This window comes from Molossus molossus, unplaced genomic scaffold (assembly GCF_014108415.1).
Source record: "Molossus molossus isolate mMolMol1 unplaced genomic scaffold, mMolMol1.p scaffold_m16_p_1, whole genome shotgun sequence".
Classification (NCBI taxonomy): Eukaryota; Metazoa; Chordata; class Mammalia; order Chiroptera; family Molossidae; genus Molossus; species Molossus molossus.
In genome coordinates this window covers 9,672,730-9,744,818 of record NW_023425344.1, presented here as the reverse complement: position 1 = coordinate 9,744,818, position 72,089 = coordinate 9,672,730, and the positions used below count along the sequence as shown (strand labels likewise).

General features: G+C 44.9%; 1 protein-coding gene across 1 annotated transcript; it reads right to left on the bottom strand.

Moving 5' to 3' along the window:
• Positions 1-15,452: 15,452 nt before the first annotated feature.
• Positions 15,453-62,920, bottom strand: CD38 (CD38 molecule). Its single transcript, XM_036279068.1, has 8 exons — positions 62,622-62,920; positions 26,927-27,056; positions 25,022-25,157; positions 22,846-22,931; positions 18,143-18,216; positions 16,587-16,679; positions 16,163-16,249; positions 15,453-15,679 (listed from the first exon to the last, which is right to left on the bottom strand). The coding sequence occupies exons 1-8, from the start codon at positions 62,867-62,869 to the stop codon at positions 15,616-15,618; spliced, it is 918 nt and encodes a 305-aa protein (XP_036134961.1). The 5' UTR covers positions 62,870-62,920; the 3' UTR covers positions 15,453-15,615.
• Positions 62,921-72,089: the final 9,169 nt, after the last annotated feature.

Below are 72,089 nucleotides of genomic sequence, written 5' to 3'. Positions count from 1 at the left end.
TGTTCAGATAGAGTGGAAGGGAGAAAGAGAGAGAGAAACATCGACGTGAAAGGGACACATCGAAGTGGCTGCCACCCACACGACCCAACCAGGGCCGGGGACAAACCGCAACCGAGGTACGTGCCCTTAGCGGGAACCGAACCCGGGTCTCTCCGGACCACAGGCCGACGCTCTAACCACTGAGCCAAACTGGCCAGGGCCGCTTCACTGTTCTTAATTGGTTCCATTCACCCTGTCCACACCTTTGGAAAATGACTCCTCTTAAAACTCTCTTTTAATTACCTTCTGAGTGTCGGTCTTCTGCTGATCAGCTGGTTTCTAAGGGGTGTACAAGGATTGGGGTTGGAGAGGAAAGTGAAGATGTGTGAAGAGGATTTCCTTTGAGAGACCCCGACTGGGAATTCGGGAGGAGGGTCACGGGTGTCCAGGGAAGACAATGAATTAGGTTTGAAACGCCAGCTGGAATTTATGAGCTCAAGGAACAGAAGCAGGGTGCCTACTGAAAGTGGGCTTCACTATGGGAGGGTCCGGCTGGGCTGCTTCATTGAGGAAAACCCCTGATGTCTTGAGCTGTCAAATTCACTAGATTCTCCAACTCCCTTCTGAGTGGTACAGTCACACTCCAATTTCACGCAGGCTGAGCGGGAAAAGAAGGGTCAGAGCAATGTCTCAGCCTTCGGAACATAAGTTTACTTAATCCCTCCTTTTGTTTGTATGGAACCACTGCTCTTGCGTGTGACCATCGCTACCTGTCTGGAGATCCTCTCTACTTTATCTTCTTGAGAAAAGAAATCTCCCATCATGTCCCAGGGTGGAGGAGGGTCAATTCAAAGGGGCAGTATACAGGGATTTCAGCTACTTTTTACACAGACCTTTAAGGACTCCACCCTCTGGCCTGACACGCCCCACCCCCTTCACTTCCAGGAGCATCTGTTTCCACCAGCTCCTTTCAAGAGATTGGCAGTGTGTTAGTTTGCTAGGGCTGCCTTAACAACGCACCACAGCCTGGGGGCTTAAACAACACACCTGTATCTCCTTACAGTTCTGGAGGCTAGAGGCCCAAGCTCAAGGTGTCAGCAGGGTTAGTTTTTTCTGAGGCCTCTCCCCTTGGCATGTGGATCCCTGGTTTCCCCCTGTGTCCTCGCATGGTCTTCCTTCTGTGCACACCTGTGTCACCTCCTGTTTAAAAGGATACTAGTCACGTTGAATTAAGACCCATCCTAATGATCTCATTTTATTTTAATTACTTCTTGAAAGATCTTATTTCCAAATACGGTCACATTCTGAGGTGCTGAGGGTTAGGACTTCAACATATGAACTGGGGAGGGGGCTGTAATTCAGCCTATACCATGTAGCATAAAATTGGATTATTCTGGCCTCCCCCTGTGCTAGCTTAGATTCAGCTTTTTGGATTGGTCAGCTCCACTCAACCAAATGTTTTCTATTTTCCAAAATGTAGCCGCCATGAACTTGTCTCCCAAAGTTTTTGTCCTGAAAGATTTATGCCTTTCTTTATATGTCTCACTCACTTTATATGTGGTTTGGAAATCAGCAAAAGTAACTATTTGTGTTCCATCCATCATCTCTCATTAGATGTTTCTAGCTCACTTTCTATCTCTTATCATGACAACATAAGAATTTTCCAAATTATTGGGAAACCTTCTTACAGCTAATTTTTATGACTGCATAGCCAAATCTTCCAACAAGAGGGTATCACACTGTAGTTATTTATTTGATCTATGGATGGGTTTACCAGTTTTTTATAGAAATGACACTGCAATAAACATCTGGGTCAAGAGTATTAGCCCTTTAAGGCTTTCTTAGTATATACCTCAATTCATCAAATCTAAGACCCCACACATCGTAAGATACAGCAAAGGAATTGACCAAGTTTGTTTCTGAAGATGAGGAAAGGGGTTCAGTAAAGTCACGAGACTGGTTTATTACAAATATTTTAAAACATTTTGACTGCAACTATGTGCATCTATGAAATCTGATAAAAAATAAAAACATAGTAAAGAATTACTCCCCCCCCCCCCCGCCAATGATTCTACAATGTGACCTGAATTATTTAAAACCAACTTAAAAATTTATAGAAAGAATACTAAGGATCAACAAAGGTAAGTTTATGAGTGAGCTTTTATTTTTGTTTTTTGGATTTGTCAAAATCGTTCGAGTTGCATAGCTAGTTTCTTTTTAAAAAAAAGATTTACTTTTTTTTTCTTTATGCTAGTCCTTGCTTGGTGAAACTATGGATATTATTTCTTCTTTATGCTTCTCTGAAGTTACCAAATTTCCTCTAATAAACACATCGTAAGGCTTTAAGGGCCCAAGAAACAAAACCCTGGTTGAGAAATAGTCAAAGAATTAAGGCAGACGAAGAATAAAATATCATTCTTACGCTCTGGCCAGCTTGGCTCAGCAGGTGGAGCACCGGCCTGCGGACGGAGGGGTCTCGGGTTCTATTCTGATCAAGAGCTTGGGCTTTGGTTGCTGTTCAATCCCCAGCCCTGGTGGGATCATTCAGGAGGCAACCAATCGATGTGTCTCGCTCTACCTCCCTCCCTCCCACTCTGTCTGAAAATCAATGGAAAAATATCCTCAGGTGAGGATTTAAAAAAGAAATATATATTTCTTATGGTTGGTAAACACGAGGTTGAAAGACTTGCTTTAAATCAAATCTCATCCTTTCTACGGCCACGTAGCCTTGCTCAGCTACCTTCTCCTTTTGCCCAAACCCGATTCTCTTGCCTCCCTCTCTAAGTATTGATCTGATCTCAAGAGAAGCCATAAACTTTCTGCTCTCAAACTTCTCAAAGTCTATTTCCCAAGGAACCTGACCTACAACACACAAATGCCTTAGGCTGGTTCGAAGCAAAGCAGCTACCAACTTGTTTTAAGTCATGAAAGTATTTCCAAAGGCACTGTTTTGAAACAGAAAGCTCATCTTGCCTTGTAATTTTGAGGTATGTTATTAACTAGCTGCTTACAAAACAACGCACAACCCTATGACTGCAGTGAAAAACATGTCTATAAGTTCATACATTTCATAATAATAAAGACCCGAAGACATAGCCAATGAGCTAATAGTTTGAATGTTCCTACTTTTTAGCAGGCATGAAATTTGGCATTGCACCAAAACTATGAAAATGGCGATTAACTCTGGGTAATAGGATTAGAAGTAATTTTTACTTTCTTCATCCTCTTTTTAGCATATTTCCCAAATTTTGTTTTGTGATTCTGTAGACAAAGTTATAAGAAGTATTTTATAAATAAGCTTTATAAATAAACATATAAATGTTCACTCTATCAAGTATTTCAACAAACATTTTCTGTAATATTTACACGACAGGTAACGGAATTCTCTCCACTCGCTGCAAAGCCCGAGACATACAAGAATAAGATGTGTCTCCTCAACAGAGGTTTACAGAGAAGGTTCTGAATTTCAAAATTTGGGATATGCAGAGTTGTCATTCATTCTTTCACACAGAAAAAAAAAATAGTTTCAGTATTTGCTGAATCATTTTCATCTTGAAACTGAGAAAAGGAAACTGAGGTACTTCCCACTGATCTCAGAGAGATTATATAACAAAGGGAACTTAACGTTTTCCCAGAAGTGAGTCTGACAAAATCACCATAGACATTAAGAAAGGCAGAACCCAGACTTGAGAGTTTGGGACCAAATCCTGACGTTTTATTACTCCAATCTAGACTCTGTCATCCAAAAATTACATCCATTGCTTTTTCTTTGCCATATGTTTATTTAGAACTCATTCTTAACTGAGTATATTTGATCTTCAATTCAGAGAGAAAAATCAATCTATTGTCACTCTTAGGCTAAAAGGACAAAATATAGGCAAAATATTTTACAATATTATTCCTTCCCCCAAAGCATATTTGTTTGACTTTTTACTTCCTTGGCTCAAATAAATATATTTTACTACCTCTCTCTGGCAAAAACTTGTAACTGAATTCAAACAAGGGTACTTGAAAGTTAATTGAAATGTGGACGTTTTTATGTAAACTTTTCCAGCTGCTAGTGAATTTCTGCCAAGCCAAGGTAAAGTGTGCGATGCAGAGAGAAGCTGACGCCTTCCAATTATGAGTGTGGCCATTGTGGTGACTCCACGGCAAATCACATCCAGAGTGGCACTGTCTGGTCTCACTGAACAAGGTGTAACTAAGGGGACAGGTTGTGAGAAGCCAGGAGAGTTCATTCCTTTAAAGAGTGTTTCCAACTTTCTCTGGTCTTGTAACAAACAAAAGCATGGCAAGGACTTCCGGGAAAACAGCCATGCTCATCATTTTCAAGGAAAACGTAGAGTATGCATTAGAAAATTGCTTCAGTTGGGTGGTCCATGTTAGGGAAGGTGGAAATTATTACTATGAATTGCTGGGAGCTAGCTGGGTATCAGATGGCATGTGGTAAGGAAGGGGACGCATTGGATACTTTGGTCCCTTGGATTGTGAACAAGACGAGAAGTCACCTTCCTTGAATGGCTATCTACATGGCTTTTTTTTTTTTTTTGCAGGGTCTCCTAGATGCCTCAGTCTATCCCACAAGCCACTGCTAGACTAATCTCCCTAGAGCAGCCTTCCTGTCCACACATGGCTGATTGGTTGGCTCTGTCATTTAAGGGTCATGGACTTTCAGAGCAAGGATGACCTTAGCAATCATCTTGTCCAACTCCCTCATTACATAGATGAGACCACTGAAGCCCAGAGAAGTGAAGTGGCTTCCCCAAGGCCACACAGCACTTTTCCCACCACATCTCAACGCCTTTCTGAAGTCGGTCTCCACTTATCTGCCTCCTTGTAGAGATGCCTGAAGCACAAGACACATTCTTCTTATGAATCGGACGTATTTCTAGCACTGAAGAGATAATATGAGGGAAGCCAGTGGCTCAGAAGAGTCCTGGTGGGCCACTGGTGGGGCTGAGCACTAGCTATAGAGAACTGGCCTTTTCCGGGTAGGACTAACTTGGCTGATCTCTTAATGAAATGTGCTTCAGGTAGACATCTAAGGAGGCAACAACTACCTACGAAAGGGGAGAAAGGCTGCCCTGCTGACTTGCCCTGCAAACTCTGAAGAATGCCCTCATTCCTCCTCCACTCTGGACTCATCAAGAGATGGGACTGATGTAGAGACCAGGTGGAAAATAACAAGGAAAAAGATGACCAGGTCTACATCCTCACTGCACCCAACCTGCGTATTCCACAACCCTGGTCTCCAAGGTTTCATGGGCTAGCAAGGCTCCTGATAGGGCAATAACAGCGAGACAAGATGAAACAACCCAGAGAGAAAAAGAAAGGGAGGGTCTCCCTGTCCCCCCAGTAGCTCAAGATAAATTAATTTATAGCATCCATTTATTACCCACAATTGCTTCATGGATTCCTGCTGGGTGCCGGGAAGACAGAAATGCATGGTGACTGTAGCGATGAAATAGTTATGTTTACAGAGATTAACTGTGCTGGGTGCTTCATTTCCGTCTCACTGTTTCTTTTGGTCCTCACAGTGACTCCATGGTAAGTGCTATTAGTACGAACTGTTGAAGAGACTGAGCCTTGGAGAGATCCTGTTCCAACAGCCAGTAGGAGGGGTGGCCACAGAGTTCAACTTGTGAGCCCACATCTTCAGCTGCTGTCTCTGCCCCTATGGAAGTCGTGTAGTAAAGGGTCCAGAGGTGTAAATAAATAATCTCATGTATTTCAGCACACATGCATACTGTCAGTAGGCATTTACTGAACACCTACTACGTGCTAGGCCGTGTGCTAGCACAAAGTGCGGGGAGAGGCCGGGACCCCAGAGTTGCAGGGGCCAGAGCAAGGGGAGTCTTCCCCGGCTCCCCGCAGGCTGCAGTCACAGCACTGCATTTGCCTTTCTCCCTGACTAGACTCCCAGAGCTTGATGCCAAGACGGTGTCTTATCCTCTGTGTTCTTAGCCCCCCAGCACCACGCCTGGCGTGCAGGAAGTGTCTGGTAAATATTCGCTCGCTAGAAAGGAGCAGAGCTTGCAAAAGGGCCAGGTGTGGGGAAATGAGCCCCCCGGTTCATTAGGCCGCTCCCTTGCCTGGCCCAAGGAAGGAGCATGCGCGATGTAGTCCCTGGCCAGGGAACCGGGATCACAGATTCTCCTTGTGGAGTGCCCTCTGGCGGTCTGCGTCGGAACTCTGGCTTCTGCCCCCGGCTTCTTTGATCCTGGAATCTGCCCCCAAATTGGGTCTTCCCTTTACGAAATGGTAGCATTAATATCAAGAATCATGAAGTATCAGAAATGGGTGAAGAAATGAATTTTGGAGTCAAACAGACTTGAGTTTGAACAGCAGCCCTGCCCCTACCTGGTTTTTGTGTCATTTAACTTCAGGCCCTTTTTCGTAAAGAGGGATCGTGAGCTCCTGTGTCCAATCATGATGAGGCTTAAATGGTAGGAGAGTTCATTCTGTGTGTCAACCTGGCTGGGCTGCGGTGGCCAGGTATTTGGCCAAACATTATTTTGAATGTTTCTGAGGGAATGTTTTCTGTAAATGAGGTTAACATTTAAATTGGTGGACTTAGAGCAAAACAGACTGCCCTCTCTAATGTGGGTGGGCTCCGGCCAATTAGCTGAAGGTCTGACTCGAACAAAGACTGACCTCACCTAAGCAAGAAGTTCTGCCTGCGGTGACCTTCAAACTTGCACTGATCCATCAGCAATCCTGGGTCTGCAGCTTGCTGACCCACCTGGCAGATCCTAGGCTTGCCAGCCTACACAATCACATACACACAACATACCAGTGTGTGGTAATTCCTTTATATATATATATATATTCATATATATATATATATATATATATGAATATATATATATATATATATATATGAGAAAGAAAGAGTGAAATCGGAATACAACCCAAAAGATATGTATATACATTGTATTGGTTCTGTTTCTCTGGAGAATCCCAACTAATATGATTAATATAATTGACATGATTCATGACAAGCGTCTGCCATGTAACAGGTGCTCAGTGTATGTTAGCTTCATTCCCCTCCCCCAGAGCCCACTTCATTCTACAGGTAAGAAGGCGTCAACCTAAGAGGTGTTGTCCTAGGACTTGTCCACCATCCCAGTGAAATCTTGAGACGTTCTGAGAAGATAAACCAGCTAATTGGCTTTGAGCATCACAATTTAAGGGACAATTTTGTTTTCTACAAATAATCTTTAAAGGGACTTCAGAGGGCATCTGATCCCCAAATCACAAGGTATTGGCCTGAGGGTCACATACTGGTATGTTGTGGGTTTTATTTAACTTAATCTAAGATTTGAGGGGAGTCACATAGGTCTGCATTTCTGGCTCCTCTTGAGGAGTGGGAAGCTCAGACGGCCTCAGGCCTGCGCACCTGCCAGGTAACACGGGCTGGAGGTGAGGAGTCACCGCCACCACAGATGGGACACACACAGGTCATTGGGCCACTTTACTCTTTTGTGTCACCTGTCAACTCCTGAAGACATTTCAGTCTGTGATTCTCTGTGTCCTCCAGCTCCTTCGGTTTAGACAAGAGGAAAGAGAGACGCAGAGAGCCTCGTGTGCTGGCCAAGCGTGCGCCGCTGGTGTGGGCAGAGCAGGGTCTGCACCCAGGTTCCTTGCCTCCAGGCAGCTCAGGATACGCTCTATGCCAAACGACACAAATGCTTTCATTGACAAATCAAGTGATTCCAAAATGTCTTTTGTTGTCCGATAAGCTCATTTATTTCTGTTGTCAGATCAAGTTCAGCATCACAGATGAATACATGAGATGGGGCTAAAAGGTTTTGCATTGACTTGTGTTACTGTGACTATGAGCACAGTTGTGGAGTCAGACCGGACCCGGCTCTGCCGTCACCCTGGGCAAGTGTCTCACAGTTGTAGTAACACCTGTACATGCCTCTGAGCACACCAATAAGGCTTCAGTGAGAGAGTTCGTGCACAGTGTCTGCAATGTGCCAAGCATTCGACCAATATTGAGTGAGAATGTCAGAGAAATTAAAATGCATACAGCAAAGCAACTATGTAGCTCAATTATTTTGCATATGTAAATATATATGAGTCCATAGTGATCCCAACAATTCAACTCCAACACCATAATGTTTTTTTGTCTCTTATTTTATATGTGTGTGTTCTATGTACTCATTTAGTCTAACCTACAAAACATGAAATGTGTCCATGAAATCTATTAATTAAAGTTGAAGATTTATTTGTGGTTGTTTTCGCTCTCATACTGCAATAATAGTACCCAGGCAGGGTATTCTGTGCGCACAAGACTTCAACTAAGTCCTTGTGTCTGGGTGGTTGACTTATCCATATGATACATGGTTGGGTTAATGTGCTGTCATTTGTATTGATTTTAGGATCTGCTTTATTTCATCCCTTAGGACTTAATTTTGTTTTTTAATATGTTATACTTAATTTTCAGCCAATAAGCACTATGCTACTGGAATTAAAGTAATGAAAATAACAGAATGTCTCTCTCCTAAAAGCTTAGATACAGTAGAAGAAAGAGACATGTCAACAGACCATGACTATAAACTGTGTCTTGGAGGTGAGGACCAGGCGCTGACCAAGTCCCTGCCCTCTAAGAACTTGCTTTGCAGTGAGGCAGACAGGAGATAAGTAAGTAGATACTTGACTAGTGCACCGCATGGCCAAGGGCAGAGAGAGGCAGCCAGGTAGACTGAGGAGTGGGGTGTGTGCCGCAGACTCCACCCCACACTCACTCTGGAACTTTGGTCAAGAGACGTACTTTTTTGTCCCTTCGTTTCCTTGTCTATGAAATGCAAATAATAATAATGCCTCATACGGATTTTTGTGAGAAATAAGCAAGATGTTTTGAAAGCACTCAGGATCATATCCAGCCCACAGGAAGCACCGTGAAAGTTTTAAATTAATAAATGTGAAGAAAAATAATGCAGAGAAGGGGCCGAAGCCTGTAAGAAGCAACAGCAATGTATATTGGGTGGTCAAGGAAGGCTTCACAGAAGAGGAGACCGAGACCCCGCCATGGAGGGAGGGATCTGGGAAGCACTCCAGGCTCAGGGAGAAGGCTCGCTCCGGAACGGGATGTCCAACAGCAAGGAGGCTGGTGTGGCCCGAGCAGATGACCAGAGGGGAGAAAGGAGAAGGTGAAGGCAGAGAGGCATCGGTTCGGGGAGGAGGAGACCCTCTTAGGGCTTCTCATCCATTTTGGCTTTTCCCTTGGGAGACTATACCACAGCGGGAGGAAGGAGCGGGAACCGGTCCAGAAGGTCTTTGCATGAATATGAGGACCTTATGGGCTCCATCACAGCAGTGAGAAGTGGTCAGATTCTGGGTGTCTTTTGGAGGTAGAGCCAATGGGGTTTGCTGTTGGTTTGGATGTGGGATTGAGAGAGAGGGGCCAAGGGTTGTAATAAAGGGAACACACTGCGCACTGTGAAGGCACAGACGGGTTCTGGAGAGAGCAGACAGCGGGGGAGACCCCCAGGGCGAATGAGTGAGGAAAAGCAGTTGCAATGTCATCAAACATAGATGGCCTTTCTGTTTAAACAGTGGTCCCTCAGAGTTAGTGTTCATCTGACTAATCCGCTGAATTCCAAGAGCACGTAGATCCAGAGCCAGCCTATAGATGCTGCATCGTCTGTGCGCTGTGATGTTGTCCAGTCCTCTCTGGGGAGGTAGGAAGATGTGCCCAGGTCCGTGTCTGCCGCCCTCTGCTGGCCTTTCTTGTATTTCAGTGTACACGCCAGCTGTTGTCTGCTGAGGATTCTGTATTTTACTGCCCTTGAATCTTTGCTTTTCTTTTACATACTCACTTTTCATATGAGCATTTTAAATAGAGCCAGGTTTATAAAAATTCAATCTTTGCCCCAAATTACAAGATGATAATTGAAAAAATTGTATCACTATCATCGTCTTCATCATCACACCAATAATTCACCTTTGTTCCATGCTTTTCCTAACATTTTTCTCCTGCATTTTCTCGTTGGATCTCATATCCTCTCTGTGAGGTAAATACATTTCCATTCCCATTTTATGCCAGAGAAAACTGAGGCGCAGAAAGGGGATGTGACTTGCTGGCTGTAGGGTTTGGGTAGAATGTTTTGCCATGAATCCTATCTGTTTGTCACTGAGAAATATGTCCCATGTGACTAAGAACCTTGGATAACATGAAAACCAGGCTAGAGACCACCAGAGCACTTTATATCCGACGTAATGGTTTTCTAACCTTCCCTAATAATGACTATTTAATGCCATCTAACCCCACACCAGGCACTACACTGAACGCAGTAAGCACACCAGGCCATTTAGTATTCCCAACATCTCTAGGAAGCAGCTGTCATTACTAACCCCATTTCACATGGGCATTCTCTGAGGACTAGACAGGAAATGACTAGTCCATGGTCCCTGAGAACTTCAATAAATGTCAAAGCTGGGATTTGAACCCAGTTTTAGAGTTCACACCATTTTCTCCCCCCGCCCCTCACTGCTTCCTCCTTCTGTCTGGACATCTGAGCCCACAATCACCACGACCTCTACGGAGCATGACTCAGGGATTTCTCTCTCTTTCTCCCCTTCAGCAAAATGCTGCACCATCTCCTCCCAGTCTTCAACGTTAAGAACTTCAAATGCCAGTTGAATGAGACTTTTCGGAAGCTTGCATTGACCCACAGGACTTTGACTGTAGTACTGCACTGGGATCTGGGACAGAGTGTTACAGCTGTCAGGTTGGCTGGTATGTAGGTAGGTCCTGTCTTCTCTTTACTGGTAAGGTTTCTGAAGCTCACATAGCTTCTGGCTGAGACGTTCCCTTGACTAAGCATCAGAAGACTCATGTGTCTTTAAATGTTATGCCCATGGTAACTCTTCTGATGCACCCAAATTCTGACACTTCTGAATAGGACAGACAGGGGCAGACACACTCGACCGGGCTCCGAAGTTTCACATTCACGTTCAAGTTTCTGACGCAAAACACACGTGTGTCCCCAGTGTGGAGACACCGCATGAATTTAATGTCTTACTTGAGTTACCTTCACTCAAAAGGAAAACACCATGTTGACCTACATTTTCTAACATGTTATTATTATTATTTATGCAACTCTCCAACTAATCCTACCAACTTTTCCCCTTCCATCCATAATTTATTCAGATAAAATTTATTTCCATCACATGTTTTTTTAAAACTACGCATTGACCTCTCTCTTCAATTCAAAGACTAGACTCTATCCGGGAGAAGGACCAACGAATATTGGTGACTGAATGAATAATCAGTAAATAAATACATTGTTTCAGAGTGAGGCTGACGTGGCCAGCCAAGCTGCTTCCCTTGTGTCCAGGAGAGTGCAGACCTGGGTTGAGCTTGTTTTCAACAAAAGCCAAGGGCCAAAGAAAGAATGTGTTTGCCAAAATATCTGATACATGCCCAGCTTTGCCAGCCAGGTGTATGAGACACGGGTATCGCACTAAAAGGGCCCACACGAACAGGGACACAGGCTACCGAAAGACACACTGGATGCGGAGTCACTGCATTGAGAGACATGGCTTTTGCGTCATGGAAGTGTGCATACATGCTGCATGGACACACGCGCGTGTGTGTGTGTACCTTTTCCAGTATTCAGCCTAACATTTCAGAGCTGGATTTGAAAGTGTGCCTCAAAAATGAGGTCAAGAACCATCACCGAAGAAAATCGCCTTCAGGAGCTAGAAAAGGGAACTTAGGTCCTGGGTCACTCCCAGAGCCTCTGGGTCAGTATGGCAGTGGGTGTAGTTAGGGTGGACAAGAGGATTTTCTAGAGCAAACAAGAATGCAGTGTGGAGACAGGGGATAGCAGGTCTATGAGCAGACTATGAGGTTTATGATCAATTAGCAATCCAGTAGAGAAGTCACTTATAAGAAGAGGAATATGGAAGATGTATTTATAAATGTAGGTCAGAAAGGCCGTAGGTCTACAGATGGCTGCATGAGCAATGGCGAAGATGCCCAAGCCGGAACTACAGAGAGAGAGGAGGCAGGGATGAGGCAGCATGGTAATAAACACAGAGGCGGTGCAAGGGGGGGAAAGAACCCTGGCCCCCCACCTCCGCCAGTGCTCCTAGAGCATTGTGACAACCACGGGACCAGCTTCCCTTAGTGTCCACTGGTTTTGACTTGAACACTCAAAGATGTCTGCTTGGGATGAGTCTCTTGCAAATTGATTTCTACTCTATCCATTTCATCTTTGGAAGAGGATGTAAAGAACAAAATTTTTCTAACCTAGGCAGCCACTTCCAGGGTATCCTGGTGAACAAGAAAGACACATGTAAAGAGTCCAGAAATCAGCAGGCAAGCCCAACAATAAGGCAGACATTGTCCTGAGAGAAGCAGCCAGGTCACCCAGTGGATTAGCAGGGACCTGTTGCTGAAGACATTCTGCGGGTGGAGTTCATTAGAACTTGGGGCAAGTTTGAATCTTAACAAGAACTGGTCCCAAGCACCCAGCTTCATGTCCAGTTAGGACTAAATCGCGTGAGGATGTGCCTAAGTGGAGAAGGAGCTAGTCAAGAATCCATGGACTAACTACAGTGGCTGTAGCTTCAAGATCTGCTAAAAGACACTGGATTGCCAGCCAGGCAGAAAGGAGTCAACCTTGGTTGAGCATATTACTTGCATACAAGAAACTGTTTGGCTTGTCAATTTTTGTCATCTTCTTTAATTCTCATTACATTTTAATGGGAATAAGTTTATAATCCTTATTTGAGTGACCAGGAAACTGAAGTTCAAAGAGATTAAGTATTTTGTTTAACATCACAGAGTGATGCCAAAATATAAAGCTAGAAATGCCTGACTCCAAAATTTATGGTGTTTTCAATAAACCTAGTGGGTTCTCTCAAGAAGTCTCAAATTTAATAATTATTTATTCAATGCATCTATGTTTTTAAAACAAACCTAGAACATCTCCAGATATTTCAAAATTAAGCAACACATTTCTAAATAACAATTAAATTAGAAAATATTTTATAACTAAATGATAATGAAAAGAGCTGCAAAACTTAAGAGCTGCAGCTAAAGTAGTACTCAGAGGAAAATTTATAGTACTAAAAATATATGTATTAAAAAAGAAAACAGCCCAGCCGGCGTGCCTCAGTGGTTGAGCATCAACCCATGTACCAGGAGGTCGTCAGTTCCATTCCTGGTCAGACATGCCCAGGTTGTGGTGCAAGTCCCCAGTGAGGGGCATGCAGGAAACAATCAATCAGTGCTCTCTCTCTCATTGATGTTTCTATCTTTCTCTCCCTCTCCCTTCCTTTCTAAAAAAAATGAATAAAGAAAAAAATTTTTTAAAGAAAACAGGCTAAAAAAAGGGCAATGATCAAAGCTTCCATTGCAAGAAGCTAAATTTAAAAATCTAAATAAATTATAAGAAATGTCTATCTATAATAATAAAGAGAAGAACAAAAAAAGAATTAAATAGTAAGAAAAAAATCAACAAAGCTAAAGGTTGATTTTTTTTTGAGAGAACTGCTTCATTTTATTTGTTGATAAAGATTAATTTAGTATTTATTACTCTTTCACAATAGGGATGACTTTTTTTGATTGTTACATTGTTGTCTTTATTTTTATATTTACAACCAACATAGAATTACTTTTCTTAAGGCAAATCTGGTGTAAGGAAACTAATATTTTTCAAATAAAAAAAGTAACACTATCAATATATACAACAACATGGAAAATCTCACTATGCTAAATGAAAGAAGTCAAACAAAAAGATTGCCTACAGTATCATTTCATTTAGGTGAAATTATAGAAAAGGTATTAAAATCATTTGTGGCAGTGACTCACCACAGGCTTTCAAAGAAAGAAAAACAAGCTAAGAGAATAATAGATCCATCAGTTTAATGACTGGCTCTTCATCTTAAAGGAATTATTTGATTTTCTGCTTTCAGTGTGGGTTAAAACATATTTGTGATAGAATATAATAAGATAGAATTGTAAATGAGGGCTTTTATGGGTGGGTCGTAAACTTCATGTAAGAAGTATATGGATAATTTCTTTGGAACTCAAGGTATCAGATAAATACATTGCTGGCAGACAGAATAAGCCATTTTCAAATAATGATAAAAATAAAGAAGTTGAAGCCTAAAATATTTAGAGAATAAATCATTACCATTATTCAGAGTAATCAGGAATATGAGGGTGTAAGGCAGTATATTCTAATTTTATAGGTGGATATAGGGAGTTAAATCAATATGGAAACATAGCCACGGTGGACAGTCAGAACTGGTTAGAATCTTGGGCATTGTCTGGAGATCACAGGCCTCTTGCCAGCTCTCTGCCAACCATCCAGGGCTCTTTCCCTTGTTCCAATAAGGAGATAACTGAGGTTTAGGTATGTAAAGTCCCACTGACAGCAGGTTGCTATAGTTCTCCAGCATTACATCTCTGTACATGTCCCTCTGAGCTGGGTCCGGGCATTTCCACTCCTCTGGAGAGAAATCTGTAGCCACATCCCTGAGCATCACTGATTCCTTGCGTTTGGCTTGGTCGACAGCCATTCCTCCTCCTTCTGAGGACCCCTCTGAGAAGCAGAGCTGAGGAGCCCAGTCGAGCCCCCAGGACAGGCCGTTCACCTTGCACTCCACCTTCTCGTCTAAAGGTTGATTTTTTGAGAGAGCAATAAAAGTGCTAATTCCCAAACAAGACTGACCAAAAAAAAAAAAGAAAGGAAAGAAATGAACAAACTGAACTGCTATTATCAAGAACAATACATATTTTAACTGCCCACTACCTATTTAAGCATGGAAAGCCAGAGGAAGAGGAAGAAGATGAAAAAAATATATATCTATTTTGAAGCCATTCAGAAAAATCACATTCCGGATTATAGTGTATTCAATTTAATCCAACATGTACTTATTGGAAGTGAACATACTGTCAGTTTGGTATTATAGGCCTAGAAAGAGGAAGCATATGTAACTTTGGAGTCAGACAGAGCTGAGTTCAAATTCAGCCTCTACCTTGAACTCGATGTATGACTTTAGGCGAATTATATAACTTCTCTTCCATTTTCTTCTCTAATGATTGGGAGATAATAATATCAGCCTCGTAGAGCTGATAGAAGGGTAGAGGTAAAGAGCCAAATATATGGGTATCTTATATCCTACAGAATATTTTCCCCAATATAACCCATAACAATTGCATGATAGTTTATCTGTAAAAAGGTTACAAAAATATATCCTGATTCAAGGTCATTCATGCGGAAATGCAATGTTTTCTGGAAAGCTTGGGCATCTACCTTTCTTTCCTAGCCTAGTCCAATAAGAGAGGTTTGGTGTGGTCATTCTTCAGCAGAAAGGATGCTACCCACATATAAACAACATAAAGGCATCATATAAAAATTAAAATAACATAACATTTTAGTTTTAATTTTATATAGTAATCAATCTTTTCTTGAATGTTAAGAGATCAAAATAAAAACTCTGCCAATAACACAAGTTATTTTAAGACTTTAGGGGAAAGGCTTCATCACCAGTGTTGACATGACGACAGATGACCCCCCAGTCCTCAGCTTCCCACCAGCGTGTCTCCGGGTCGTGCACGGCCACGCGCTGCACAAAGGCTCAACGATCTGGAGCCACCGCGCTGAAGGCTCACATTACAGAATTGCAAGACGAATGCTCGGAATTTGTCACACACTGAAGAAACTTGATAGGCCTGTGACAAGAAGCAAAAAATGGGATCTAGAGGCAGTACACTACATCTCCCATTCAATTCATCACGGAAAGAAGACCCTTCATTAGCAAGAAAAGTACGCGTTGGCCCCTCAGCATCTACACCGGTTCCTCTCCTGCAGTGACAACATGGAGAAAGGTCCGGTTCAGGAGTGAATGGCTTTAAGTGGGGCCAAGTTTAGTTTCATTTCCCTTGTAAAGCCATAAAAATAAATACAGAGAAGAGTGTTTGAGGATGTCATGTGGAGATGAAAAGGAATGTCTGGCTCAAAAAACAGAAGCAGCAGCAACCTGTTTCTTCAGGTCACTGGCTATGAACACCTCAGGTCAGGCTGGGGGCCGGGGGTGGGGTGGGGGAGGAGGAGAAATCACCATAGGTCACCACCCCAGATCACCATCAGGGCCCCAGGGAAAATGCCTGCAGATGCCAAGGTGACTATTTCTTCTGCAAGAACAAATCAATTACCTGTAGTCATCCTGGCAGGTAAATCTAATATTCCTGTTTCTTAAAATCAACTTCAGATCATTTATGTCAGGACTCGAGCATGAGTGTCTAGGAAAGAAGAAAGTGTTAAGATAACAATATCCTGCAAACATTTCCTGGATCAGTTTCTAGGTAGCAGGCCTTGCACAAAGCCTTGGGATAAAGAGGTGAAGCAGAGGTTGTTCTAAGAGTTCACAGGTCAGCGGGGGAGCCGAAGGTTGGAACCAGGTAGACACCTACTATTGAGAGAACACTGCGAGGTCATTGGATGGGCTGAATGAAGAGCAAGGCCCCATTCACTTCCTGAGCCAGTCTTTCCGCAGTGCATTCTTGAGACTGGATTCTTTTTCGGGTTGATTTCTAAAAGAACCCTGAGAATATATGGGTGCAAAGTAGTAACATATACCTGTGAACTCCTCCAACGTCATGCATCACCCAGGCTTGTAATGTAGGCACCTTCCCTGGATACAAATTATGGATTTCTACACGTCCAAAAGTGCTAAGATAGAAGAAATAAAAATCAATGTCAACCCTAAACTAAATGGGTCAGAGCCCCTGTGAAAAGCCCGTATGTGGGGGACCACTGCTTAGAACCCACTCTCTGGAACTGACGCCACTTTTACTCTTTCAGTGTGACCCTCAATGAATAAAATCCTCAAAATAAGATTCCTAATCTGGACGTTGATGTCGATTCTTTAAGTCTTTGTTTTACCAACAGCGGGTGGGGGCTGGTTAGAGTGGCAGAATCTCAGGCCACCCCCCCTGCTGAACCAGAATCCGTAGCTGGGCAATCCCCAGGTGATCCCCACGCTCAGGCAAGTGGGAGCCCGGCTCTGGAAGACCCTGCCGTCCTGCTCTGACCCCACTCCTGACCTCTTCCCCAGGAGTCTCCGACACCTGCCACTTCTCCCCCAAGTACGTAGGCCCCTCATTCCAGATCGTACAATTCTTGAATGTCAGCACTTTCATCCAAAACCCCACAAGGCTGATGTCAAAAGAAGACAACAGAACAAATGCCTCTTTGTATAATTAAAGATTAAAACAGGAGAGAAGGAAATTTCGTGGGGCCCCTAGAGTGCTCCCTCCTCTCAATCCAGCTGTTTCCAGGGAAGGACCGGAGAAGGAGGACGGCAAAGGTAACCCCCGCGGTCAAAACTGTAGGTCTAGACGGCAGCAGAGAGGGAAGGCATTGTGAGGCCAATGGTGGATTAAATGAGAGAATAAAAGCTGATATGCACTGTGCACCTTCTCTTTGCCAGGCACAGAGCTCAGCACTTTTCATACATTGTCTCAGTTCATCTTCCAACCCCATCGCCTCTGCAGGTGCATACCACAGGGGCTCAGAGAGGTTAAGCGCCTTGCCTGAAGTCCCACACGTAATACGTGACGACCTCTGAAGTCCCAGCTGACCATGCCCGCAAAGAGGTACAGCTCCTGAGGTACCCAATAGTAGTTGTAACACTGAATTGGGACTCCCATGTTCATGGAAGAGAGAGGGGTAAGCACAGATCTTCATGGGTGGTGAGGATTTCGATAGGCAGAAGGAGGGAGGGGGCTGGTCGTAGTGGGGAACAGCGTGAACAAAGGCGGGAACTGGGCAGTGGGGAGTGTGATGGTAGCCAGAGTTGAAAAGATTCCAGCAGGCCTCAAAAACTCAAGAGCGGAAGCTGGACAGCGCAAGGACCATTAAAACCTTTAAAGGATTATGTGCAACAGTCAAAAACATTCACTTAGAAAGACAAATCTCTCCATAGGAGACACACATTTTACCTCTTTTGACCCAAATCTCCAGCAGTGACCTTAAACATGAGAAGTCTATTTTTCTATAGATGAAATATCTAATAGAAGGTTGTGCTAACCTTTGCAAATAGAATGCAAAAAAATAAGTACCTGTGTTTGTCCATCACCATTTATCCTCCCTATACCCTCTTCCACCTCCCCGCACCAACCTCCCCCCAGTACCTGTTTCTATCAAAGGTGTTACTGATGGATCCATTGAGCACCACCTGGACCACACCACAGGCATTTTCTGCAAACTTGAAAAAATAAAAAACAAAAGCCCACAATTCATCCACATGTAAACTTAATCAGCACACCCCAGCGTCTGCACCCAAACAGCTCTTAGCATTAGTGGGAAATAACCTGTATGCTCCCAGCTCAGTATCACAAGGCCTATGTACTTCCACCCAAACTCCTGGAGGGACTGTGCTGCATGTAAAAGTTCTGGAAGCAGGTGTTCTCATCTGTGTTTGCACAATGAAGGTCAACATCATCGTTACTGAACTGGTGGCTTAGGAGCCAGAAGTTCAGCTGAGTAAGAGGAACATTGTTGCAGGAAGAGAATAAACAGTGCTTTCTTGCCCGGCCGGTGCGGCTCAGCAGATTGAGCATTGTCCCATGGACTGAGAGGTCTCAGTTCCATTCCTGGTCAGGTCACATGCCCGGGTTGTGGGCTCGATCCCTAGTAGGGGGCGTACAGGAGGCAGTTGATCGATGTTTCTCTCTCACATCGATGTTTCTCTCCCTTTCTTTCTCTCTAAAAAAATCAATAAAAATATTTTTAAAAGGGAAAAAAAAAGTGCTTCCCTGGCGCCATCCACTGCAGACACCGCACATTTCATTTAGGAAGCAGGGTAGACAATCCAGGGGTAAGCGAAATGGGGACACCAAGAAAATCAGCACAGGCCTGCACGGGCACAAAGAGAAATGGGGAACACATGAATGAATATCATCGAGGAAAGAGTGTTCGTTCCTCATGCAGCAGACATTCATCCGAACCCTGTGCTAGGCACTGGGGAAAACACAATGAACAAAACAAAGCAATCCGCGCGTTTTCTCCAGGAAGCCCGCCCCCGGGACTGGCTCCGCTTTCCCCGATTTGTCCAACCATCCCACATTGTGAAGATGAGCTTCCTGTGGGCCTGGGCGCTGGTGCTGAGAGCACTTGAGAGCTGTGAACCTAGCTGGCCTCCTTGCCACTCGGCCCTGGAGCCTCGAAGCTAATGTGGGGCCCAGAGTGGGCACCCTGTGAAAATCTGTGAAAGGAGGAAGGGAGGAAAAGAGGGAGCAAGAAATCCAAACGCTCTGTGGTGGAGATTGGGACAGAAATGGAAAAAACATAACTGAGGGCAATGGAGGGTAAGAGATGAGTAGGATTCCCCTGGTGAAGGCCGATGCGATGCAGCTGCATCGGCCTGGGGGCTGGGAGAACAGAGGTGTTTGGGGCCAACCGCCGTGGATTCTGAAGCGAGATAGATAAGTTCGTTCACAGAGTGCCATGAGCCCTTTGCCAAGAAATCTGGCCGTCCGTCTGCAGGTGATAAAACACCACTGAACAACTTGAAACAAACTTGTGAACATCCACTGTGGCTTCTGTCTTTCTGCTGGAGGTGACGAGCAAAGGACAGAGGCCCAATTACAAGTGTTAACTCAACCGAGTGCTTACAGGACTGAGAGCTGACCCTACAGTGCCATGTAAGTGCTGGGTCCATTTACCCCAAAGTCACCTGGGAGTGAGAAAGTGGGATGAGGATTTAAACCCCAACAGGTACTGCCTCTGTTGTCAGGCTTACAGGACTGAGAGCTGGCCCTACAGTGCCATGTAAGTGCTGGGCCCATTTACCCCAAAGTCACCTGGGAGTGAGAAAGTGGGATGAGGATCCAAACCCCAACAGGTACTGCCTCTGTTGTCAGGCTTACAGGACTGAGAGCTGGCCCTACAGTGCCATGTAAGTGCTGGGTCCATTTACCCCAAAGTCACCTGGGAGTGAGAAAGTGGGATGAGGATCCAAACCCCAACAGGTACTGCCTCTGTTGTCAGGAAAAGCAAGGCTGTAGGGTGATCAAAGAAGGCCGTCTCTCTCCACCCACGAGCGAGCTTTGGCCAAGATAAATGTGCAGACCCAGGGCAGCACCCAGTGCTGGGTGTGCCTTCGGTCACCTTCACCGCTGTGCTCCAAGGACAGTGTGGGCAACACAAGCAGGTGCTTGCTACATATAACATGTGACTCGGCTTTAAAAGTTCTTAGCAACAGCACTGCCCAAAATACATCGTAGAGTAATAAAACAGACACTTTTCTCAGAAAAACCAAGAAACTTTTCTCAACAAAACAAACAGCAAAAAACTATAGAGTGCCCCTGACTCGTCAAAGCATGTAGTAGGCACTGAACACGTTTGCTAAAGGAATGCATCCTCGGTTAACCGGATAGTGGTATCTTGGTTCAACTTCACGGTAACCCTACGGGACAGGCATTCGTTTTATTCCTATTTGATAAATGAGGAATCTGAAGGTCGGACGGATGGTTAAAGAATCTGTCCAAGTTGAAGTGTTCTCTTACTTCAAGTCCCAGGCTGTGTCCCTGTCGCTGCCAGGGTCTACCTGAATCTCCGAGGTGGGTTGGGCTCTCTCTCCTTACTCACCCACTGACCTTGGAGAGTCCCTTTCCCTTAACCTCTGAGTCTTCATTTCCTCCCCATAACCTTCCCTCGGCACCTACTGTGAGGACTAAATGGAACAACAGGTAAGGCACCTGGCCCAGGACTTGTCCCAAATATGCACTTAACACATGTGAGTTTCCACTTGCTCCTGCTCCTAGGTGTCCGAATTTAATTTTGGAGAATTATAAATAGTGTCATTTTACTTTCGCCCTCTTGTTCTCTCCTTCCTTCCTTTCTTTCCCTATTTTTCCTAGTCCACTTGCATGCAAAGGATTTACAAGAAAAAGAAATATACACCACCCTGGCCAGTGTGGTTCAGTGGTTAGAGCGAAGCCCACAGACCCAAGGGTTTCGAGTTTGATTCTTGGTCAAGGGCACGTACCTGGGTTGCAGGTCCGATTCCCAGCCTCAGTTGGGGTCATGCAGGAGGCAACCAACCATTGTGTTTCTCTCACATCAATGTTTCTCTCTTTTTCTTTTCCTCCCTCCCATGTTATCTAAAAACAAAACAAAACAATGGAAAAATATCCTTGGATGAGGAATAAAAAAAAAGAAAGAAATATGCACAAAGGCAGCTTAGGGTGAAGAAGGAAGCAGAGAGCAGGAGACAGGGAATGTTTCCCAGCCCGGATTCTGAATGTGGTGTGAGACGATTGGGATTAACGCCCAGACCTGCCGCTCGTGGTGCACAGTGGGTCGACTGCTCTCTGGCATGCAGCACCATTCTGTCATCTGTAAAATGGTGTGACGCTCAGGGCACCAACTTCAGAGGGTCCCTGTGAATGGTTTGAATGCGTGTGAAGCCCTGAGGATCGTGCTCTGTGGATGACTATTAAGACTGCTCCAGGAAGAAAATGAACACATGGGACTACATCAAACTCAAAAGCTTCTGCACAGCAAAAGAAACAATCATCAAAATGGAAAGGCAACCCACTGTATGGGAGAACATCATTGCCAATGATGTATCAGATAAGGGGTTAATTTCCAATATATATAGAGTGCTCATACAACTCCACAAAAGGAAGACAAAGAACCCAATTAAAAAATGGGCAGAGGAGCTGAATAGACACCTCTCCAAACAGGACATACAAATGGCCAAGAGACATATGAAGAAATGCTCAACATCACTAATCATCAGAGAAATGCAAATTAAAACAACAATGAGGTATCATCTCACACCTGTCAGAATGGCCGCCATCAACAAATCATCAAACAACAAGTGTTGGTGAGGGTGTGGAGAAAAGGGGACTCTAGTACACTGCTGGTGGGAATGCAGACTGGTGCAGCCGCTATGGAAAACAATATGGCGCTACCTCAAAAAATTAAAAATTGAACTTCCATTTGACCCATTGATCCCACTGCTGGGAATATACCCTAAGAAGCCTGAAACACCAATCAGGAAGAATATATGTACCCCCATGTTCATAGCAGCACTATTTACAATAGCTAAGATCTGGAAACAGCCCAAGTGTCCACCAGTAGACGAATGGATCAAAAAGCTGTGGTACATATACACAATGGAGTACTATGCAGCTGTAAGAAAGAAAGATCTCTTATCCTTTGAGACAACATGGAGGGACCTGGAAAGTATTATCCTAAGCCAAACCAGCCAAACAGAGAAAGACAGGTATCATATGATCTCACTTATCTGTGGAATATAATGAACATAACAGTCTGAGGAATACAGTAGACCCAGACACATGGAAGTAGGGCACAGACTGACATCCCTCAGAAGAGGGGATGGGTGGGGGGGGGAGAGATAAACCACAGAACTTATATGCATGTATGCATGACCAATGGACATGGACAACTAAGCCGGGGACAGGGTGGGGGGGGGGGTGCCAATGGGGTAAAAAGGTAAAATATCTGTAACAAATAAATAAATAAAAATTCATAAAAATTAAATAAAAAAAAAAGACTGCTCCAGGAACCTAGGACTGGCCAATACTCGAACCGGGGGGTTAAACCAAGCAGATTTCTGGCAGCCAAAGCTGAAAAAATGAGTAAGAACAGAATTCCTCTACAGGGGTCCCAGGGCCCTCCCTGTTTGCCCTAAAATCATGTGTGAAAATCTTCTAGAAGGTACTCAAGAACATTTTCCTCAGGAAAGAATCCCAAACGTTTGTTCCTAAAAGGATCCGTGATTTGAAAAGAATTCGGCCACGGACTAGATGACCTCTGCACGCCCTCGTGCCCAGAATTCGGGAAGTTCACGTTTGGTACTTACCCTCCTGGACACCGCATCCCAGAACACAGACTTGGGGTTGGTTGTGCAGTCTTTCCTCCAGTGTGGACAAGACTCATAGTTCATGTCTAGAAGACAGAGTTTACAGAAAAGGACTAACGTGGCAAGTGAAAGGTGTAAAGGAACTCTGTTCCTCCCCAGCTATTCCGTCCAAGCAGAGCCATTACCCAACGGCATCGCTGCCAAGGAGGACGGACCATGGACACGTCTCGACTCAATTTAACTAAGTGCCCCCTGAATCCCATCCAAGTCCTTACCTTACCCTCCAAACCCCAGACGGGAACATGGTGACCAGCTTTGAGTCATCGTTCTGGGAAATTGCAGGAAGCTTGTCCGACAGAGACAAGCCCCCAACAATATCCCAGAACGCAGGGAAATCAGAGCTGGAAAGGGGCCAGCTGGGGCCGTTCTCCTCACCTGCTCCTCTGCTTCCTGCCAAGTCTCTTCCGTTGCCAGCTCATTTTTCCTCCCCCTGGACCCACACCCTTAGGCTCGGATGGCCTCGAGTCTTCCTACACTCTCCCCTCAGGACAGGCTCAGGCCTTGGCGAGATACAAAAGTCGGGGCCTGAACACAGTTCCCGTGTCTCTTCCCCAAGGATACCTGTCTTGATGCACAAACACTTATTATTATTTTTTATTTAAATGTTTTGTTTTTTTCTTTATTGATTTGAGAGAGAGAGGAAGTGAGAGGGAGAAAGAGATAGAAACATCGATGAGAGAGAAGATCGATTGGCCGCCTCCTGCACGCCCCCCCTGGGGATCAGGCCCACAACCTGGGCATGTGCCCTGACTGGGAATCGAACCGGTGACCTCTTGGTGCATAGGCGAATGCTCAACCACTGAGCCACACCGGCTGGACTGTTTTAGTTATTTTTGACGTGTAATTGACAAATAAGATTGTAAGATATTTGAAGTATACAGTGTGGTGGTTTGATACACATATTTCACTGTGAAAAGATGTCCCTGCGTGGAGTCAATCAGCATATCCATCAGCTCACATAGTCACCTTTGCAGGTGCGTCTGTGTGAGAACATGTAGGTTCTACTGTCCGGGAGAATTTCAGTCGTGCTTCTACAGTGTTATTGGCCGTCGTCCCCGTGCTGCGCACTAGATCCTCGGGCCTTCCTCAACGTGTAAGTGGCAGCCTGCGCCCTTTTCCCAGCCTGCTCACACTTTCCCAGTCCCTGCCCCTGGCAACCACGTTCCTAGTCTGTTTCCGCGAGTTCATTTTTTTCAGTTTCTACATAGAAGCAACACCATGCAGTATTTGTCTTTCTCTGTCCGGCCTATTTCACTTAGCAGAATGCCCTCCTGTGTTGTCGGAAATGACAGAATTTCTCTTTTTAAGGCTGAATAATGTTTCGCTTTGTGTGTGTGTGTGTGTGTGTGTGTGTGTGTATGCCACATTGTCATTCTAAGCTGCATTTGACAGCACAGACACTGGAGGCTTGAGTCCTGGGTTAGAGAGGTGAATTAGACAGAAGCCCTGTCTTCAAAGACCAGGTGATCCAGCATAATCTAATACATCTGAGAAAGATCCACTCAGATTGGGGATGGGCTGCAGCACCACCAGGGAAGGTTGATGTGGAACTTGATTTTGAAGGATGACTAGGAGTCTTCAGACAGATGAAAAGAAGGGTCGCCAGGCAGAGAGCGCATGTGCAAAGGCCCAGAGGTGTAAACAGCCTCATGGGTTTAGACCGGTACCACCAGAGCAGAGGGAGGAGAGAGGCACTGCCGGGAGAGGAGACATCTGAAAGACAGGCCAGGCCATGCTAAGGAATGTGGACCTTATCCTAGAGGCAAAAGACAGCCATTTTGGTTTAGGCCAGGGACAGAAACAGTCTCACTGGGATGTTCATGGAGGCCGGGCTCGAAGAGTAAGGAGTGGGTGGTAAGACTGTCAGAACAGTCCGAGCAAGGACTGTGCTAGTGTTCTGGACTCAGGAGCGGTGACGGGGATCGAAAAAAAGGATGAACACATCAGCTGGTCTAAAGAACACTGTTTACATCAAGCTGAGTTGTCATTGGGGCATAGACAGCATCAGGGTGGGTACCTGGGGCTCCATCCTCCACACTGATTTTCAGGGCCCCCAGCAGAGCTCGGCTCCTTCACCCCGCACATCCCTGGATGATCCCGATGGGCCCATCCTCACCAGAGGAGCTGTGGTCTCCACACCAGTCCAGGTTGTCGGCCATGTAGCCCACCAGCATGTCCTCCAGCGTGAACATCGCCCACTGGACCTTGGTGTACTGGTGCGCCAGCTCATTTGATTTGCTCCAAAAGACACTCTAAGAAAGAAAAAAAAAACACAAACTATTATTGAGATCAATTTAGTAAGCCAAAAAAAAAAAAATGCACATCTTTTTAAATGAAAGACAAACACAGAAAATATCAGTGAATCACATATAGCCAAGGTAAGTGTTGCTCAGGGCGTCACTGCTTTCTGTGTGTGTGTGTGTGTGTGTGTGTGTGTGTTTTAGGTCACAATGTAAAATGCGATCATTATTCTGAAAGCCACTGATCAAACTCTTATGCTAAACATCGGATGGGAGCACATCCGGAGGAGGCATTAGGAAGTTACAAAATTCCTAAAGTGATTTGCAAAACAATTTTGTCTGTGTGCCATTTTGGGGGAGAAGCGCTCTTTGTTTCTCAAAGAGCTCCGTGCCCCCTGCTTCCTTTCCCAAATCTCCCCTATCACCGCACACACAGAAGTGAGTTTCCTCAGGGTTCCTTAGAAAGGTAGAAAAGGTCCCATTTCAGAACACTCTTCAGCTCCATGGATCCCTCGCTCTGACTCGGGCCGTGGAGGGTGTGTTTGAAGCCTGGGCCCGGGAGTCCGCGGCCTCAGGAAGCCCAGCCCCGCTGCTGAGGAGCTCTCTGACCCGCGAAGCATCGCAAAGCCTCCCTTTCCCCATCTGTAAAGTGGGAACAAGACTAATTGCAAGAAACACTTGAGATGCTGAGGAACTAAAGGAGACACGCAGATAAAGTGCTTGGTCCCGTGTCCGGGGCACAGTCACTCATTCAGCAGTGTCACCCAGGCGTCTACCAAGCAGCTCTCAAGGGCAAGGTCTCGAGCTCGGGGACCCGCAGGAGCTCCCTAACATTCCAGCTCTCCATCGATGGGAGGAGAGGCCGGAACAGGGTGTCCCAAAGATGGTTCGGGGCATGTTGAACTTTCACCTTTAATGCTGACTTCAGAAAAGATTCGCTCCATTACAGGCTTTCTCCTGTATCATGAATCAAGGTGTTAAAACCCAGGCCACTCTGGTCCAAAGCTGTTGCCATTTCAACCGGTCACTTTCAAGATCATCAAGTTTAGGAGTCACTGGTCACCTAAACTCACCAGGCTTCACCGTTCTCACTGGTGAAGTGGGCGTGGTGGCACCTGGCCTGCCTACTCCACAGGATGGCAAATGCAAATTGGCATTGTGGCAATGTTGTGGTGGTGGTGGTGGTGGTTGTGTTGTGGTGGTGGTTGCTGGTATCACCAGAGGAGGGAAAGTTTTGTAATTATGTAAGGTTGGGTTCTTTTTGATTAGGTTGGATTGGGTTTCCTTTTAGGTTTGTTTTACTTGATTTTTTTTTTTCCCTTTATTGATTGTAGAGAGAGAGGAAGGGAGCGGGAGAGAGAGATAGAAACATCAATGAGAGAGAACATCAATTGGCTGCCTCCTGCATGCCCCCCACTGGGGATCAGGCCCACAACCTGGGCACGTGCCCTGACCGGGAATAGAACCGGCGACCTCTTGGTGCAGGGGTGACGCTCAACCACTGAGCCACACCAGCCGGGCTGTTTTGCCTGATTTTTAACCAAGTATCCTCTCGTCTTTGCATGGTCCCATTTCTCTCTCTTACATCCCTCCCCCGTGTCCTAAATCCTAATCATATCCTGTTCTCCCAGTAACCCCACAAACTCCAACCTCACCAACCACACCTACATTTTTCTGTCCAGATTATTTCTCTTCCCTTATCCTGGTCAAACTTTGGTCCTGTGGCCGCTTCCCTCTGGCTCTCAGCCTCAGCTTTATAATCAAGAACTTGACCCAGTTACCGTGCCACAGGGTATGGTCTGATTGGTCAGCCTCAGCAGCTGCTGGTAGTCCTGCTCTGCAGAGCTACAGGGATCCTTAGAAAGGAACGCACGCATGAACGCCTTTGCTATCTCCTGGCAGTCCATGTGTCTGTGAGAGAAAACACGCCAAACAAAGCCAAGCATGAATAATTCCATTTGAAACATATTTTTGGAGCATATTCACCCTCTCCCAAAACGTCTCATGTAGGAAGCATTTACTGAGGGCCACACCTGGCTCCCAGAAGGGTTCTCTTCCTGGACGCCCCTCGGCGTCCTCAGCCTGCACAGGGCATTTGCACCGCATCCCTGACCGACTTGGCGAGCTGTGCCAGGAAACCAGTCACGGGCTTTCCCCAGACATTGCCCATCTGAAGAAAACAAGCTCCCACGCTGTGTACTCTGGCGTCAGCCCACATTCACCATCGTGGGCCACGTGGAGAAAAGAGGTGTGGAGGCTGCTCACTTTAGGGGCTCTGGTTTTCATTCCACTCATGTAATTCAGTGGCCTTCTCAGGAAGTCCTGTTCCGATTCCCACTCCCGGCTAACGTTCTTGTACCTCTGTCCTTAGCAGCCCCTGCAGGACTGGAGGGGGACAAAGTGTAGGGGAGAGACATCTTCCTGAGATGGAAGAACAAGAGAATTTTCCACAACAAAAAATCTGGCAGAAAGAGAAATGAACATGCACCACGTACCAGGTGCTTTCCCGAGCCTGTTCTCATGTGAGCTCTCGGTGCGACTCACCCAAAGCTCCATGGAGTCGCACAGAGAACTCCCAAACCTCCAACATCATGTTTATGTTTCTTCGGTACATGGACTCCAGTTCAGAAACATTACCTTAAGTGTTCGAGAAACCCCAGATTAAAAAGTTAACAGAGTTCCTTGTTTAGAAGGAGCAAAGGTATAGAACATTAGAGTTGAATCCAACGTTGGAAGAGTTTATAACTCAACTGTCTTCCCTTTTCTGTCTGAGAGATCAGAGGCTCCTCCGTGCCCCACAAATAACAGAAAATGGGGACAGGCAATGAGAAGTCTGGGGCAGGCTTTATGAAGCTACTTTTCATCCTTAAAATCAAAAGTAAACATTTTAGCCTGGATGTTCAAGTCAGCATTTCTATTGGCATAGATAGACAGATGATAGATAAATAGACAAACAGATGGTAGATGATAGATAGATTGATAGGCAAACAGAAAGATAATAGATAGATGCTAGATCAATAGATAGATAAGAGATGACAGATAATAGATTAGATAGATAGATTAGGTAGATAGACATATAGATGATAGATGATGAATAGATAATAGATGATAGATACCCAGAGTATAGACAGACAGATACAGAAATAAGAAGGCATTAGGATGGCAGGTACAGAGCTATCTGCAGGACTCGTTCATACACTTCATCACAGATATGGGCCTCAAGGTCACAAATTTGGCTCTAAAAAAGGAGAGGCTTCAGTTATTTGCACAAGTCCACAGTCTCCTCCTTGTCCCCCTGCCTAGATCATGGCCCCACGAATCAAGGGGTAAGCAGCGAAAGCTCTGAGTGGGTTGGCAGGGCCGTAGGAAGCCCACGTGCAGCGGAAGGAAGCGGATCTCTGAAGATGCCCACGGAAGGAGTGAGACCCGTTCTGGAAGTTCAGTATCTTTTCGTCAGTGGTTCCTTCTTTCCAAAAGGAGAAGCCTTCGTTGTGACGCTTCTAGGGGGACCTACCACTCAGGACAGGGACTGTTCCCCAGAGCTCAGGGTGTGCCGGCGGGCCATTCTCGGGGGCCACCTGACCCAGAGGGCTGCTGAGTGTCCCCTGGTCCTCTGGCCTCAGCGCTGGCCATGGCAAGGAGCATCTGGACAGCTGTGGAGAGACGCCATGCCCTGAACGCACAGCCGCCGGGTTAGGGGAAAGAGCAGAGCCTGCCGTTCCCTAAGCTCCCAGCCCCCTCCCCCAACCCTGGACACCGCCCTTCTTTCTGCATCACGAACTTGGCCGTTGTAGGTCCCTCGTATAAGTCAAATCATACAGTACTTCTCTTTCTGTGCTGGCTTATTTCACTCAGCAGAATGTCATCAGGGGCCTTCCAGGTGTGGCTGTCAGAATTTCCTGCCTTTCTAAGGCTGAGTAGCATTCACTTGTAGGAGTGTACTACACTGGTCCCCTCGTCCGTCCTGGGCGCGGGGTGGCTTCCTCCACCCATCCTTTCATCCTCCAAATACTTCCCGAGGGCCCGCTGTGGGCCTCACAGCAGACCCGGGGCTGGAAAGATGAGAAGTTCCACCTTCTACCCTCAAAACCCTCCTGTTACAGTAGAGGACAGAGAAGGACCCGATGAATTACCATCAGACCTTCCACCTTCTATCCTCAAAACCTCCTGTTACAGTAGAGGACAGAGAAAGACCCGATGAATTACCATCAGACCTTCCACCTTCTATCCTCAAAACCTCCTGTTACAGTAGAGGACAGAGAAAGACCCGATGAATTACCATCAGACCTTCCACCTTCTATCCTCCAAAGCCTCCTGGTACAGTAGAGGACAGAGAAGGACCCGATGAATTACCATCAGACCTTCCACCTTCTACCCTCCAAACCCTCCTGTTACTACAGTAGAGGACAGAGAAGGACCCGATGAATCACCGTCAGACCTTCCACCTTCTACCCTCCAAACCCTCCTGTTACAGTAGAGGACAGAGAAAGACCCGATGAATTACCATCAGACCTTCCACCTTCTATCCTCCAAACCCTCCTGTTACAGTAGAGGACAGAGAAGGACCCGATGAATTACCGTCAGACCTTCCACCTTCTATCCTCAAAACCTCCTGTTACAGTAGAGGACAGAGAAGGACCCGATGAATTACCGTCAGACCTTCCACCTTCTACCCTCCAAACCCTCCTGTTACAGTAGAGGACAGAGAAAGACCCGATGAATTACCATCAGACCTTCCACCTTCTACCCTCCAAACCCTCCTGTTACAGTAGAGGACAGAGAAAGACCCGATGAATTACCATCAGACCTTCCACCTTCTACCCTCCAAACCCTCCTGGTACAGTAGAGGACAGAGAAGGACCCGATGAATTACCATCAGACCTTCCACCTTCTATCCTCCAAACCCTCCTGGTACAGTAGAGGACAGAGAAGGACCCGATGAATTACCGTCAGACCTTCCACCTTCTATCCTCCAAACCCTCCTGTTACAGTAGAGGACAGAGAAGGACCCGATGAATTACCGTCAGACCTTCCACCTTCTACCCTCCAAACCCTCCTGGTACAGTAGAGGACAGAGAAGGACCCGATGAATCACCGTCAGACCTTCCACCTTCTACCCTCCAAACCCTCCTGGTACAGTAGAGGACAGAGAAGGACCCGATGAATTACCGTCAGACCTTCCACCTTCTACCCTCCAAACCCTCCTGTTACAGTAGAGGACAGAGAAGGACCCGATGAATTACCGTCAGACCTTCCACCTTCTATCCTCCAAACCCTCCTGTTACAGTAGAGGACAGAGAAGGACCCGATGAATCACCGTCAGACCTTCCACCTTCTACCCTCCAAACCCTCCTGGTACAGTAGAGGACAGAGAAGGACCCGATGAATTACCATCAGACCTTCCACCTTCTACCCTCCAAACCCTCCTGTTACAGTAGAGGACAGAGAAGGACCCGATGAATTACCGTCAGACCTTCCACCTTCTATCCTCCAAACCCTCCTGTTACAGTAGAGGACAGAGAAGGACCCGATGAATCACCGTCAGACCTTCCACCTTCTACCCTCCAAACCCTCCTGGTACAGTAGAGGACAGAGAAGGACCCGATGAATTACCGTCAGACCTTCCACCTTCTACCCTCCAAACCCTCCTGTTACAGTAGAGGACAGAGAAAGACCCGATGAATTACCATCAGACCTTCCACCTTCTATCCTCAAAACCTCCTGTTACAGTAGAGGACAGAGAAGGACCCGATGAATTACCATCAGACCTTCCACCTTCTACCCTCCAAACCCTCCTGTTACAGTAGAGGACAGAGAAGGACCCGATGAATTACCATCAGACCTTCCACCTTCTATCCTCCAAACCCTCCTGTTACAGTAGAGGACAGAGAAGGACCCGATGAATCACCGTCAGACCTTCCACCTTCTACCCTCCAAACCCTCCTGGTACAGTAGAGGACAGAGAAGGACCCGATGAATCACCGTCAGACCTTCCACCTTCTACCCTCCAAACCCTCCTGGTACAGTAGAGGACAGAGAAGGACCCGATGAATTACCGTCAGACCTTCCACCTTCTACCCTCCAAACCCTCCTGTTACAGTAGAGGACAGAGAAGGACCCGATGAATTACCGTCAGACCTTCCACCTTCTATCCTCCAAACCCTCCTGGTACAGTAGAGGACAGAGAAGGACCCGATGAATTACCGTCAGACCTTCCACCTTCTATCCTCCAAACCCTCCTGGTACAGTAGAGGACAGAGAAGGACCCGATGAATTACCATCAGACCTTCCACCTTCTACCCTCCAAACCCTCCTGTTACAGTAGAGGACAGAGAAGGACCCGATGAATTACCATCAGACCTTCCACCTTCTACCCTCCAAACCCTCCTGTTACAGTAGAGGACAGAGAAGGACCCGATGAATTACCGTCAGACCTTCCACCTTCTATCCTCCAAACCCTCCTGGTACAGTAGAGGACAGAGAAGGACCCGATGAATTACCATCAGACCTTCCACCTTCTACCCTCCAAACCCTCCTGGTACAGTAGAGGACAGAGAAGGACCCGATGAATTACCATCAGACCTTCCACCTTCTACCCTCCAAACCCTCCTGGTACAGTAGAGGACAGAGAAGGACCCGATGAATCACCGTCAGACCTTTGGGACTTGCCCAAGGCACCAAAAACACACCCAGCAGTAGACCTGTCCGAATTTTCTGCTGCAGGGGATGGAAATAGAAGGAAACGAAAGGAAACAAAAGGCTTCGGCAAAATAAGTCCGCGTCCTCATTTTGAAATGATTTCCTTTGTGCGCTCCTGGTGGCTGTGACTGTAAAATCTATCTGGGCCTGAGGCCCCGAGTTCCTATCTGACCACCTGCTGGCTTCGCCTCCTTGGGTTCCAGAACAATCAAAGATGCAGCCTAGAAGGGGAGGTCTCCAGGGGGCCTCCCCGCGGGCTGCAAAGCAGCCTTTGAATGAACCTTTATGCACAGCTCGGAATAGCTCGGGAAATGGTTATTTTCCACTGAGTGAAAAAAATAGACTTCAACTCACAGAAGATAGGACCAAAGGCCGCATAGCTCACCCGTAACTGGGGCTGTCTCTAGAGAGAGTACAGGGGAGCTTCCACTTTTGCCTTATATTTTTCTTTATTGTGTGTTTAAAACAAAAATGGATTCTTATATTATCCAAAAAGGAGGGTTACATTTTTTTTTTTAATCCCCACTTAAGAACATTTTTCAATTTTTTGCTCAGGTAGAGTGGGAGGGAGAGAGAGGAAGAGAGAGAGAGAGAAACATCGACGTGAAAGGGACACATCGAGTGGCTGCCACCCACACGACCAACCAGGGCCGGGGACAAACTGCAACCGAGGTACGTGCCCTTAGCGGGAACCGAACCCGGGTCTGTCTGGACCGCAGGCCGACGCTCTAACCGCTGAGCTAAACCGGCCAGGGCAGGGTTACATTTTTTTAACTACAAATATAGTATGATCACAAACAATTTTTTTTTAAATGAAAGAAAAAAAAAACCCACAGTAATCAAACCTCGTCATAAAAATAGTTATATTTAGTTGCTATGTATATAAGGGTTGCTTTGTGACCATACGTTTGGTATTTTCTATAATAAGCATATATTACAATTGGAGGGTCAAAACAAAATTTTAATTTTCTTATTAAGTTGCTTGAGCCTTGGAAGTTCTTGAGAACAGGGGAACATCGGGCCCCTTGGTCACCCTCCCCGCTTATCTTGTCTGCAAGGTGTCCTTTCTCATCCCTCACCCAGCTGAAGACAGCAGCCAGGCAGGCACGGCGGCGTCACGCTGGCGCCCCAGCCCCACCTCTCAGGGCCTAACGATGTGATGTTGGGGTCGGGGTGGGAGTAGAGCCACAGACTTCTCTCAGTGCAGCGTTCTCTCCACTTTTAAGACTTCCTTTAGCAAGACCACACATTCAGATCACACTGTCACGAAGCACACAGATCATACCCAGAATCAAACTTCATGAAAGATGTCAAGGAGACAGACAATGGAGAGGCTCAGGCAGAGCAAGGAAAATGAAGAGGCTCAGACAGCACATCCTACAGCCCCACTGCGTCCTGCCTGGCCCAGAGCAACGGACAGGTCTCTCCGTGAGGCTGGGTAGGGCTCCCCACGCAGCTGCAAGGACGGAAGGGATCAAACAGCTCCATCTTATTCCCCAGAGAGCTCTTCAGGTAGCAGGACTTCCCAGGGACTCATGTCTCCTAGATTCCGAATTTGTTTTCTGGAAGTAATCCTTGAACCAAGGACCTCCTGCTAGGAGTACTCAAGAGACAGAGATAGTCCTCTTTGTTCCAGCAAATATCACTAGTGGACCTACGTGGAAGTCCAGGGAGCAAGGAGACTAGACCAGCTCACCTGCCTTCCTTCTTCCCCAGGACCATCCCCCTTCCCGAAGCCAGTGAAGCCATCGCAGGCCAGCTGCTCACTCCTTCCTCCCAGGGACCTAGAGCGCGCCAGGTGGTGCGTGGGGAAGCTGGAGCTGAAAAAGGAAAACGCAGCCTCGGACACTGGGAGCTGGCCTGACAGTCAGCGGGAGGCCTTGGTGTTCTTCTGCTGAACATAATTCAAGGACGCCAACGTCACATATGGTCACTGTGTGACCACAATAGACCGCAATGTCAACAGAATCAAACAATGTCCAAACCACAAAAAAACACCAAACATCCTTTTATTGGAGCAAGTATGGTACCTGCTGCTTCTTGACCAATGGCAGCTTCAGCTTCACTCCATTCCTCCAGCCTGGTGGAAGCGGTTGATTCAGACACCCATCACGGAAGTACCCCCGTCCCTTCTGCTCCAGGCAGCATCCACGAAAAGCCAGCCTCCTAGAACCTTCCTCAAAAATCTCATAAAACAAACCCAAATCCTGTAAGTCCTTTCTAACATCCTTGAACTGAACCCTCCCCACCCTTGTGGGTCCCCATGGTGCATGCTCAGCCTTTGCGCAAAGAACCAGAAAACCCACCCTCATTCAACTGCAGTGTTCCTGGTGGTCTTGGGCTGGGGGCATTGAGGGTAACCGGCAACCTCGGGTGGGATGTAAAGATTCAGAGGCCTACTCGGTGTGACTCAGTGGATGGAGCATCGTCCCATGGACTGAGAGGTCCTGGTTTGATTCTGGTCAGGGCACATGCCTGGGTTTCAGGCTCGATCCCCAGTAGGGGACGTGCAGGAGGCAGCTGATTGAGGTATCTCTTTCACATCAATGTTTCTATCTCTCTCTCTCTCTTCCTCTCTCTCTAAAAAGTCAATAAAAACATTAAAAAAAGAAAAGAGAAAGAACCAGAGGCCTGTGGAATCAGCGTGCTGTAGTCAGCGTTTCCGCTCGGCAGAAGCTCCGGCGACTATCTCCGAGGTCTCTGTTCTTAGGTCTTCTTGTTGAGCTGGAGTCTCAGCCTGTCGCAGTTTACTCCTTACTATGTGCTCTGGGCGCACATGTCGGGACTCAAGGTCGGTGGTCTGTCTTCTCCTTCCTGCTACTCTGCTCCTTCCGCGAGACCCCAGTCGGCTGCTCACTTCCCTATCCCCCACGAGTCCTGCCCCTTGCTCGTGCCTCACCTCCTCTACCCTGGCTTACCCAGCGGGGTGGTCTCCAGGTGCCAGAGGCAGGGTGTCGCACCAGGAGGGAGGGGGTGCTCGCCAGGTGCCAGAGACCGTGCGAAGTGCTCCCCTTAGATGCACCCTGTTTACAGCTCACACCAGCCCTCGGGCAGGAGGTTATCTCGACCCTTGTTGCAGAGCTACTGAAGCTCAGAGAATTTCCAGGCTGGTCCAAAGCCAAACAATTCGCACAGAGCTGCCTTACCTTCCAGACTTTGCTCTTTCTTCCATACAATGCTGCCTCCCACAGGAAATTTAAACTCATGGCCCTATTCTCACAACGAGGTTGTTCCTAAGAGAAATGAGGACCTCAAACCCCAGAGGGGTTGTCATTTTCCTAGATCACATGAGAAGCTGGAGACCAGATAGGGCACAGTTATTCCCGGGTGATGGGTACAGTGACTGGGGTAAGAGGGGAAGGAGCGGAAGGGGGTAGAGTCTTATGCTGTGACACCTCTGCTAAAGTGGAAAAGCAGGTATATTGGGTGGCTAAATAAATCCATTTCGTATGTTGTCAGCCCATTTCCGGGTTCATAGCACTATGCTTCCATCTCTCTCTAAACTCACACCCTTCCCACTAGTCATTACATTTCAAGTCCCTGTCAATAAAGCAACATCTCTATTCATAATATGCTGCTTTCCAGGGAAAGCTCATACATTCTAAATCCTCCTTCCTAAAATCACTTAGATCTCGGGGGTAACTGCACCCACTCCATGAATTTTCCCGCTGACAAGTCCTGGAGGGCAGGTTGTCTAGGCCAGAAGAAAGCAAGTGGTTTGCCTCAATCCCTTCTCCAGTTTGAGGCTGCTGGAGTAGGTACTGAAGGTGCAGACTGCCACCTGGTGTCTGAGGTGAGGGATTAGAGAGATTTGCTGTACTTGGAATTTCTCAACAGTGTTAGAACTCACTAATTCCTTATTCTAGAAAATATGTACTGAGAATCTAGTACGTGCCAGGCACATTTGTGAACATGTAGGATATACCAATAAACAAAACAGACCAAAGTCCCTGTCCTTGTGGGAGTTTACATTCTATCAGAGCAAGACTCTAAACAATAAATAAGTTACAGAGTTACCCTAGACATTTTTAAGTTCCACGGAAGAAGCTAAAAATAGAGTAGGATAGGTGTGTCAGGAGTGAGCCAGCATTAAACAGGGTGGACAGCAGGTGGCAGTTGAGCAAAGAGTTGCAAGAAGTGAGGGATTTAGTCATAGGGACACCCAAAGAAACAGCCTTCGGGGCAGAAGGAGCCACCATAACAAAGGCCCTGATGCCTGATATGTTCAAGAAATGCCAAAGAAGCCACTGTGGCTGCAGCAGAGGAAGCAAGGTGGAGAGTAGATGGAAATGAAGTCAGAAGGATAGTGGTGTCGGGCTGGGCAGGGCCGCTTTAGCCACTGTAAGGAATTTGGCTTCTACTCATGGTGAACTATAGAGCCACAGAGAAGTCTGAGCACAGGAGGTACATCATAGGACTTAAGTTTCAAAGGACTTCCCTGGTTGCTTTGCTGAGTATAGTCTGAAAGAGGGAGATAGACCAGAGACCGAGGCAGGTGCTGATGGTGATTTGGACCATCGGAATCATGTGGTAGCGGTGAGATGGTGAGAAGCAGGAGATTCTGGATTCATCGTAAATTTCCTAGTGGACGAGATGTGGGATGTTAGAAAAGTAAGGAGCCAATGATAACTCCACGTTCAGGACCCGATGGGAGGATGGGGTTGCTGTTAACTCGGATGAAGAAGGTTTGGACGCAGGTGGCACTGATCAGCAGTTCAATTTCGGACACGCCGAGTTTCAAATGTCTATTAAACAGGCAAGTGCATGGAATACACAGATGGGTGTGAGTCTGAAGCTCAGGACAAAGAAAGCCACGGAGCTACCCAACGCATCCAAAAGACAAAGAAAAGAAGATGACCGAGAACTGGGTCTTGAGACACTGCGACATGAGAGGTTGGGAGGAGAAACCAACAATGACTGGGAAAGTACAACCAGGGACACAGGGCAAAAAGCAGACGACTGGGTTACACGGGAAGCCAAGTGCAGCAGGTATATTGAGCCGGAAGAAGTGATTAACAGTGTCCCATGCTCTTGCTTGGTCCAGGACTATGAAGACGGAGAACTGACCATCTGAATTTTCAAGAAGGGAGTCATGTCTAGAGCTGTTCTAATTCCCAAATGCAAGGCCTATCGTTTTGTTATTGATCCTTAGATCGTTGTTTTTTCTTTTACATCGAACCATGTGTTCTGTGAATTTATTTGGGGAAAGATCTTGGGGAATTATTAGGAAAGCAATTCCTGAAATGTATCCTTTCATGACCTTGACGTCTATTCCCATACCAAGCCTGAGCATGTTTTCTCCTACAAGATTAAACAAGCTACTTCCTTGACAATTATCTATTGGAATAAAAATTATCCTAAAACTCTAAAGCAAAACAAATTAGTAAAAGAAATTTGTTTATTTGTTTTTATTTTTAGTTGACTTTATTGGGGTGACATTGGTTAATAAAATTGTACAGGTATCCGGTGTACAGTTACAATCCATCATCTAGATCTGACTCATTCTGTGACAGTTACTTGTAACCCTTGGCTTCAACTTCTCATACTCATTAAACTCTATTTATCATTATGATAGTATCCAATTGTTATAAACATGAACTTATTATTATTTATTTCTTTTTTATCCTCACCCGAGGACATTTTTCCATCTTTTGTTCAGGTAGAGTGGGAGGGAGAGAGAGGAACAGAGAGAGAGAGAGAAACATCGATGTGAAAGGAACACATCGAGTGGCTGCCACCCGCACGACCAACCAGGGCCAGGGACAAACTGCAACCGAGGTACGCGCCCTTAACGGAACCGAACCCGGGTCTCTGAGGACCGCAGGCTGGCGCTCTAACCGCTGAGCCAAACCGGCCAGGGCTAAACATGAACTTATAAAGTATATTTATATTAATAGAATACAACTTCATCTATTTGATGTTTCCATTCTTTTGTTCAATTAATACAGAGTGCTTGTTAAGTGCAGGCAGAGTATTAGGTATTTAGCAGGCAAAAGCAAAGTTTATTCCACAGGGTAAAAACACAAAATAAAGACAAATGAAAACATCTCCCCTACCCAGGTAGTGTGGCTCAGTGGTTGAGCATTGACCCATGCACCAAGAAGTCGCCAGTTCAATTCCCGGTTGGGGCACATGCCCAGGTTGTGGGCCTGATCCCCAATGGAGGGCATGCAGGAGGCGGCCAATCGATGTTCTCTCATCAATATTTCTACCTCTTCCTCTCCCTTCCTCTCTTTCTAAACTAAATAAAGAAAAAAAAAAATCTCCCCTTGTCATATTGATAAAAATTAAAAATTCAGAAAATCCAAAAAATTTTTCCCAAACAACTTGTGTAGTAAAGTTATAGGGAAATAGAAACTCTCACTGCCTCAAGAAGACAATTGCCTCATGAAAAATGTGGTTATGTTTTCAAAATTAAAGTGGTATTACATCCTGTAACTTAGAAATTCCACTTCCAAGATTCAATCTTACACACACAAAGATTCTGAGGCAGCATTTTTTGGTAATATATTGCAAATGGTTTAAAACAACCTAAATGTCCATCAGTATAAGTCTAGATATGGTAAAAGAAAAAAAATTCATGAAATGGAATACAATGTAACTTAGAATGAGACTACACTGATAATCAAGAGGCATTGGGCCCAGCTGGTGTAGCTCAGTGGTTGAGCATCAACCCATGCACAAAGAGGTCACTGGTTCAATTCCCAGTCAGGGCACATGCCCAGGTTGGGGGCCTGATCCCCAGTGGGGAGCATGCAGGAGACAGCCAATCGACGTTCTCTCTCATCGATGTTTCTCTCTCTCTCTCCTTCTCCCTTCCTCTTGCTCTAAAATCAATAAAAAGAAAAAAAGGTTTTTTTTAAAGAGGCATTGGTAAGTGGAGGGAGAGGTAGGGAAAAGTGAACAGGAGAGAGAATATGTGTGGGGGCAAATGAATATAAACTTACATAAGCAGAGACCATTTCTGGAAAGATGCAGAAACACAAGTAGCATTTTTGCCGCTGAGAAAGAAGAGAGGAAAATTGGGAGGAGAGGTAATTTGATATCTTTCTGTAATATGTTATTTCTTTAAAAACTAGAAAGAGGATCTGAAGCAAATATGGTAAACAATGTATTGTCTGTTAACACTGCATGGTGAATAAATCGATATCTGTAATATTATTCCATGGGCATTTTAGTGTGCCTACTATTTTCATAATTGAACTTTTTTTCATTTAAAAAAAGAAGAAATGAAGCCCTGGCCTGTTTGGCTCAGTGGTTGGAGCATTGGTCTGTGGTCCAGAGAGACCTGGGTTCAGTTTGGTTCCCACTAAGGGCACGTACCTTGGTTGTGGTTTGTCCCCGGCCCTGGTTGGGTCGTGCGAGTGGCAGCCACTCGATGTGTCCCTTTCACGTCGAGGTTTCTCTCTCTCTCTCCCTCCCACTCTATCTGAACAAAACAAACAAACAAAAAAAATAAAGAAGAGGAAAGGAGAGGAGATATTGACTGGGGAAGAAAAATCTATGGAAGAAAGAAAAAGAGGTCCCTTGAGTGGGAAGAATGGGGAAGACTAACCCTGGTGAAAACAAAAGTACCATCTTCAGCTATAAATTGATATGTTCATATCCTAGGAATCAAGAGTACCTGTCACAAAATCATATTTAGAGTATTAAAATATATAACTAAGTTTCCAAAATGTGATCAACTGATCAACTGGTCTTTAATCAAAGTCTCAAATATTTCTTTGGAGTTCTACATTTCTTCCAGTTTTCAGTTTTTCTTTGTGTTTGAAGAATTCCCAAGGAGATGTAATTACTGCCAACTTTGACACTGCTCTAGAAAAGTTGTTTCATAAATAAACTTACTCCTAGGAACCAAGATAACAAAGAAACTAATTTTATTATGAATTTCACAATATCAAAACCATGAGGTACCAAAGACAGATATGACTTGATAAACATAATCAGAAAAAAGAAACATTTGAACAATGTCAAGGCAAATACAGATCATGGCCAAGTGAAATATTTCTTGGGGGGAATTTTTATTGTCCTATAAAATCAAGCTTTACTAACTGCTCCAAAACATCTGAACACCAAAGATGTAGATAACTTTTTGCCAAGTGGATGTACCATGTTTGATACATTCTAGTAGGAAGTGAAAAACTGAGCTTAGCAATTTTTTCAAAGGTCAGATTATAGAAGACATTTGAAGTTATGTCTATAAAACTATTTACGGTGAGGTCATCACTTTAAGCAGGTATATATCTTCCTTTTGTGAATCTCCTTACTTTTTTTTTTTTGAATTGTGGCATTCCCACAATTTAGAATTCTACTTTGAGGTTAAGTGATTTTCTATTCTTTTTTTTTTATAATTTTGTACTTTTCTCGGTGTTCTACAATTGGCATATTTTACTTTTATAATGGGTTACAAAGGAGATCAAGGAAGATGAAACCAATGAAAATGATCACACAACAACACCAAATCTATGGGACACAGAGAAAGCAGTCCTGAGAGGGAAGTTTATCGCACTATGGCCTACCTCAAGAAACAAGAAAAATTTCTAATTGACTTTTTAACCCCACAACTTAAAGAAAAGTACACAAAAAGAAAAACCCAGAGCAAGTAGAAAAAAAGGAATAGTAAATGTCAGAGCAGAAATAAATGACATAGAAACTAAAAACACAATTCAAAAGATCAATGAAACAAAGAGCTGGTTTTTCGAAAAGATAAACAAGATTGATGGACCCTTAGCCAGACTGACAAAGAAACAAAAAGAGAGGACCCAAATAAACAAAATAAAAAACGAAAGAGGTGCAGTAACAACTGACACCAGAGAAACACAAAAGATCATTAAAGCATACTACGAACAATTATACGCCAACAAATTGGACAATCTAGGTAAAATGGACAAATTTCTAGAAAGACACAGTCTCCCAAAACTGAATCAGAAAGAGATAGAAAACTTGAATGGACCAGTAACAACTAAAGAAATTGAAGAGGTAATCAAGAAACTTCCGCCCTGGCTGGTTTGGCTCAGCGGTTGGAGCGTCCGCCTGCGGTCTGGAGAGACCCGGGTTCGGTTCCCGCTAAGGGCACGTACCTCGGTTGCAGTTTGTCCCCGGCCCTGGTTGGTCGTGTGGGTGGCAGCCACTCGATGTGTCCCTTTCACATCGATGTTTCCCTCTCTGTCTCTTCCTCTCTCTCCCTCCCACTCTGTACAAAAAATGAAAAAAAAAGAAACTTCCAGCAAACAAAAGCCCAGGCCCGGATGGCTTCACAGGGGAGTTTTATCGAACATTCAAATAAGACCTAAAACCCATTCTTCTCAAACTATTCCAAAAACTTCAAGAAGATGGAAGACTTCCAAACTCATTTTATGAAGCCAGCATAATTCTAATTCCAAAATTGGATAAAGACACTACAAAGAAAGAAAACTACAGGCCAATATCCCTGATGAACATGGACACCAAAATCCTGAACAAAATACTAGCAAATCAAATCCAGAAATTTCTGATAAAAATGCTCAGCAATGTGGGAATAGAGGGATCATATCTCACATAATAAAAGCCATATATGAAAGACCTACAGCCAACATCATACTCAATGGGCAGAAACTAAAAGCATTTCCCTTAAGGACAGGTACAAGACAGGGATGTCCACTTTCACCACTATTATTTAACGTAGTACTGGAAGTCTTAGCCAAAGCAATCAGACAGGAAGAAAAAAATAAAAGGGATCCAAATTCGAAAGGAGGAAGTGAAACTGTCATTATTTGCAGGTGACATGATATTATATATATAAAACCCTAAAGACTTCATCAAAAATCTACTAGACTTAATAAATGAATTTGGCAAAGTAGCAGGATACAAAATTAACATCAAGAAATCGATGGCATTCTTATACACCAATGATAAATGCACAGAAAGAGAAACTAAAAAAACAATCCCATTTACCATCATGGCAAAAAAATTAAGATACCCAGGAATAAACTTAACCAAAGAAGTAAAGGACCTACTTGCAGAAAACTACAGTACATTGAAAAAAGAAATAAAGGAAGATATTAAAAAGTGGAAGCACATACCTTGTTCATGGATTGGAAGATAACATCATTAAAATGTCCATATTACCCAAAGCAATCTATAGATTCAATGCAAACCCCATGAAAATACCAACGACATATTTCACAGAACTAGAACAAATACTTCAAAAGTTCATATGGAACCCAAAAAAGACCCTGAATAGCCTCAGCAATCTTGAAAAAGAAGGACAAAGTAAGTGGGATCACAATACCAAATATCAGGTTATACTACAAAGCTACTGTAATCAAAACAGCCTGGTACTGGCACAAGAACAGGCAGATAGATCAATGGAACAGAACAGAGAACCCAGAAATGGACCCAAGACATTATGCTCAATTAATATTTGACAAAGGAGGCAAGAGTATACAATGGAGTAAAGACAGCCTCTTTAATAAATGGTGTTGGGGAAATTGGACAGCTACATGCAAAAAAATGAAACTAGACCATCAACTTACACCATACACAAAAATAAACACAAAATGGATAAAAGACTTAAATGTGACCCGTGAATCCATAAAAATCCTAGATGAAAATGTAGGCAACAAAATTTCAGACATCATACGCAGCAAAATTTTCACTGATACATCACCTAAGACAACAGAAACAAAGGAAAAAATGAACACATGGGACTACATCAAACTAAAAAGCTTCTGCACAGCAAAAGAAACAATGATCAAAATGGAAAGGCAACCCACTGTATGGGAGAACATCATTGCCAATGATACATCAGATAAGGGGTTAATTTCTAACATATATAGAGTGCTCATACAACTCAACAAAATGAAGACAAAGAACCCAATTAAAAAATGGACAGAGGAACTAAATAGACACCTCTCCAAATTGGATATACAAATGGCTAAGAGACATATGAAGAAATGCTCAACATCACTAATCATCAGAGAGATGCAAATTAAAACAACAATGAGCCCTGGCCGGTTTGGCTCAGCGGTTAGAGCGTCGACCTGCGGTCCTGAGAGACCCGGGTTCGGTTCCCGCTAAGGGCGCATACCTCGGTTGCAGTTTGTCCCCGGCCCTGGTCGGTCGTGCGGGTGGCAGCCACTCGATGTGTTCCTTTCTCATCGATGTTTCTCTCTCTCTCTCTGTTCCTCTCTCCCTCCCACTCTGCCTGAACAAAAAAATGGGAAAATGTCCTCGGGTGAGGATAAAAAAAAATAAAAAAACAACAACAATGAGGTATCACCTCACACCTGTCAGAATGGCCGCCATCAACAAATCATCAAACAACAAGTGTTGGCGAGGGTGTGGAGAAAAGGGGACTCTAGTACACTGCTGGTGGGAATGCAGACTGGGGTAGCCACTATGGAAAACAATATGGTGTTACCTCAAAAAATTAAACATTGAACTGCCTTTTGACCCAGTGATCCCACTTCTAGGAATATACCCTAGGAAGCCTGAAACACCAATCAGAAAGAATATATGTAACCCCATGTTCATAGCAGCACTATTTACAATAGCTAAGATCTGGAAACAGCCCAAATGTCCATCAATAGACAGATGGATAAAAAAGCTGTGGTACATATACACAATGGAGTACTATGCAGCGGTAAGAAAGAAAGATCTCTTATCCTTTGAGACGACATGGAGGGACCTGGAAAATATTATCCTAAGCGAAACAAGCCAAACAGAGAAAGACAAGTATCATATGATCTCACTTATTTGTGGAATATATTTAACACAACAGTCTGAGGAACAGGGTAGTCCCAGAGATGTGGAAGTGGGGTACAGACTGACAATCCTCAGGAGGTGGGGTGGTGGGGGAGAGATAAACCACAGAACTTATATGCATGTATGTATGAACAATGGATATGAATAACGAAGCTGGGGACAGGGCAGGGAGGGAGGGGGCTGGGGGAATCAGTGGGGGAAAAAGGAGAAACGTGTAACAATAATAAATAAAATTTAAAAACAAACCTTGGAAATAAGGCCAAAAAAGATAGCAGTATGTCCCTTTAATGTTATATTGGGGTATTATTTTACTGGTTTACCCAAGAATTTATTATCTGGCAGAATGTATCTTTGTCTTTGCTGTCTACTTGGAGATCTTGTCTGTTAAAGATGAGAATAATTTCTGTCCAACTGGAAGATATCCCCAAAGGCTATGGCATTTTACTACCTTGTCAAAAACTACCAGTTTTGTATCTAACCTATAAATATAACATTCCCTTTTAGATACTTATAAATACTCAATGTTTCCAAATGTTTTTTGAATTGACTTTATCATTTATTGACTCATAAACCTTTGACACATTGATCCTGCATGTTATGAAGTCATGCTCTTGAACTTTTGAAAATCTTGCTTCAACAAATGAATCCAAATCGCCATGAGCTGTGCACATTTGGCTGCTATTCTTACCTCTTTGCTAACTGGGGCTCTGCCTTGTACAGCCAATAACACATCAGATCCCCTCGCAACAAGACTGGTTTTAAACCTGTGCGTCTGTAATCTCTCTCATCAGATTTCTCCAAGCCAAGCAGCCCCAGGCCCTTGAACTTCATCAGCTTCTCCTCTGCCGCCCCTACTTCATGACTCACTCCTATGCTGTGTTGAGGACTTTGAGACTGCACCCCAGCTCAGCGACGGTGCTGTGATTAATCATCAGAGCCTCCCATGGACACCACAGGATTAGGGGCACAGAGTGTATGCTTCCTGTTTCCTGATTCAGCTCTAAAAAGTGATGGTTTAAGTCGTAAACTTTTTTTTTAATATCCTCACCCGAGGACACTTTTTCATTTTTGTTCAGATTGAGTGGGAGGGAGAGAGAGGAAGAGAGAGAGAGAGAAACATCAACATAAAAGGGACACATCGAGTTGTTGCCACCTGCACAACCCAACCAGGGCTGCAACCAAGGTACCTTCCATTAGCAGGAACCGAACCCGGGTCTCTCTGGACCGCAGGCCGACGCTCTAACCGCTGAGCCAAACCAGCCAGGGCTATGTCTTAAACTTTAAGAGGTGAGATAAACCACAAAGACCTTGTTCTGGCGACCAGGGCAGGACAGGGCATTCTGCTGCTCTATCTGCAGAGACCTGTAATATTCCTTGAAGTACTAAGATAAGGCACCTTGCCTCCCTAAAAGGAGGCGCCCAGTGACGCCACACCACAGCCTCCTAACTCGCCTTTGAGACAGACGGTAAAAGCAGCAGCTGCCTCCCCCTGCACACTACAGAAATGCCACTGGGGTCGGAATGGGTTGCCCCAGACCCTCAGCGCTGCTTAGAGCACGCTCTTTTGAAAGCCATAGGACACAGAGGCTCCAGGCTGTGCAGTCTTCCAACACCTGCCCTACCACCCCCAGCTCTGGACCTCGGGAAAATCATTCCATGCCTCAGTTTTCTCATCAGTGTAACAGGTCTGCTGAGTCCAAGGATAGAAAGAGTTGAGTTTCAGTCCCCATGGTGCCGAACTACAAGACTGGCTTCGTGGACACATGACTAATGCAGTCACGCAGGAACCTGGGCTCAGAGAGGTCGCATGCTTGGAGGTTAATGGTCTGCATCTGCTCTTGGGAAAGTCTTTCTCAAATTCTTTTATGCCTTGAATACTCTTAGACATATTACCTTGTTTGTTTTTTTTGTTTGTTTTATTGGCGTGACATTGGTTAAAAAGTTTATAAGCTTTTCAGGTGCACAATTCTACAATAGATATTGCATTGTGAGTATATTGTATATCATCATCAGTATATTGTATGATGAGTTCACCACCCCAAGTCGCGTCTCCGTCCATCACCATTCAGCCCCCTTTACCCTCTTCCACCTCCCCCACCCCCTTTCCTCTGGGAATCACCATGCTGTTGTCTGTGTCTATGAGGTTCTGCTTTTGTGCTTAATCCCTTCACTTTTTTCATCCATCTTCCAACCCCCTCCCCTCTAACAGTTGCCAGTCTGTTTTCTGTATTTATAAATCTGTTTCTGTGTTGTTTGTTTATTTATTAGATTCCCTTATAAGTAAAATCATATGGTACTTGTCTTTCTCTGACTGGCTTATTTCACTCAGCATAATACTCTCCAGGTCCATCCAGATTTCCTTCTTTTTTATGGCTAACTAGTAGTCCTTTGTATAAACATACCACAGCTGTTTTATCCACTTATCTACTGATAGACACCTGAACTGTTTCCAAACCTTGGCTACTGTAATCAGCAGTGCAAGGAACACAGAGGTGCATAGTCATTTGAATCAGTGTTTTGGGTTTCTTCAGATATACTCCCGGAAGTGAAATCGCTAACTTAAAAAGCAGTTCCATTTTTAATTTTGTGAGGTAACATCACACTGCTTTCCACCTTGGCTGCACCAGTCTACATTACCACCAACAGTGCACGAGAGTTCCCTTTCTCCACTTCCTTGACAACATTTGCTGTTTGTTGATTTACTGAAGATAATCATTCTAAAAGGTGTGAGGTGCCATCTCATTGTGGTTTTAATTTGCTCTTCTCTGATGATTAATGATGCTGAGCATCTTTTCATATTTCGGCCATCTATATATCCTCTTTGGAGAAATGTCTGTTCAGGTCCTTTTCCCATTTTTTAATTGAATTGTTTGGTTTTTTTTATTGGTGTTGAGTTCCCTTTATAAGTTTTAGATATTAACCCCTTATTAGATGTATTTCTAATATGTTCTCTCATTCAGTGTGTTGTCTTTTCATTTTGTTGATGGTTTCATTTGCTATGTAAAACCTTTTTAGTTTGATGTGGTTCCATTTGTTTATGTTTTCTTTTGTTTCCCTTGCCTGAGGAGATATAACAGAAGAAAACATTGCTACAAGAAATGTCTGAGATTTTACTGCTTTTGTTTTCTTCTAGTATTTTATGGTTTCAAGTCTAACATTTAAGTCTTTAATCCATTATGAGTTTATTCTTGTAAGACGGTGGTCTAGTTTTATTTTTTGCCCATATCTGTCTAATTTTCCCATGCTATTTATTAATAGACTATCTTTATTCCATTGAATATTTTTGCCTCCTTTGTGAAATATTGATTGACTGTAAAGATGTACATTTATTTCTGGGCTCTCTATTCTGTTCCATTGATCTATATGTCTGTTTTTATGTCAGTACCATACTGTTTTGATTACTATGGCTTTGTAGTGTAATTTGATATCAGGTCACGTGATTCCTCCAACTTTGTTCTTTCTGAAGATTGTTGTGGTTATTCAGGGTCTTTGTGGTTACATATAAATTTTTGGAATATTTGTTTTAGTTCTGTGAAATGTGCTACTGGCACCTTTTTTTTTTTTTCTTTATTGATTTTAGAGAGCGAGAGGAAAGGAGAGAGAGAGACAGAAACATCGATGAGAGAGAACATTAATTGGCCACCTCCAGCATGTCCCCCCCCCCCCACGGGGGATTTGGCCCACAACCTGGGCAAGTGCCCTGACTGGGAATCAAACTGGCAACTTCTTGGTGCATGGGTCATGCTAGCTGGGCGCCACTGGCATCTTGATAGGATTGCACTGAATCTATAGATTGCTTTGGTTAATATGGACACTTTAATGATGTTAATTGTTTCTATCCATGAACATGGCATATGTTTCCACTTAGTTGTATCTTCTTCGGTTTCTTATATTTTTCCGAGTACAGGTCTTTTGCATCCTTAGTTAAATTTATTCCAAGGTTTTTGTTTTTTTTTTATGCAATTGTAAATGGGGTTGTTTTCTTAGCTTTCCTTTCTGATAGTTTATTATTAGTGTATTAAAATATCACTAATTTCTCCATATATATTTTGTATCCTGAAACTTCACTGAATTAATTTATCAGTTCTAGTAGTTTTTTGGTGGAATCTTTCATGCCATTTGCAAATAATTACGGTTTTACTTCTTCCTTTCCAATTTGGATGCCTTTTATCTTTTCTTGTCTGATTGCTGTGGGTAACACTTCCAGTACTATGTTGAAGAAGAGTGGTGAAAGCAGACACCCCTATCTCATTTCCGGTCTTAAGGGAAATGCTTTTAGTTTTGCCCATTGAGTATGATATTAGCTGTGTGTTTGTCATCTATGGCCTTTATTTTGTTGAAGTATATTCCTTTTATTTCTACTTTGCTGAGAGTTTTTATCATAAATGGGTGCTGGGTTTTATCAAATGCTTTTCTGCACCTGTTGATATGATCATATGATTTTTATCCTTCATTTTATTCATGTGGTGTATCACATTTATGGATCTGTGGATATTGTATCAACCTTGCATCCCAAGAATAAAGCCCACTTGATTATGGTGTATGATCTTTCTGATATATTGCTGAATATGGTTTGCTCATATTTGGTTAAAGATTTTAGCATCTATGTTCATCAAGGATATTGGCCTATAATTTTCTTTGTAGCGTCCTTACTGGTTTTGGAATTAGGATATGCTGGCCTTGGGAGTCTTCCCTTCCCTTGACTTTTTTAGAATAGTCTGTTTGTTTGTGTTTAATCCTTACCTGAGGATATTTTTCTATTTATCTTCGGGTAGAGAGAGAGAGGGAGAGAAAGAGAGAGAGAAAAAAACATCGACGTGAGAGTGACACATTGATTGGTTGCTTCCCGAACAACCCAGATCAAGGCCTGGGATGAACTGCAACTGAGTTACGTACCCTTGGCTGGAATTAAACCTGGGACTCACTGGTCCACAGACCGATGCTCTACCACTGAGCCAAATCAGCCAGAGCATTTTGGAATAGTTTGAAAGGGATAAGTGTTAGTTTTTTGTTTGGTAAAATTCATGTGTGAAGCCATTCATTTCAAGACTTACATTTGTTGGGAGTATTTTTTGTTTTGTTTTTTTTAATTACTGCTTCAATTTCATTAGTTGTCATAGTCTATTTAGATTTTCTGATTCTTCCTGATTCCGTTTTGGAAGATTGTATTTTTCTAGGAATTAATTTGTTTCATCCAGATTGTCTAATTTGTTGGCATATAGTTGGTTGTTATGTTTGTTTACAATCCTTGTATTTCTGTGGATTTGGTTGTTACTTCTCTTCTTTCATTTCTGATATTATTTATTTGGATCATCTCTCTCTTTTTTATGAGTCTGGTTAAAGGTTTGTCAATCCTGTTTATCTTTTCAAAACACTAGCTCTTGGGTTCATTGATCAAAATTTTGTATTGGTTATTTGACAATTCTTGGTTCTTAAGGTAGGCATTACAGGCGTCCTATCTTAGGACGCTTTCACTGTGTCCCATACATTTTGTGTTGTTGTGTTCTACAGAGATCAACCCAAGACATTATGTGCAATTAAAATTCAACAAAAGAGACAAGAGTATAAAATAGAGTAAAAACAGTTTTTTTCAATAAATGGTGTTGGGCCCTAGCCGGTTTGGCTTAGTGGTGCAGCGATTTTCAACTTGTGGGTCATGACCCTTTTGGGGGGGTCTAACGACCCTTTCACAGGGGTCAGCTAAAACCATTGGAAAACACATATTTCCGATGGTCTTAGGAACAGAGACACCACTCCTGTATCCGTCTCCAGGCGGGTCCACCCACATGCAGATATGCCCACATACAACATGAGGAAATGTATTAAAGGGTTGCAGCATTAGGAATGTTGAGAACCACTGGGTTAGAGCGTCAGCCTGCGGACCAGAGTGTCCCGGGTTCGGTGTCCGCTAAAGGGCACACACCTTGGTTGCAGTTTGTCCCCACCCTGGTTGAGGTTGTGTGGGTGGCAACCAGTTAATGTGTCTCTCTCACGTCAGTGTTTCTCTCTCTCTTTTCCCCCCTCTCTCCCTCTAGCTCTATCTGAAGATAAATACAAGAATGTTTTTGGGTGAAGATAAAAAATAAATAAATAAATAAATGGCGTTGGGAAAATTGGACAGGTACATGCAAAAAAATAAAACTAGACCACCAACTTACACCATTCAAAAGAATGAACTCAAAATGAATAAAATACTTAAATGTAAGTCATGAAACCATGAGAATTCTAGAAGAAAATGTAGGTAGCAAAATCTCAAATATCACACATAGTGGAATTTTTACCAATACATCGCCTAGGGCAAGAGAAACAAGGGAAAAAAATTAATAAATGGGACTACATCAAACTAAAAAGTTTCTGCACCGCAAAAGAAACCAGCATCAAAATGAAAGGGGCCCAGATGGTGGGCTCAGTAGATTGAGTTTCTTTCCATGGACTGAGAGGTCCCAGTTCAATTCCCAGTCGGGCACATGCCTGGGTTGTGGGCTCCATCCCCGGTAGGAGGCAGGAGCGCAGGAGGCAGCTGATTGATTTTTCTTACATCGATGTTTCTATCTCTCTCTCCCTTCTTCTCTCTAAAAATATCAATAGAAACATTTTATAAAAAAAGAATGAAAAGGACTTCCGGTCAAGATGGCAGGTAGGTAAACACGGTATCGCGTCCTCCCACAACCACATCAAAGTTACAACTAAACTACAGAACAACCATCATTCAAAACTGCCTGAAATCGAGCTGAATGGAAGTCCTACAACTACGGAATTAAAGCAGCAGCCACATCCAGACTGGGAGGAGGGCGGAGGGGACGGGCTGGTCCCACACCCACGTGCGGCGGATAAAAATCAGGAGGACACCTCGGCTGGGAAGGTCCTTCCTGAGGACTGAGGGGTCCCTGTCCCACACCAGGTGTCCAGCTCAGGGTTCCAGTGCCAGGAAGAGAGTCCCCATCACTTCTGGCTGGAAAAACCAGCGGGAACTGAGGCTCAGAGAGGCTGACGCGGCTGGAGCCCCAGGCAGCTCCTTAAAGGGCCCGCGCACGGACTTATCGGACTCGCTCCCTCTAAACTCGGAGGGGAGGCAGCTCGAGGGGCGCCAGGGACACACAGGGAAGAACTGAGCTGTTTGGCACTGGAGCGAGGGCTGGAGAGGGAGCTTTCTCCGGGACAAACGTGCTGTCAGAGACCTTTGTTCCTTTGGTGAGCCCTTCCCCCTGCCCCGTCCCACCCAACTTTCAGGCCCACCCAAGCTGTTGCCACTTGCTTAACCATAAGATTGGCCTGTCTTGGATCCTGCTTCAGGTTTTTCCTAAATTCTTTCAAACGAGCAGCATCTGGTCTCAGCTAGCCCCATACCGCTAGTTAAGTAATACACAGAAACAAACACAGGGAGGCAGCCAAAATGAGGATACAAAGAAACAGGTCCCAAATGAAAGAACAGAACAAAACCCCAATAAAAGAACTAAGCGAAATGGAGATAAGCAACCTAACAGATGCTGAGTTCAAAATACTGCTTATAAGGATGCTCAATGAACTTAGTGAGAACCTCAGTGAACTTAGTGAGGGCCTCAAGAGCATAAAAAAGGACCAGTCAGAAATGATGGATGCACAGTCAGAATTGAAGGAGGCATTAATTGAAATAAAGAATAATTTACACAGCTTCAATAATAAAGTACGTAAATCCAAGAAGCAAAGCATCGATTTGGAATATAAGGAAGCAAAAAACGCCCAATCAGAACAGCAAAAAGAAAAAAGAATTTTAAAAAAATGAGGATAGTATAAGGAGCCTCTAGGACAACTTTAAGCGTGCCAACATTTGCATCTTGGGGGTGCCAGAAGGAGAAGAGAGAGAACAAGAAATCGAAAACCTGTTTGAAACAATAATGGCAGAAAACTTTCCTAACTTGGTGAAGGAAACAGACATACAAGTCCAGGAAGCACAGAGAGTCCCAAACAAGATGAACCCCAAGAGGCCCACACCAAGACACATCATCATCAAAATGCAAAAGGTTCAAGACAAAGAGAGAATCTTAAAAGCAGCAAGAGAAAGGCAGCTAGTTACCTACAAGGGAGTTCCCATAAGGCTGTCAGCTGATTTCTCAAAAGAAACTTTGCAGGCCAGAAGGGAGTGGCAAGAAATATTCAGAGTGATGAAAAGCAAGAACCTACAACCAAGATTACTCTATCCTGCAAAGCTGTCATTTAGAATCGATGGACATATAAAAACTTTCCCAGACAAGAAAAAGTTAAAGGAGTTCATCACCACCAAACCGTTATTATATGAAATGATGAAGGGTCTTTTTGAAGAAAAAGGTAAAATACATGAACAAACAAAATGGCAATGAATACATATCTATCGGCAATGGAATCTACAAACAAAATGAACAGACAAAACAGAAACATTCTCATAGATACAGAGACCATTTTGTTGGTTGCCAGATGTGAGGAGGATTGGGGGAATGGGTGGGTGAAAAAAAGTGAAGGGATTAAGAACAAATTGGTTACTAAACTGACAAACCTCAAAGAGAAAGGGGTTGGGGGGGGGGGAGAAATAAACCAAAGAATTTATATGCATAACCAATGGACACAGACAATAGTGTGGGAAAAGGCGGGAGGGGTACGGGAGTGGGGAGGAGGGGGTCAATGAGGGAAAAATGTGGAACATCTGTAATACATTCTACATTCAACAATAAAGATTTTTAAAAAAATAAAAACAATGAACGTTAAAAATAGAAAAAAAAATGAAAAGGAAACCCACTCTATGGGAGAACATGTTTGTCAATGATACATCAGATAAAAGGTTAACATCCAAAATATATAAAGTACTCATAGAATTCAACAAAGGGAAGACAAACAATCCAATTAAAACTGGGCAAAGAATCTGAATAACACTTCTCTAAAGGGGACATGAAAATGGCCAAGAGACATATGAAAAAATGTTCAAGGTCACTAATTATCAGAAAGATGCAAATTAAAACAACAATGAGGTATCACCTCACACCTGTCAGAATGGCTGCCATCAACAAATCACCAAACAACAAGTGTTGGCGAGGGTGTGGAGAAAAGGGGACTCTAGTGCACTGCTGGTGGGAATGCAGACTGGTGCAGCCACTATGCAAAACAATATGGTGTTTGCTCAAAAAATTAAAAATGGAACTCCATTTGACTTAGTGATCCCTCTTATAGGACTATATCCTAAGAAGTCTGAAACACCAATCAGGAAGAATATATGTACCCCTATGTTCATAGCAGCACTATTTACAATAGCTAAGATCTGGAAACAGCCCAAGTGTCCATCCATAGATGAGTGGGTAAAAAAGCTGTGGTACATATACACAGTGTTTCAAGGTATCTTTTGATTTCTTCCTTGATCTCACTGTTGACCCATTCATTGTTTAATTAACATATTTATCCTCTATGTCTTTGTGTTTTTCAGCTTTTTCTTGTGATTGATTTCTAGTTTCATACATTATGGTCAAAGAAGATTCTTGATATGATTTCAATCTTCTTAAATTCATTGAGACTTGTTTTGTTTCCTAACAGGTGGTCTATCCTAGACAATGTTCCATGGGCACTTGAAAAGAAAATATATTCTGCAGCTTTGTGGTGAATGTCTGAAAATTCTTAATGGTTTTCTCTTTACTTTTGTGTTTTGTGAGAGAAGTCCAAGTGGACACAGAAGTGTTCAGCAGGGGTTGGATCCCTGGGCTCATACGTGATCCCACCTGCAGCTGTCTCTCTACCTTCCTGGGAGAGTTCTCAGCTATGTGATGACCACTGCCGACCACTGCCACCCTCTGCCTGAGAGAGGAGCCTGAGAACAGGTGGGGAGAGAACAGGCACGCCGTCCCCGTGTGCCAAGTTGTGCAGGGCATCCCCAGGCACCTGCGAAGGTCTGCTCTGTCCCTGAAAGTATCCCTGTGCCCAAGGGACCTCAACGTTAAATAGCAAGTAAAAACCACCTGGCAGGTGGAGCAAAAGACCTCGGAAGGAAGGAAGAGCTTTGTCCTGCTTTCTGAACAATGAGTTCTGCATTCACACGGGCCCGCATATTGCTGAATTTCCTAACCTTTCTCATATGATGTGTGTCCTCAGACACTCCTGACTGGATTATGATCAAATTTTAAAAGAACCAACTATATAAAGTCATTGGAGGCCACCCACAAACATTGATTCCCAGCCTCTTTCCCTCCAAAATTTCTCAACAGATTTTGGCAGCTGTTTTCCAAGTTTTTTCCCTCCAAAGAGGAAAGGAGGAAGCAGAGAAGTCACATGTGCTCATTGTGATAAAGAATAAAATTCACTCTGGGGAAAAACCACCACTTCCTCCAGCTATTAATAATTACACCAGAGCAAGGCTTGGGAGCCGGACTTCACCAAAGAATGCTGCAGGCCTTTCTAGGAACACCTCCTGAGCCGAAACGCTAGACCACGGAGCCCAGAAACAGCATCTCCTTTCTCGCCTCTCATCTCTGCCATTTCTTGCTCAGCCATTGGATGTGCTTGCTCGCGGGGTCTCCACCTAACCTCTTCTTCTAGAAGATTCTATCCCCAGAGATAAAATTTGTCCAGATGTGAGGGCAGCACCGCAAGCCCCACAGGCCCCAAACTCAGCTAATGTGCATCTGGGCCCCACTCCACACTTCCTTCTGTACAGAACCCAGCCCTGGGATGACTTCCGTCTTGCAGCCACCACGGGGCCCAGGCCCCACCGCTGAGCCCTGTTTCACGTTCCGTTTCACCATCCACATTCAGTCCAGAGCACCTCAGGGTCTCTGGCCCCTGGTCTCTGTCTTCGAGCCCAGAGTGCAAGGTGGAACCGAAGGAAGGCTGGTGGTCACAGAACTGAGCGCGGAGGATGCACGGGCGAACATGAGACGTGCTGTGCTCTGATGAAGTTCAGAGTCCAGCTGGGAACAGACGTTGAGCGGGTGGCCATTCCATCACTCTCGGGGGAATTCTGTCCTGCGCAAGGGCAGTCGCCTTCCTAGCCCCTGATGTGCTGAGAAAGTCCAGGTTGGAAATGAGTCAACATAAGGTCCAGACCCTCCTCCAGTGGAATCTTCCCCAGGCCCCACAACCTTTAAACTCTGGTCCATCGAGTGGCCCGATCGTCCCCTCAGGCGTCACATCTTAACAGTCTCCCTGGCTTCATTCAACAGAGTAATACACACTGTTCAGAACACATCTTCACTGAAATTCTACCATAAAACAAAGACCTCGGTGCTACATCTTCATGAAGTCTTTCCCGACTCTGTCCCATCAGCTCGTGATGCTCGATCTGAGTCTCTGTGGCATCGTGCTTGCCCTTGGCTCACCGCATTCACCGCTTGTTTGATAGGTACCTGATGGTATCTGACACCCCGTACAGGACCTAGCAAAGAGCTAACAGCACAGAAGCACCCCCCCAACCCCCGGGGCCCTTCTAGTCCCTGTACAAGCCTATTTACTGTGACCGATCACACTGTCTTGCAGTATTCCGTTTCCAGGCCGGTCGGCCCCACCACGCTCGCAGGACCCTGGAGAGCAGGACCTGTGTTCCTCCTCTCCAAAGCCCCCATGCCTAGCCAGCACCAGGCACCCAGTACGTCTTTACTAAGTGTTTGTTCTTTTGTACATTTTGCACTAATAATTTTACTGAGTCAAAGTTAATAAAATGCTAAAGTCATTAAAATGAGAGGCACGGGGAAGTAAAAATGAAGAACTGGCTCCATGAAATCTTGCTAGAAATTCCAAAGAGGAAAATGAAACAAAAAGAAATTGTGACATGAATCAAGTAAGCAGAAGGACAGTGAATGTGGGCACAAAAATGATCATCAGAAGACACAGCACGATGGATGAAGAATTTCCCCTAATTAAGGTTCTCACAGCGTGTTGGTTTCAACCAGCTCAACGTGGACTTGACTTTAACCGAGCAAGCACCTGTTAAGGAACTACAGCATGATGAGCAATGAGCCAGACAACAAAGGACACAGAGGTGACCAAAACAGTCCCTGCCCTCCAGGACCCTAGCCTCACTTGAGGCAGGAATGAGGAGAGATGGCATAGAAGGGCCTGCTCCTGTCCCTAGAGAGACAGCAGCTCTCAGGACAGATGCCTGCAATTCTTGGGAGGCTGGTTATCCCCAAGGAGAGAAGATTCCTGGAAACAAAGCCACATCATCCAGGTGCCTCCCTTGAGGCCCATCTTACTCTGGGTGCTGGTTCCCCCTTTCTCCCTGCAGGCTCTGCTGCTGTTCCACACACCCTAGGTCCTGGCTATTGCCTGGATATTTGACAATCCCCACCGTATCAATATCCCCAGATTGTCAATGCTAACAATCTGCTAACACTCTGGTGAGTCTTGGGCCATGTTTCTCTCGGGTCGCATGCCCCGGGCCAACTTGGTTAGAAGGTAGCTCCTGTGTGTGAGTCTTCGGATAGGATGGCCATGTGTCATCTGTTCAGTTTTTGCATGTAATGCTCCTGGCTTATCTCAACAAAGGCAGGCAGAAAGTGAGTTCTGTGGGAGTAAGAGATATTGGGAAAGGAAAATCAAGGAAAAGGAATAAATGAAGAAGATACAGTCCTACAACCAACAAAGACACACTAAGAAGCTATGAATGCAAAAGCAAAAACAATAATCCAAGTGCCCAATATAGAAACTGATGGGTTTTGAAAGTGATGGTATTGAAAATGTATTGGGCCCAGGCTGGTTTGGCTCAGCGGTTAGAGCATTGTCCTGCGGTCTGGAGAGACCTGGGTTTGGTTCCCGCTAAGGGCACGTACCTCAGTTGCAGTTTGTCCCCGGCCCTGGTTGGGTTGTGTGGGTGGCGACCACTCGATGTGTCCCTTTCACATTGATGTTTCTCTCTCTCTCTCTCTCTCCCTCCCGCTCTATCTGAACAAAATATTGAAAAAAAAAATGTCCTCGGGTGAGGATAAAAAAAAAAAAAGAAAATGTATTGAGGAGGTATATTAATTATGGCTTTCTTTATGTCTGTTATTTTTAACATACTAGCTTGTGTACTATTCATTTAATTCAACTCAAGATTTCTATTTATTATATTCTGGGCATTCTTTTAGGTCCTCTGGATATTATCAGTCAACAAAATGTCCCTAGACTCAAGGAGCTTATATTCCAGGAGGCATGTGGTAGATTTTTATTTTTAATTTTTTTTAATCCTCACCCAAGAATATTTTTCTATTTATCTTCAGACAGAGTGGGAGAAAGAGAAAAGGAGAGAGAGAGAGAGAGAGAGAGAGAGAGAGAGAGAGAGAAACATTGACATGAGAGGGACACATCAACTGGTTGCCTCCCACACAACCCTGACCAGGGCCGGAAATGAACCACAACCAAGGCATGTGTCCTTGATCAGAACTGAACCCGCGATTCATTGGTCCACAGGCTGATGCTCTACTGCTGAGCCAAAACAGGCAGGGTTGTCATTTTTATTTTATTTATTTATTTTTAAATTCTCACCCGAGGACACTTTTTTATTTATCTTCAGATAGAGTGGGCAGAGGGGGTAGAGAGAGATGTGAGAGAGACACATTGATTGGTCACCTCTTACACCCTCTTACACGACCCTGACCAGGGCCAGGACTGAACTGCAACCCAGGTATGTGCCCTTGACTGGAATCAAACCCGTGACTCTTTGGTCCTGGGGCCAACGCTCTAACCACTAGGTGAAACTGGCCAAGGCTATTTTTGTCGTTTCTAAATATAGTTAGTATAAGTAACGTAGTAGAAAAAGCAGTAGATTAACCAAAAAAAAAAAAAAAAACTGAAAAGACTAGAAGAAACTGAAACTAAGAGAACAAACATGAAGCTGTATGAAGGGTCAAAGTCCACAGAGTGGCAATTGTTTCTACGCCTCTTGAATCTGGGCTGAACCCATGACTATTTCAACCAATACAAGTGATGTGCCACTTATGGGTCTAAAACTTTAAGAAGACCTGCCAGGCCTCACTTTTAAGTTTGGGAACTCTGAAGGAATCCAGGTACACCATGGAGAGAGCACGTGAAGAGATCACAGGAGAGAAAAGGCCCTGAAATGATAGAAAGAGAAACAGAGGTCTGACCATCCCAGCTGGGCCCAGGTACCATGGCTCCATCATGTAAGTGTGACATCAAATGCTCCAGCCAAATCAGTTCCCCAGATGAGCACAGCCCCAGCTAGCGTCACGTGAAGCAGACCATCCGGCTGATCACAATCAACCCACAGAATCATGAAAGGTAATAAATGCTTACTGTTTTAAGTCACTACATTTCAGGGTAGTCAATGAAGCAGCAATAGCCAACCAGAACAAGAAGTGGTACCTGGAAGGGAGGTGGTTCGTTTTACGTGTCAACTTGCCTAGACCATGGTACCCAAATATTTGTACAAACACATCTGATGTCTCTGTAAAGGTATTTTTAGATGAGATTAACATTTAAATTGATAGACTTTTTTTTTTAGTAAAGCAGGTTACTCTGCATAATATGGATAGACCTTATTTAACCAGCTGAAGGCGTTAGGAAAAAGACTGACATCCCTTCCCCAAAAAGGGAATCGTGCTAGCAAATGGCCTTCAGACTTGAGCTGCAACATCAACTCTTCCCTGGGTCTCCGGCTTGCTTGCCTACCCTGCAGATCTGGAACTTGTCAGCCTCCATGGTCACATGAGCCAACTCCTTAAAGGCAATCAATCTCTCTCTCCTCTCTCTCTCTCTCTCTCTCTCTCTCTCTCTCTGTCACTCTGGAGAACCCTGACTACTACAATCTGGCATTAACATTGGAAACCGGGCAGCAGGCATAAGTAAGGCCTCAAGGATACTGTTCATAAAGGCTGGACAGATACAGAGGAAACTGTTATTAGAGGCTGGGAAAAAGGTGACCCATGTTAATGTCATGGTAGAAAGTTTAGTAACACTGTCACCTGCGCTAATGGAGCTAATAGAAATATACCAAAGAATTTATAAATTTAGCTAAGGATACTTCCAAGCAGAAAGTTGAAAATGCCAACTCATTTCTTTTAGCTGTGTAAGATGAGGTACAGAGAAAAATGAGCTTAAAAAGAACTGTTCATTTTTAAGTAGAATCAGGAGAAAAATATTTGCAAGTCAGGCATTGCTACAGTTGACAATAAAACTGCTTGTCATTTCCCATATTTCATGGTAAAATAATGTCAAAATAAGAAATGATCTCAAGCCAATGACCATATCCCAGGCACTGAGAGTAACACATGTTCACAAAGTCAAGATTTCAAGGGTATGACTGTAAGTCTCTAAGTCATCATGGAGACAGAGAGCGACCCAGCCTGGCCCACATCCCAGGTGGCATCAGCTTTCCAGCTGACCCGTGTAAAGCATCATTCACGTGAGTGATGTCCAATCAGTTTTGGATATTCCAGCTTAGCTGTATGATCCGGTGACTTCATCCCTGGTTAACACCACAAGAAGCAGAAGAACTACTAGTTAAGCCCAATCAATTCAGAGAATCATGTAAAATAATAACATGGTTTATGTTTAAGCCACTATGTTTTAGGCAGATTTATTATGTAGTAATAGATAAGCAAAACCCCGATTATAGACCATGTGAAACTAAAGAATAATAAGGAAGGAAACCTACAATAATTCCGTTATTAACCCAGCGGTGCCACAGTTCACTTTTTTCTTTACATTCAGTTTTACTCTGTGTAGTTACAATTATTATATGTGTGATTTTTATGCTGGTTTTGTTTTGCTTGCTAGTATATAATATATCATATTTTATATTTTATTACATAGTTTAAATAAAGACCCACAGAGGTTAAGGGAACTGGGTTGAAGTAGAAACACCAGGTTAAATAATTGACATAAATTGCTGCTTGGGCCCAACATGAGACCGAGGCAGGAGAGAGTCATCTGGCAAGGTACAGATTTTATAATTTATCAGGGGAGAGATTGTTGGTATCAAGAGGGTATGATTATAAGAGAAATAGTCAGTGTGCAAAACTCTCAACAACGTAGAAAGAAGGAGGAAGTGATTAGTCAGTCACGAACTTGAGGTTGAAGGTCTCAGGGAGCCAATAGAAGTTAAATTTGATACAAGGACTACAGGCAGAGAAACAGAAAACTCCATATGCATAATGTACAATATATAAATAACTCCAACAAAAAGAAATAAATAAGCAGCTCAATCGAAATTAGCAAAGATCTGAACAAGAAATTTACAGAAAAAAATATAAGTGACCAACAAACATACAGAACATGCTAAGACTCACTGACAATCAGGGAACAATTAGAAGTTCTTTTCCTCACAATAAAAAGGAGTTGACACTATTCATCAGTGATGAGATTTTGGGAAAGCACGTCTTCTGATTGGTGGTGATAGGAGTATATAGTGGTACAGTTATTTTGGAGGGAATTTAGAAATACTTATCAAAGTTTCAAGTAGGCATAATTCTTCCTTGGATCCAGCAATGCCACCACTAGAAATCTACCCTACAGAAATATAAGTACACAAAACATATCTGTACGAAGACATGCATTGAGCGATGTCTCTCCCCACTTCATGAGAGTGGGAAGTTTGCCTCTCACTCCTGTACTGTCAGTAGCTACATCGCTACTTGGACAGGGTGGATGCCCAGCAAGTATCTGTGGAATGAATGAATGGGACTGAAAATTGGAAATTAATTTTCTGTGACAAGGAAATGTTTATATCTACCCTATGGAGTACTATGAGCTTTTTTTAAAAATGACGTAAATCTTTGTGTGCCAAATTGGAAAGTCTCCAAGAACAACGAGGAAGTTTAAAAAAAAAGAAAAAGAATAATAGTAAAAAGTGAAAAATAACATAAACTCCATCATTAGAGAACTGATTTACTGGATTGTGACTTAAATAAATCTAATACGAAGCATCCATTTTGTCGTTGGCCTTTGATCTACATTTTTTGTTGTTGAAAGATATCCGTGATATCGCAGTTCCCAGAAATTTAGCATTTTCAGCACTTAGTATATGTCAGGATTATTCCTCACAATCTCTCTCTCTCTATGGCGGGTACTATCATTCAGTTTTATAGTCAAGAATGACACAGCACAGGGAAAGTGAATTCCCTGCCCAACGTTACATTGTGACAGAGACAAGATTAAAACCCCAGTGGTGTGGTTCCAGAGTTCCCTCTCTAAACCACACAGGAGAAATTACCATATATGTTCAGGTTTAAGCCTATGGACTCAGCCCAATTATTAATAGCATCCTCTTTCTTTTCACAATGTCTCCAGACAAGGACAATAGATGTTACAGTCACTGCCATAGCAGGGACTAAATTCAATCTATGGGGCCAATTTTGGGCAAGGTACTCAAACTCAGTACTTCAGTCTGTTCATATGGAAAAGAGGGTAGCAACAGTCTCTGCCTGGTATAGCTGTTAAGGATAAATGATTTGGTATTTTTCAGTGCCCGGCACACATATAGTACCATATTAACTACTAACCCATTGATCGTGTGCGGACATGTATTGTGAGATATCTGGATGTTCAAAGAATACCGACAGAAGATGGCCCCTATTAATATTTTAAACGTATGTACCTGCACACGTATGTATATGTTGAACATATATAAGGTGTCCCAAAATAATGTATACACACTTTGAATAATTATAAAGGCAGTGTTTACTGAAATACATTTCATTTTCAAAACGTAATGGAATCTACAATTGTGTGTGTATACAATTTTGGGGACACCCTGTATATGATACATATGTGTACACATGTGTGTGTGCTGAGTTGGGAGTGAGCATCCCGACAAAACATTAAAAGCCATGTGGTTTCTGCGTTGCACCCTGCTTGCCACATGGATGTCCTAACCAAAGATGATTGAACAACAAACATTTAAAAATGTCACATTAAGGTGAACATTTAAAAGATGGCTTTTATCATTAGCAATTCAGATAGGATATCTCTTGATTTCATTGGTACTAAGTGTCACGACCTGAAGGAAGCCCCCAACTTCTAGTTTCTCTCTCAAATAACTAGTTAATTATTTGTAAACAAAACTTAAGGGACCCTGGCTTCAACAATTTGCGATGAAGACCCGGGGTATCTGCACTGAGCGCAGGCTGGGAGGCAAGGAGGGGGGAGGGGGAGGGGGTGTCTCAGGCTCCCCTTCGGGCCGAAGGTGCCTGGGTGGTGCAATTACTCAATCTCAAACTCACGGCATGGAAGCACAACTCTCCCTGCCGCCCTCGGCAGCCTGAAAAGTAGCCTCTCACTTTCCAGCGTGTTCTACCCTGTGTACAACTTCAAACTTGTGTTCTCGGGCTGAAGCCAAGCAGTCAGGAAAGCGGTTCCCTTGGGAGAGAGGTTAGCGTTAGCTGGGAGCGGGCACGCGGACCCTGGGGCTTGGTCCCATAGCCTGATGTGGGTGGTGTCCCCAGGGCTCGAGCCGAATCGTCGAGCCGATTCCCTTTTCAGAGTAAATTATAGCTCAGTTTTCAGAGTCACTATTGTTCTGTTGTGTCCCGTCAGTGAGTTATCTATCCCATTCATTTCAGGACGCTCAAGAGAAAGCCGGTGCTGTTTTCTATTAATGAATGAAACTCATGTCAGAGGTCTGACCTTTCTGTGGCCACCCTGCCACTTCAAGCTCGCAGGTGTCATCTGCAACCTTCCCGGCATGTTCGGGCAGAGACGGGGCACCGACACCCCGTGCAAAGTGGAAAATACCCACAAACCCGACTCCATCCCGGAGTGCGTCTCTGGCGGTTTCCGTCCCTGCAGCGGGGCGGTGAGCGCCAGGGGGGGCTCTGGGCACCTCGCCCGGAGGGCGGTCCTCTCTGCCAAGTGTTCGCAGCTGAGCTGGCCGGCGCGCGCTCCTCCACACGCTCGGTGCCACCGCTCCCCATCCTGCAAGGGGCGCGCGAAGCCGCAAGCCGGGTGTCTGGCCCGCAGCACCGCCCAGCGGGCTCCCAGCTGACCCGGGACAGAGCCGCTTAGTTTCTGCAATCCGCACAGCTCCCCGGGCGCAGACCCAAGGCTCCCGCCGGGCGCAGACACCTCCGCGCGGGGCCCGGCCGTGCGCCACAGACGCCAACTCACCTCAGCTCGGGCCGGAGGACTTGAGTGTAGGTGTAGCATCGTCCCAGGACGATCTCGGGGAAATGGGGAGTGGTGCCCGGCCCATTCCACTCCTTGTGCTTGGGTGCCGGGTACCACTTCAGGACCACCGGGATGACCGTCGCCACGACCAGGACACATATAAAGATGCCGAGACCGACCTTGGCTTTCTTGGAGAGGTTGCAGCAGGGTTTCTCCCCCTCCTCGGGGCTGAATCCGTCGTTGGGCATGGGGTCCACTGCAGGGTCCGCCAGGCAAGTGGGAGGAGAGGCCCAGCCGACAGCCGGGCAGGAAGGGTGGAGAGAACTGCCCCTTTGGGCAACTGCACCTCCCCCTTTATCTTTCACTTGCCTTTTCTGGGCTTCTTTCCTACCCCCACCCCCTCCTTCAAAGTTTCCTGGCCGGCTGGCCCAATAAAGATTTAAAGGTCTTGAAAAGACTTTAACAAAAGGAGAGGCATCTAAGCTAGCAAAACCCCTTGTCAAGCAGAATCGGGAAACTGAGACCGCTGAACGAACTGGTCCAGCAATTTACAGTCAGACGCAGTCACCTCCCCGGAGATGACCTCTAAGGCCTCAGCTGTACGTCAGCTCCAGGCCCAGAAAAGCAGCAAAACCAGGTGGGTGACGCCAGGACCAGCTACAATGACCCCTGCCCTGGCGTTGACCAATCAGTAGAGACCATGACCTTTAAAGGGCACACCTGGAAAACAGATGAATATTCTGCTGAAGCCCTCCCCTGAGACCTCCTCTAGGATTCCTGCCTGCAAGAGAGAAATGCCCTCAAGACAAAGGACCGTCCCTGGAGTACCCCCATGACTCCCCCCCTTTCTTCCCCCACAGGCACACCTCTCCTCAACTCCAAGGGACCCCACAAGGCTTGCAACCAGGGGAGCAATGGGCAGTAGTAGCTTCTCCCTGGTTAACCCCCGGAATTTGTCTCCAACGCTCCCTTTTCTCTGACTTCCCAGTGAGCTAAAGTAGCCCTGCCTAGTCTCTCCCCTGTCGCTTCTTGTATGCTAAGCCTTTCCTTGTTTCACTGTCTCCGATTTGATAAATGTACCCTCATAATAAAAATAAAGTACGGGAGAGGCAGCCACCGTAAACTTACCCTGTAGATGCCTGCATAACACACTGTGTATCCTTGCACCTTTCAGCCAGGAACTTTGTCAGCCTGGAACTTTGCACTTTGGCTGCACTGCTTCTTGGGAAAGGTGAAGACTGGCTGGCTGGCTCTGTACCTTCGTAAACCAATACCTTTCACCTACAAAGCAATGCTCCACGTCTGTTTCTCAGTGTTGACAAATACTCGCTCAGCCCCTGTAAAGGCTTCACCTGACCCTTCGTCCTTCTCTCAGGTGGCATCCTGGTAAAGGCTGACATTCAGATGTAGCTCCCTCATGCTGTGCCCGGGCGAGGTGGGGTAAGTACTTGACCTCTCTTGTGCTTCACATAGTAGTACCCACTTCATGGGTCGTTATGAGAATTGAGTTCATATTTACAGCATGGCAGTGTAATGCCTGCTACATGGTAAGCATTCTGTAAATGTTTGCAATTCCTACTTGCTCTGTGAGCATGTGGAGGGGATGCCATTCTAGCATCCATGGGTTGTGCAGGCAGTGAGCATGCTAAGTGGTGGGTCAATAAACAACCAGGTGGTTTTTCCCAGACATCCCCTGCCTCTCCTCTTTCGGGGGTCCTTAGCACTGGGAACCCTAGACACAGGGGGTGTGGGTAGGAATTCCGCCACCTCACAGGGAGGTAGAGAGCATGGCTGAGGGGCTGGAAGATCAGTGGATTTGCGAGCAGTGACAACAGACCTCTTTTGATCTGTGTTTTTCAGTGAAATGAGAAGTCCCCTGCTGGGAGCAGGTGGGGCGCTGCGGAAGCTGCAGGAGCCTGGGAGAGCTGATGAAGTGAGAAATGAGAGAGGTTCCCGGGGTGGCACTGAGGAGTCAGGAAGTTAAAGAAACGCCAGATGTGCTGAAGTTCTAACCCCCAGGATGTGGTATGTGTTTGTTTAGCCACTCACCTCTGCTTAGATGAAAAGGCAAAAGTAGGCAGACAGTTGGTTTTTATGGGGGGTGGCTGGTGGGGGGTTGCCTGTGCATTAGTTGCCAGGGCTGCCATAACACCGCCACAGAGTCTGTTGTGGCTTAGTCAACAGGAATTTTCTGACCGAGTCCTGGAGGCTAAAAATCCGAGATCGAGATGTCAGCCGGGTTGATGTCCTCTCGGGCCTTTCTCCGTGCTGTGTTCTCACAGGGACTTCCCTCTGTGTGTCCACAGTCTGTGTTCCCATTGCCTCTTCTTCTGAGGACACCAGTTGTATTCGCTAGGGCCCCCTACAGACCTCATTTGATCACCTCTTTAAAGGTCCAATCTCCAAATCCCACCACATTCTGAGGTCCTGGGGGTTAGACCTTCACCAAATGAATTTAGGGGTGGGGATATCCTTCAGTCCATAACACCAGGTAAGAACAATGTAGTAAGAGACAGGTAAGAGGGTTGAAAGTTTAAGCAAAGATGGAATTTTAATAACGGAACATAACACCTAAGTCCTATAGAAACTGAAGTGAGGACAAGAGAAGGTGAGAGACAGCGAAAGATGAGGAAGCTCGTGGCTGGGAGGGCCAGATGGAGCCAAAGAATTGATGGAGGAGGGAATATCTCTCCATCCAAAACTGAACCGTTGATCTTTCTCCTTCAAACCAGATCTTTTCCAGGTCTTTCAAACTGCAGTAAAAGGAACCCCCAAACTCACAGATGATCAAGCTAGAAATTTCCAATCCTTTCTTCTTCCTCATCCCACGCATCTACCCAGAAGTTGGTTTCTTCTGCCTGACATTAATGATATTTGATATTTCATATTTAATGATAATGATATTTAATATTTATTAAATATCCACTTTACTCCCTCCACTGCCACCAGCTAGTCCAAGAGAAAGTCACCCTCTGGGCGGAGCCCACTTGGGCCTGAACTTTCTTTTATATTGAATAATGTAAAAGGTCCAAAACCAGTGAACCCGTAACGAACAAAGCTTGTCAGTTACTTCTTCCTGAGTTGAGCTACCCGATCTGAATAGTTTTCTGGCATGTAAAATGAAAATGTAAGACCTGCCACAGACGTTCTCCCCAAACCTGCTTTTTCCAGCCTCCTCTATCCATTCTCTCCACCTTAGCCAGGTGGCTTTCTTTTAAGTCATTCTTTGCAAAGATGTAACTTTTAAGATGTCACTCTGATTTCTCACCCCTCGACATGTTCTGGACACAGAAAGCAAACAGCTTAGCCCCGATGCCTCCTCCAGCCTCCATGGGCACCTCTCTCCCCAACCTCCAAGCCACTCTAATCCTGGGCCCCCTTCTCTGTCCCCAACCAACCCAAGCTCTTCCCTGGGGCTGGGCCTTCTCAGATGCCATTCCCACCACCACCCACTGTTGCTGATCCTCTGGGCTCCTTTACTGTGACTTCTCAGGAGGACTTTCTTGACCCCACAGGGCTCCCAGACTGGGTTAGTCTCCAAGCTGGACACTTTCTCGCTGAATATCACAGCTGCCAGTGGATTTCCTGGAACGATACAGATCCCAAAGGCTCTGGTCTGGACTGCGCAGCCCAGGAACGCATCCTCAGAGAGTTTCTTTGAGGTTCCTCTCCCAACATGACCAGCATTTTGCTCAGGGCTAGCTCAGCAGGAACTGCAGTTTAGTGTCTATCCTGGGACCCAGTTGGAGTGCACAAGTGCTTGTTGAAAGAATGAATGAATGAATGAATGAATGACCACCTAGTTTTCTTCCTGGCATCCACTGTTCCATGTTTTCGAAACTGGATTCGCAGGGCTTCTGCCACAATCCAAGATCTGAACAAAATAATATGGAAATGGGATGGAAAATGTTGTGCTTTCTTTGGGGTTCATCTCTGTGACCTCTGACCTTGCTGTATTCCCTACTTTCCTCTACCCCTTTGTCCTAAGCCTGAACTTTCTTCCATGTTGAATAGTGTGCAAGGTCCAACACGAGTTACTGTGCAACAAAGCTTTTTACCTGCTCCTTATTGTACTGAGCCACCTGATATCCATAGTTTTCTAGCTTGTAGAATGAAACATTTAAGATTTGCCATAAAAGCAACCTCTTTAAAAAGGGTATTTGTTTCCATTATCCAGCCAGAGTGCAAGGGGAGCTGGAATGCTCTGCCTCCGGGAAGATGCTGCAGAACCCTCCCGCCCGCCGGTTTATGACTCCTTCCGAGTCCATGGTATCAGCACCGTACAAAGTCCACTGGACTGCATTACAGTTATGTGCTTCAAGAATAACTCCCCCTCTGAACTCAGATCTTAAGGTGTATTCTATTTATAACTATGTCCCTAAATGTCTATCATAGGCCCTGAACTATAATAGGCCCTCAATAAATTTTATTAAAACTTAATAAATATAAAGACATAGAAGTAGGGTACAGACTGATAAACCTCAGAAGAGGGGGACAGGGGAAGGGAAGAGATAAACCACAGAACTTATACGTTTGTATGTGTAACCATGGACATAGACAACAATGCTGGGGGGGGCGGGGATCTGGAGGAGGGTGTCAATGGGAGAAAAGGAAGAAAACTCTGTAACAAAAATAAATTAATAAAAATTGCAAAAATATAAAATAGAATATATCAACAAATATTTTTAAACTCAAATAAATAAATAGGCAAAAAATAAAAAGGGTATTTGTTCTTGCTAATACACGTAATAAATATACATGGAGTAAAAGTCAAATAGAAGAAAGTGAACATGTGGTACATTGTTCTTTCTCCTGCCCTGGACTCTCCTCTTTTTTTTTTGTTTTTAAATCCTCACCCAAAGACATTTTTACATTTATCTTCAGACAGAGTGGGAGGGAGAAAGAGAGAGAGAAAGACATCGATGTGAGAGAGACACATCGATTGGTTGCCACCCACACAACCCACAACTCCAACCGGGGCCCCGGGACAAACCGCAGCCGAGGTATATATGGTGCCCTTGGCTGGAATTGAACCTGGGACACCCTGGTCCACAGACCAACGCTCTACCCTCTGAGCCAAAGTGGCCAGGGCTGGACTCCCCTCTTACCATACTAATGAACAGGCAGCCTTCACACATGTGCACTGAACAGAGAGATACGCCTTCATTGTTTTGTAGAAGTCATGGCATATTGCTCACCCTGTTGTGCACCTGGCTTCTTCACATAGTGATATATTTAGTAGACATTACTGTCAGCACATGTTACTTTACCTAATTTCTTAAATGACCCCTAGGTACTCCTTTGTGTATACCATGGTTTATTTAACTAGACCCATATCAATAGACATCTAGGCTTTTCACTCCTTTATTACTAAATTAAATATTGTCATAAATATTTTTGTGTCCACATACACTCCTCAATGTAGACTTCGTGGGTCAAAGAGAACAAAAATTTAAAATTTCGCAAGATACGGCCAACCAAAGAGGTGGCACCAGTGGACACACCCACACAGTTACACTTTCAGATTAGTTGTATCTTCACTTCTGGTTATGAATCAGCACTTCGGCTTTTAGTCTTTCCTGTTCAGCGTAACAAAGACTTGAGAGAATGAAATCTCAGAGGACCCTGTAAGCCTTCGCCCTGCGGAAGTCGGGTGGGCGAGCCCTCTCACTGCGTTCTCTCTTGCTGCAAGTGAGGTGTCCAGCTGCAGACCCCAGCACCCTGCTATGCCTTCGGCGACGAACACCACAAGCGCACAAAGAAGTAACCACCTCCTTGCATTCCCTCTGCTGTGGCATGATTTAGGGAAAGTCACATTTTTTTTTATCCTCACCGAGGACATTTTTTTGCATTTATCTTCAGATAGAGCAGGAGGGAGAGAGCGGGGGAAGAGAGAGAGAAACATCAAAGTGAGAGAGACACATAGACTGGTGGCCACCCACCTGACCCCAACCGGGACCGGGGACACACTGCAACCGAGGTTTGTGCCCTTAGCAGGAACCGAACCCAGGACTCTCTGTGGTCCACGGGCTGAAGCTCTAACCACTGAGCCAAACTGGCCAGGGCGAAATTTACATTTTTTAATGTGTTTTCTCATCTGTCAAGTGAATACAGTATATTGCTTCCTGAACAAGTCGAAGTGGGGATTTATTGGGACAATATGCACACCCAGGACAGTGTAGGCACTGGCCACATAGGAGTATCATTATTGTGGATTTATTTGCACAATACACCAAGGCTCTAAAAAATGGTGTGTTCTGGTATGCATTCATTCCGCCCTTATGAAGGACCCGCCCCATGCCAGGCACCGGGTGGTTTGCTGAGGGCACAGGAGGAAACTGGCCTTGAGGACGCCTGTGTAGAGCAGGTAAGTACATGGGCTTTCGGGGCAGGCAGACCTGAGTGGGCTCTGCCATGTGGGCAAAGAACAAACCTTCTCTGAAAGACCAGTGTCTCTGCTGTAGAGGGCTGGGAAGCTCCTGCGGGCGTCACGGGATCCTTCGAAGTGAATCGGGCAACGTCTACAGAGAACCTGGTTGAGTGTCTGACCCCCAGCAAGTATCCAACAGCCAACACCGGTCCTGGGGCGGCTGTGTTCCAGCAGGAGAGATGCAACGTGTCAGGCGGGTTTCAGGAAGTTTGGGAAAGAGGGTGACAGTACATCAGGCTGTTGATGGGTAAGCAAAGTTCGCAAAAGTTAGGGAGACAGAACAGTAGGGAGCATTGCAGGGTGGATGTTGGGACATCTGGGGCACCGGAAAAATGACTTCCTCCCAGTCACACAGCCCGTTAGTGGAAGCACTGGTTTTGGAATGAGCTCCCCTTGGTCAACTCCGTTAGTCACTTGCAAATCATTCAAGTAATATACAGTAATCACATTTGAAAAACTGAGAATAGAAACAAAAAGAAAAATGTCTCCCCTGTTCCAAAACCCAAACCCGACTATCATTAACATTTTGGTATCTATCTCTAATGCTTTTTCTAATCTTTGACACCTTTAAGAGTAGTTACAATGTATACTATTTGATAATATATATACATATTTCATATGTATGTGTACATATAAATTATGTTCTTTCCACTTCATTGTGCATACATGATCCCTGCCAGGCCATGTCGCCTCTCAGGGACACTGAACCCAGGCCCACATCCCAACTCTGCACCCCTTGGGAGCCCTTCGAGCCTGGGCATCTCATCCTGTGATCGCCCTGTGTCTCAAGCTTGCTGTGAGCACCTGTATGTATAAAACAAAGAGCTGCCAACTTCCCTGGTAAAGCTCTAGATTGGGGGTTCCTGACCTCACGCCCCCCACTGGAAGGTGAGCTCCATGAGCATAGGCCGCTGCCCATCCTTGTCCACCTCGATCCCCTGGCGCTGGAACAACACCTGGCATCCAGTTAGCGCTCAGGCAATGCCTGCAGATTGAACAGCTCCCTCTCCCTCAGCTCAAACCCAGCGGCTGCAGACTGGTCGTCTACCAGGGAAGGAGAAAGGAATGGGCCCAGGGTCTGCAGCAGATTCAGCAGCTAAGCCGGGCGGGCAGCGAGCATCTGCTGTTCATCTGCTGTTCATCTGCGGAGAGCGAGCACAGTGCTGAGAGGGGGAGGGACATAGGGTGCAATTACCTGCATAGTTCTTCCTTCTCCTTCCACAGTCGTAGCGTCTTTGAATGTCCAACACTCTGTGTACAATACCCTACATTGCCATCATGTAAACACTTTCTTTTATTTATTTTTATTTTTTATTTTTGTAGTCCTCACCCCAGGATATTTTTTCCATTGATTATTTTACAGAGAGTGAAGGGAAGGAGAGAGGAGGAGAGAGAAAGACATTGGTTGCCTCCCACACAGACCCCGACTGGGTAAGTGCCCGTGACTGGGAATCGAACCTGCGACCCTTCAATGCATGGGCCAGTGCTTTAACCACTGAGCACACTGGCCAAGGCCATGCATACACTTTCGTGTTCCCATCTTACAGATGAGGAATCAGAGGCTTAGATTGGCTGAAGTGAGTTAATCAAGAGGGTTTTGAACCCAGATAATCTGATTTCAAACCTGCCCAACTAACCCTACCTCTGTGCCACTGGGTAACAGATAGTTAATGGGCACCCACTCTGTGCTGGCCGGAGCTGACGGACTCAGTCCGATCTTGCAGAGGATTTATGATCCAAAGGGAAAACCTTGGGCATGAGGCTCTGGCCATCACTGAGAATGCTGGGGGTGGACCTGGGGACCTCAATCAGAGTGCCATCACCAGAAGCAGGGTGAATAGGTATCGAATATCAAAAACCACAGAGAAGCCCTGGCTGGTTTGGCTCAGCAGTTAGAGCGTCGGCCCGCAGAACAAAGGGTCGCAGGTTCAATTCCAGTCACGGGCATGTACCTCGGTTGTGATTGACTCCGGCCCTGGTTGGGGTTGTGTGGGAGGCAGCCAATCTCTCTCTCTCTCTCTCTCTCTCTCCCTCTCTCTCACACCCTATCTGAAAATCAATGAAAAAATATCCTTGGGGTGAAGGTAAAAAAAAAAACCCACACACAGAAAAGCATACTCACCGACATCAAACAGCCTGAGATCAGTTGTACTTATTTCCTAGCGGTCGTATGCAAAGGGAGCTGCATGACATCTCCTCCCACACTCTGAACCTGAGCAGGGCTGAATCTCCTGTTCACTGTTCTGTATTTTCAGCAAAGCGAGGAGCGATAGGACCTGGCAGAATGCCTTGAAGTGTTTTAATTCATGTGAGCTGCCTGCTCTTTCTTGGAGCGCCCTCTTCATTGTCCACGCAGTCTGGGCAGAGACCTGAGTGCGAGAGAACGCAGCTTCTCACCCACATCCTCCGTGATGGCCGACCTCAGCCAAGCACATTTGTGACTTCTCAGTTCGGCTCACGCTTAAACCCTTCGTCTACTTGTTCGTCCTCGACTTTCAGGTGACATTTTAAGCACCCTAGGTCTGGGGCCTCTTTTACAAGCCTCCACGTCTGGCATACAAGCTCCTATCATGGGCTCCTATATGCACTCTCTACTTCCTGATTTGGGGGGCCAGTTTCTTCGTTTTCCTGTGCCCCACACTAGACTACATGGACACCGAAAACTGTTTGTTGATGAATATCATACTTAAATGCAAATCTTTTTCTTTCATTCATTTATTCATCAATTCATGCATTAAATATTTACTGAGAACCTACTCTGTTCATGAACTGTTTTAGTACTGGGTAACAGCAGTTAAAAAAATTCAGTACTTATGGATCTTAGACTCTAATGGGGATAGACGTATAACAGACAAGGTAAATAAGTAAACTATAGTGTATGTGAGATGGTGGTGAAGTCTAAGAAACAAAATAAGCAGGAAATGGCATAAAGGCTGGGGAGAGGGTTGCAACATTGGAATGAGGTCAAGGAAGGCCTCACTGAGAAGGGGCATTTGAGTGAGGATCAGAGGCAAGTGAGGTAACCACATCACATCTGG

What these genes read in the sequence shown, in the direction of transcription:
- CD38 (XM_036279068.1), bottom strand. Translation starts at nt 62,869, where the DNA reads ATGCCCAACGACGGATTCAGCCCCGAGGAGGGGGAGAAACCCTGCTGC. An exon ending in TGGAGACCACAGCTCCTCTG is followed by an intron (nt 22,932 to 25,021) that starts GTGAGGATGGGC and finishes TCTGTCTTCTAG; the next exon opens with ACATGAACTATGAGTCTTGT. An exon ending in GACGTTGGAGGAGTTCACAG is followed by an intron (nt 16,250 to 16,586) that starts GTATATGTTACT and finishes CTTCTTTCCTAG; the next exon opens with ACACTCATGCTCGAGTCCTG.